General features: G+C 37.5%; 3 protein-coding genes and 1 pseudogene across 3 annotated transcripts; 1 reads left to right on the plus strand and 3 right to left on the minus strand.

Moving 5' to 3' along the window:
- Window positions 1–7,898: 7,898 nt before the first annotated feature.
- Window positions 7,899–9,221, minus strand: LOC141507526 (NACHT, LRR and PYD domains-containing protein 12-like; annotated as a pseudogene).
- A 17,673-nt stretch (window positions 9,222–26,894) lies between these two features.
- On the minus strand, window positions 26,895–27,839 carry LOC141508607 (olfactory receptor 52K2-like). The gene has a single exon (XM_074217391.1). It carries the CDS (start codon window positions 27,837–27,839, stop codon window positions 26,895–26,897), a length of 945 nt encoding a protein of 314 aa, XP_074073492.1.
- Window positions 27,840–43,568: 15,729 nt separating this feature from the next.
- LOC141508608 (olfactory receptor 52P1-like) lies at window positions 43,569–44,510 on the plus strand. Its single transcript, XM_074217392.1, has one exon. The coding sequence runs from the start codon at window positions 43,569–43,571 to the stop codon at window positions 44,508–44,510; it is 942 nt and encodes a 313-aa protein (XP_074073493.1).
- Window positions 44,511–54,636: 10,126 nt separating this feature from the next.
- On the minus strand, window positions 54,637–56,157 carry LOC141508610 (uncharacterized). Its single transcript, XM_074217393.1, has 2 exons — window positions 55,585–56,157; window positions 54,637–55,358 (listed from the first exon to the last, which is right to left on the minus strand). Exons 1-2 carry the CDS (start codon window positions 56,053–56,055, stop codon window positions 55,182–55,184), a joined length of 648 nt encoding a protein of 215 aa, XP_074073494.1. The 5' UTR covers window positions 56,056–56,157; the 3' UTR covers window positions 54,637–55,181.
- Between the last annotated feature and the right edge of the window lie 15,932 nt (window positions 56,158–72,089).

Here is a 72,089-nt window from a genome sequence, read left to right on the forward strand (position 1 = left end):
CATGAAGGGATTGAGTCTTAGGAGCTCTCTGATAAAAACTCATAAACTAAGGACTCTAACTAAACTTTTGAGAGACAGAACCCACAAAGTGACCCAGTGAGGCAGTTCTCCTACCCAAGGTAACCTGGAAAAGAGCAGAGAGGCTCTGCTCCCCAGGGCAGAGGGGCGGCCCGCCAGAGCCAAGGAACTTCAGCCTCCTGGAGGCAGCCCCAGGGCGCTGGGGGCCGCAGCTCACAGCAGCGGGGGAGTCTCCTGGGCTGCACCCCGGGGAGCACCGGCACAGAGTGGGGGAGCAGCGGGGGACCTCTGCCTGGGCGAGCATGTGGAGCCCAGCCCTCAGGGCACACAGCCAGCAGCCTGGTCTTTTGACAGCCCAGATCCAGGAAACAGAAGCAGGCGGAGCCAGTAAGCAGGAGCCCCCCAGGACATGAACCCATTGAGCTGAGGGAGGGGAGTGAAGAGAGAGACTACTGAGCTCTGTCCTCTGCCTCTGGAACAGGGCTCTGGAGCTCTGACCGCATTCAGATCCTGATCGCAGTCTAGGTCCCCCCATAGAATAACAGGGCCCCCCCCACCTCGGCCCCGGCAGAGGGGGGCGCATATGGTCATTCACAGACCAGGAGGGAGGACAGAACCTCACACACTGAGACCCTTGTGGGAGTGTCCCAAAAGCTAAGGAAGCACCCCCCAAAAACAGGCTTAGGCTGGGAAAATGAACAAAGAAACAAGAGGAAGACCATTGAGAAATATTTTGCAAATGAGCCCAAGAAGGATCAAAATACTCAGTCTGTAGATGAGGAAGCACAAGCTCCTGCATCTAAAGACTCCAAGAAAAACAGAAATTGGGCTCAGGCTATGATAGTGCTCAAAAAAGACTTTGAAAACCAAATGAGGGAGTTAGAAGAAAAACTGGGAAAAGAAAGGAGAGAGATGCAGGAAAAACATGAAAATGAAGTGAGCAGCTTAGTCAAGGAAATCCAAAAAAATGCTGAAGAAAATAGCATGCTAATAAACAGCTTAGGTCAAATGGATAAAACAGTTCAAAATGTTATTGAGGAGAAGAATGCCTTAAAAAGCAAAATTGGCCAGATGGAAAAAGAGATAAGAAAACTCTCTGAGGAGAATTCAGACAAAGAATAGAATTCAGGGAGACTGATGAATTTACCAGAAATCAGGAATCAATACTTCAAAACCCAAAACATGAAAAATTAGAAGAAAATGTGAAATATCTCACTGAAAAAAAACAACTGATAAGGAAAACAGACTTAGGAAAGATAATCTGAAAATTATTGGAATACCTAAAAGTCATGATCAGGAAAAGAGCCTTAACATCATTTTCAAAGAATTACTACAGGAAAATTGCCCTGATATTCTAGAAGCAGAGGGAAAAATAGAAATGGAGAGAATCCACCAATCCCCACCCCCGAGAAAGAGATCCCAAAAAACCAACCCCCAGGAATATTATAGCCAAGTTCCAGAACTCCCAAGTCAAAGAGAAAATATTACAAGCAGCCAGAAGGACACAGTTCAAATATCGTGGAGTGGCAGTCAGGATCACACAGGACTTAGCAGCAGCTACATTGGAAGCTTGTAGGGCTTGGAATACAATATACCGGAAGGCAAAAGAGCTTAGAATGCAGCCAAGAATGAACTACCCAGCAAGGCTGAATGTCTTCTTCCAGGGAAAAAGATGGGCTTTCAATGAACCAGGGGAATTTGAAAGGTTCCTTTTGGAATGGCCAGAGCTGAACAGAAGGTTTGATCTTCAGATACAGGACTCAGGTGAAGCATAATTGGAGGAGAGGGGGGAAATATGAAGGACTTAATGAGGATGAACTGCATGTATAGAAAAATGATACTGATAATATTCATATGAACCATCTCAGTTAATAGAGCAGGTAGAGGGAGCTTTTATAGTTGAAGCACAGGAGAAAGCTGAATTCGAAGATAAAATATGGTGTAAAAATGGAGTCAATAAGAAAAAAAGGGAAATGGAATGGGAGAAAGAAACAGGAGAGGGGGAATAGTCCAAGCTATTTCACATAATAAGATTTTTTTTTATTACAATGAGCTATTGCAATGATATGGAAGGTGGGAGGCAAGGGGGAATGAGGGAACCTTTGCTCTCATCAGAGATGGCTAGGAGAAGAAACAGCAAATATACTCAATGGGGTATAGACAACTGGAGTAAGAAGGAGGGGGGAGCAGGGGGAAGGGGTGGGGATGTGAATAAAGGAGGAGAGGATGGACCATGGGGGGACAGTGGGCAGACATAACACATTTTCTTTTTTTACTTCTTGCAAGGGGCTGGGATTGGATGGCCTGCCCAGGACCATAAGGCAAGGTGGATTCTGGGCCTAAGGGGTGGTATGGGGGGCTCAGTGCTTCTTGGCCCCAGGACCAGGGATCTGTCTGCTGTGCCACTCAGCAACCCTACAGCAGAGTCAGAGTGAAAGGAGAGAGAAAATATAGTACATGGTAGTGGAGAAATAAGAAAGGAGGGAGTTGCGATCAGCAATGGCAACGTTGGATAAATATGGAAGTAACTTTTGTGATGGACTTATCATAAAGAATGTGATCCACTCACGACAGAGTTGATGGTGTTGGAACAAAGACTGAAACACATTTTTTGTTATTATTATTTGGGGGAGGGTGCAGGGCAAGTGGGGCTGGGTAGCCTGCCTGGGGCCACATAGCAGGGAGATCATTGGGTGTCTGGGGCCGGATTTGGACCCAGGTGCTCCTGGCTCAAGGGCCAATGCTCTGTCTACCACCCAGCCACCCCTACTATTATTACTATTTTATTTTATTTTGGGTCTTTTTTTTCTTCTTTTTGGTTTTTGCAGGGCAGTGGAGATCGGGTGGCTTGCATGTCACATGGCTGGGTGATTATTGGGTTTACGAGGCTGGATATGGACTCGGGTGCTAGTGGCTCCAAGGCTGGTGCTTTGTCCATTGCACCACCTGGCCATAGCTACAATCATTACTATTATTTTTTTTAATTTTAATTTTTTTCTCCCCCTTTACTTTTTGCCCAATCAAGTCTATCTATATTCATGGGGGGAGGGGTATTTTGTTTACTTGTAAACAAGTATATTTTATTAATGTAAAGAAAAACATTTGTACAAAATGAGAATAAAAATAAATAAATAAATTTAGATCTAGAAGAGACCTCAGAGTCAATTCCTTTCATTTTTCAGATGAGAAAATTAAGAAACAAGATTAGATACTTGTTCAAAATTCTTAAGGTAAAAATTGAACCCAGATATTCTTGATTCCAAGTCCAATGATTTATCTATACATGAGATATCTAGTTTAGAATATTCAACAGGCAGTTTGTGACGCAGGGCATGACCTCAAGGGAGAGATCAAACCTAGATGTATGCATACATCTATTATCATGGTTTCTTCCAGATTTTGGGTTGTATTTAACAGAAATCCATGATTTGCTCAAGATGTGCAGGGGGATAAATTTTGTATCTTGTTACTTTACTGATACTGCATTACAAAGAGCAATGGACTTGAAGTTAGATGTTGCCTTAAATTCTATCTGTATGATCCTGGGAAGCCATTTAAGGTTAGCAAGTCTTTTCATCTAGTCAATGCTTTGCACACATCAGATGGCTAATAAATGAAATCCACCATCAAAGATGAAAAAGAAAGGAATATGTTAATAAAAAGGGAGAAAATTAAAACCAAAGATCTCAAGAGGAAGAAAACTCAGAAATCTTGAACACAATTAACACAGAAGATAAGATAGAAATGAAGATGGACACCATAATATATAAACAAGTTCAAATGTTTCTGAATGTATACTACAACAAAGTAAAAACCAACATAGAAGATTCCATGGATTCCCAAGAGAATTTAGAACTATAAAGGATATTAATGGCTTGAAGGAGAAATGAGAAAAATGAAAGAAGAATTGTGATTTGCCCACAGAAATCCAAACAAAAGAGAGAACAGCCAACTGGTAATACAAATATACAGAAAGAAAGTACAATCTGGAAAAAGAGAATCAAAAAGAAATAATATTAATGAATCCATGATACCTACACAAGTATAACATTAATCTCAAAGACAGCATGAGTAGAGACAACTTAAGGTTTATAGCACCTCCAGAAGAACACAAGTCAAAAAAATCTGAACACTAAAATGCAAGAAATAATACAAGAAAATTGCCCAGTTCAGAATACAGAAAGCAAAACTGAAAACCCCAGGATGTAAAGTGAGGACATTTTCTCAATTGTAATGATAATAAATTCTTCACATGATCAAGACAAAGATCTTGAAATATAAAGGAAATAAATTTGAATAGCAAAAGATTATTCAGGACTTACAAAATGCAGAAATGAATGTAATAATGTTAAAGAGGAAAACAGTTCAAAGTTCAACTGAAAGTGATATCCTACGTATCAAAGTTCAATCACCAATGAAAAAACTGCAAAATTTTCAATAAGAGAAGCATTGGAAGCATTTCTCTAAAAAAGAAAAATGAGATGAAACCAGAGTAATAGAATGTCACAGTGTTGTTTTTTGTTGTTGCTGTTGAATCATGTCTAACACTTCATGATCCCTTTTAGGTTTTGTTTTTTTTTTGGCAAAGATACTGGAGAGGGGAATTGAGGCAAATAGGGTAAATGACTTATCCAGGTCAGCTAATAAGTATCTGACATCAGATTTGAATTCAATAAGAGGACTCTTCGTGACTCCAGGTCTGTTTTTCTCTCTGCCATGCCACTGTGATTCCAGGCAAAATTGGTATTTACCCTAGATTCAATCCTAGTTGGCCTCTGTGCTATTTCAACTCATCACACCTACAGGTACACTCTTCTCCCTGCTTCACCAATGAACCAGAAATATTCATACTCCATTTTTGCCTTGGTTACTTCACATAATTTGACCTTGTTTGATCTTTGGAGCTTGACCATATATTCCTCCATGTGATCAACTGTACTTGACAAAGAGTTTAATTTCAATATCCTTCCAAGTCTCTCATACCTACAGAATATGTGAGACAAATCACCGTATCTGGCATTAAGTAAAGACAGAAATGGGGAAGCTCAGGAAAGACATATGGTCTCCCTGCCTTTATACAAAAGTTCCTCTTAAGTTCCCAGATCTGATGCTCCAAAAAGTTGCCCCAATAATCCCTAATATCTGTTTCACTGTGACATATACTTTTCAAAAATTGGAAGTTATTTCTCTTCCCTTTTTTGTTTATATAAATAAATAGAAAACATTAATGTAGTTCTGTAAGGTTTGTAAAGTACTTCACAAATACTATCATACTTTATATTCACAACTCTGGAAACTAGATGCTATTATCCCATTTTACAGATAAGGAATACGAGGAAGGCATTAAATGACTATCCACAGGCTCACAGAGCTAGTACGAGTCTGAAGACACATTCCATTTCAGAATTTCCTGATTCCTAGTCCAGCAGTCTATCCACTGCGCCAGCTAGCTGCCCCTGATGAAGCTACCTGGAAGGGATATCCAGGATACCAGAACTATTGTGTCAGAAATGGGACTTGAAAACAGTTCCTCTTGATTTTGAGCATGCCTTTGTGCACCATTTCACTTTCAATAACAATAAAAATAACTGACATTTATGCAGTACTTTAAGGGAGACTCAAAAACTTGGTAGGATATAAAAGGCTGTAGGATTAGATTTTCTTTGCTTGGCCTCAGAGGCCAATTATCTTCACTCTAGGGGAAAAGTTATAGGGATGCTGGTTTCACCTCAATAGAAACAAGACCTTCCTCCATAAGGGACACAGTGGGGTTCAGTAAGAGAATGGGAGGTACAGAAAGATAGCTTTAAATGCATCTGCCAATTTGAGCTTGAAAACAAATTCCTACTAACATATTTTACACGTGCAAGAGATTTATATGTGAAAAATTGAACAAAAGACCCTGATTAAACAACAGCCAGTTTCCTCCACCTTCAGGGTGGGCTTCAGAGTCTGAAGGTGAATCTGAAATTTTGCCATGGATAAGCATGAGCACTTTTGTTCTTTATGAGCCACTGTCACCAGAGCAAGGGAGAGTTAGAATCTAGCCAGGGACATAAAGAGCAGCTCCTATCACCAAAAGCTATTGGATGAGGCTTACTCTCTCTCCCTTTCCTTCTCCTTGTTATTCCCCATTAACCAGGGACATTCTCAAAGATTCCAAAGCAGAGACCTGGTGCCACAATACCATTTACTTCCCTACTAATGACTTCCTGAGGGCTCCTAAAAGAGAGGGAGCATTTATAACACACACCAGAGATGACATTTTTCCTTACAAAAACAGACAGTTATTAGACCCAGACATGGAAATGTGCCATGACTCCATCCCTGCTGCTTCCCTCTCAGGTCCTTGTCCTCCTCATTCTGCATGACTTTAGTTGCCTGTACAGACTTCTCTTTAATCGATCTCAGTTGGATACAGAAATCTGTGCACAGGTTTTAGCTATTTCTTTTCATGCATAGGTGAAGATATTATAGTATTATTTTCTGGCAGTTCTCTGCTATAAAACAAAACTTAAATAGAACTAATTCAATATGTGGTACTTTTAGTTAGGTAAATGTAGAACATAAATGTAGAACACCTCATCAGTTTCCTGTACAGGCAAAAGAAAAGGTAAAGTTAAATCCCCATTTTCTTTTATACATGAGACCATAAACATAGAATTAGAAAAACCTTGGAGGTCAACTAGTGTAACAGAATCAATCATAAGTACTCTGATTTCAGTAAGTTCCTATCCATTAGGACTAGGAGCTTATGTTGTTTCTGCTCCTTGTAACAGTACTCCTAAAAAGTAGCAGCTATGTGAATTGGTGATGAAAGAGTTCATACTCTCCAGGATGAGAGATCCTATTCCTAATGAGCTGGAATTTCTCTCTCATTCATCCTTCATCCTTTCATGTATTTTCCATTGCAGTTTAAGATGGTCATTGACAAGTTCACATTTGTCTGGAGGAAGATGATCATATTGATAGCATAAAGATCAAGAATTATAGAGATCAAGTGAAGAAACTGTTATCTATCCAAGTACTCTCCCATCAATCTGAGCATCTGATTTTTGTGTCCAAATATTGGACTTCATATATGTCCCTTTTTGATTTTCTCTTTGTTAGGTTCCTGTTAGACTAGCTGCTTGAGAAGTGTTAGGTTCCTGCCAGCTAGCTTATCCTTACCCAGGCTAACCTTGATGGGGTGGGAGACAAGGATGGAAAGTTCTCCAAGTTCTCCAAGATCTCCTAGATCTCTGTTTATTAAAACAAATACAAGTGCTTAAATATCCTCCCCAGTTCCTGATCCACTTCCACTCCTGTGGCACTATCCAATCAACCAATAAAATAGTGCTCCAGTGCTCGAGGATACCAGGTGATGAAAGTTTACAGTACTCCCACACCACAACAGTCCCTTAAATGTCTTATTAGATGTGACCTTGTCATTGCAAGACATTAAAATTTTTATGGATCCTAAACAAAGAAAAAGAAGAAAGAAAAGGTAAAGTGTGGCAGGGTCTGATCTTTGACTCTTTATCCTGAAAACTCTTTGTCCCCAATGAAAAAAAGGCCATAGAGACAGTCTGGGCTAGCCACATGTCCAGAGCTGAAAGGTGAAGATTGCATTCCCTCATAAGAAAGATCCATAGTTTGGTCAGTCTGCAAAGATCATAGAAAAGGCTTCAAAACATAAGAAATTAAGACACTAACAGGGAAATTCTCTATGACTCAAGACAGGGCTTAATACAGAGAGCTGCACTCAGGGTTTCACACTAGTAGCAAGTTCTACTTTGATATTTTTTTGGATCTTAATTAATGCTTGTGTTGCAAACATCTTGTGTCTCATATAAATGAAAATATTCTGGAAAATAAGACATTAAAAATCAATTTCTCCATTATCTATGTGTGTGTTTCTCCTTTAACCCCTGCAATTGAAACTTGACTTCTGGTGACATTCTACATCTGAACTTCTCCACCTCCCTTGCTGTCTCTGTGTTTAGGAAGTCAAACAGGGAGTGTACCACTAGGATTACAAAGCTGGCACCATGCCAGTTACACTCCTCCAGAAGTCTTTTGACATCAGGAATAGAGGAGTCCAGGCTCTTCACCCCTCTTTGACTGCTCTCATCACATAGAACATGGCAACAAAAACTCTTGGAAATTCAATGAAGCTGTAGCAGTTTTCAGAGTAAATATCTTGCTGAAAAAATGTTCATGTCTAAAAAGGCAGAGGCATCATCTGCCTCTAAATGTATTCTCAGGTCCTTCTCATCATATAGTAGTTTACTCTCCCAGATTCCCTCAGCAGCCAAGCTACAAAGACCCATTAAGTGCTGAGAAAGAAAACTCTTGTCATCAGGTATAATTAAATGGGAAAGATAACACATGTTTAGGGAAGTGGTAGTTTTCAAAGCCTGGAAGAGTTCTTGTCCTTTCTCCTTTTGTTTTTTCAGGCAGGTACAAATAATCCACTTCATCAGAGTGGAATAGAGCACATGATGAACAAACAAAAGACTTACCTAAATCTTCATCTCTGAAAAATATGCAAAAATATTCTTTTCTCTTTTGTACAAAAAAATCCAGGACCTCCATATAATATGGATTTTCTAACAAAGGTCTAAATTTTCCTTGAGCAGTGAGCCTAGTGAACAGCAAAGTGGCTTCAGGGAACATGGTTTGTCTTTATAAACTGCTCAGCAGGTTGGGTGCTCGTCTCAGTTGCAGTTTTTACACTGATCCTATCTGAACTTAGGACAAGGAAATTTTAGTTCATCTAAACCCTCAATGATAAACAGAAGTCTCTCTGGCAGGCACATGATCTCTGTCATGGGAGCCTGTGGGCAAAGGTCAGTCATTGGCAAATAAATCAGAAAAACTGATTTCTCTCTCTCTCGTCTAACAGATTCAGTTCTGTGCAACTGAGAAACACTGGAACCAAGGTGATCTTCCCAATATCAGCAGTGCTCTGCAGTACAACAGTGCATGGTTGGATGCCTGTCTTTTGATCAGGATCAAATAAAGCCAAAACCTCTGCAAACTGTCTTCACTCCTGCATGACCTCAGTATGTTCCTATCCACTAGGACTAGTTGCTGATGTTGTTTCTGCTCCTTGTAACAATACTCCTAAAAAGTAGCAGCTGTGGGAATTGGTGATGAAAGAGTTCATGCTCTCCAGGATGAGAGATCCTGTCCCTAATGAGCTGGAATTTCTCTCTCATTCATCCTTAGTACATCTTTCATATAAAGTTATAAAAAATGCAATACAGAGAGCTAAGTTTGAACATATTGTTCCCAGAGCTCACATGGAAGTGAAGTGCTGCCCTAGCATTGCTCTCATCTCACACTGATGGAGTCCATGGTAAGCCCCTCTTGCTTGAACCTCAGTTTACCTGAACCTTCTGAAATACAGCCTTGACAATATCACAGCTTTGATTATAAGCCTTCAATCACTCTACCTTGTCCATATGATAAACTCTAAGCTTGAATTCAAGGCTTTCTTATTTGCCTATACTTATTTCCTCCCAGCTTTCCAAAATACAAAATGAGCTTCCTATTCTCCAGTGCTTAGTTTATGCTATAACTGAGTAAAGTCACCTCCAGAAAAAGGTATTGTCCCCTATGTAATGGCAGGTATTCTTCTAAGAGCTGGGGATATGATGAATGACAAAAGTAGTCCCTGTACTCAAGAAGCTCATAGAAAATAATCTCAGCAGGAAATCATTTTCATAAGGGATACTGGAAAAGACTTCTTTAAGGAAGGTAGGATTTTAGCTGAGACTTTAAGGAAGTCAGACTTTAAGGAGACAATAGTGATGGGGAAGAGAATTCCAGGTATAAGAGACAATCAGTGACAATGCAGTCAGGTACTGAAATGTCCTCATTACAAACCGTCTCCTCTCCTCCATAAAACGCTTGTCAATCCTTCAAGACTCAAGACAAACACTACCACCTTGTGGAGGTTTCTTCTCATCATCCCAGCTCCAGGGGATTTTTCACCTCTTACAGACTTCCTTTTTGCAATACTCATTTGATCTCCTCACTGACTACCTTATATTGGTTTTTACTCTTTAGTGCTATAATCAAACAATTAGTTGATTTGCAAAGTGTTCTGAGACACAAGTCTTTGCTTGGAGCAGTCCTTCATTATCATTTCAGTGAACAATGATTAATGATTTGCAAAGTACATTAGGAACTTTAAAATATCCCCAACAAGAGCATGTCCAGGCTTTTTATAATGCCCACCAATAATGAGAACTCATTACATCATGAGGCTTTATCTTACTTTGGGGGCAGCTTTAAATAGCTGGGAGTCCTTCCCTTTATCAAGCTGCAACCTATCTTCCTGTACCTTCTATCCTAGTTTTGTCTTCCACAGAATAACTTCATTCCTCTCCAGTCTACACTCTGAATTTCCTCCACCATGCCTCAGGAATCACTTCTTCCTGGAGACTCTTCCAGCCAAGGAATTAACACACTGGATGTACTCTCCACTTCCCAGGCCTTTTTCTCAAGACTGAATGACTAGAAGAACTTCCAATGAAGGAGGCACTAGCTAGCCTCTTCATTCCCTCAAGGTTGCCTTCAGAACTTTCTCTAGTCTGCCTTATAGCAGGTGTCTCCCCCCAATTCAACTTCTCAGATCATTTGCATGTATCTTCTCTCGCTTTAAGAGTGTAAGCTTCAAGGAAGCTAGGTGGTACAATGGATAGAGCACCAGCTCTGGAGTCAGGAGGACCTGAGTTCAAATTTGACTTTAGACACTTAATAATTCCCTAACTGGGTGACTCTGAGCAAGTCACTTAACCCCATTGCCTTGCAAAAAAAAAGGAATGTAAACTTTTAGATTGAAGGAAGAGATTCTATTATTTCTTGCCTTGATCACAGTCACATAGAGTAAGCAATTAATAAATGCCTGTTGACTCACTACCTCCTCAAATAATTCCCAGATCTATATATCTCTCTCTCCTGAACTCCAGTACCACATCACGAATTGTCTAGAACAGTTCACACTCAATTTTCTGAATTTCTGTACAGATCCCAAACCCAACACATTCACTCCTGAACTAATTACCTTTTCACCAAACTTGTCCCTCTTCCAATCTTCCCCATTCTGTTGAGGATACGACCATCCTTTTATGCATATAGTTTTGCTACCTCAATGTCATCCTCCTTCTACTACACATTGTCCCTCATTTCAAAGTCAAGAAATTGCCAAGTCTTATCAAATCTATTTCTTTATCATTTTAAGCAAATTACCTACTTCTCTCCTCACCCTCATTTTTACCCTCAACATCATTTTCATTCATGTCAGGGTTGACCAAACTTTAACTTCTTCAGTGCTGTCCATTAGTCTGGTGTCTAAAGTTCAACATGCTCTTTTCTTATTATATATAGAAGAATATGATTTTTGCATTTTAGATTTGTGACTATAAGGGTTATCTTTCCTCAAACTAAGGAATATAGATAAATCAACTGTACCTGATGTAGAATATAGATACATCTCTATGCACAGGTATACCTATATTAATAAATCAGGTCTTCCTTTCTTAATTAGGATTCTTGGGTTTTACTCATTTACCCCCTATCCCCATCCTGCGAAATAGAAGATAACATTCATAAAGAGAACTTTCAAGAGAAAAAAAATCAAATAAGGTCTTTGTGCCAACATTTTTGCCTTATTTCTTACTTACCCAGTCTTAATCACTGAATGGGTATTGCCTCAAAATACTTGAGACTTATAAAGATCTTAGCTTCAAAAGGCCAAGGTCTTTTGTCCTGAAGAAGCTTACATACTCTTTAGAGTAGTAACTACTACAAATACAAAATCAATACACTTTGTGATTTTAATTTTGGTGTGGAAGAAGTCCAGAAGTTGAGTGGATCAGGAAAGGGCTCATGTAGGAGTTAAGGCAAAGTAAGATTTCTAAGTAGAATGGAAAATGGAGTGGGTGGTCCAACTAGGAGCCTGGCATGTTTCTTTGAGACTAACATTCATCTTTATTTCTTTAAGGGATTACTTTGGATATGAATCTAAACAAGTATTATGCAGGCTTTTATAGCCTGATCTCCAAATATTTTTTGCATTTTTTGATTATGCTTAAAGGAATTTCCCTTTATATTATGTTTTAGTTCATTTTATTATTATTATACAAAATGTTGCTAATTTTTATGGACTTATTTTTAGGAAACGATTTTATCAAATTGTTTCTATTAGGTTGCTAAGGATAGAGGTAGGATCTTTTTTTTTAAATCACAAAACAATATCTTTTAAATAATCTCTATGTTATTGCCCTGTAAACCTTATTCCCCACCCCCCATTCCTCTTATTTCTCTTGTCTCATTTTTTAAAATACTGGTGTCTGTGGGTAGAGAGGATAGTAATAATTCATGTTGAAATTTTCACAAATCCTTAGTCATATGGTCTATTTGTTTCCCCTGTCCTTCTTCCCATTTTATCATGCAATCTGCTTTCTGAGTTGTCTTTTTCTGGATGGCTTCCAGGGTTTTAAAATTTTTGCAAATTATATTCATTGTATAGTCTTTATCTTCCATTGCTGAAAAACTGAAGGCAAATGAGCAAAGAAAAGGATGAAGAAGAAAAAGGGAGAAAAGAAGAAGAGAAGGAAGGAAAGAAAGGAGGGAGGGAAGGAAGGAAGGAAGGAAGAAAGGAAGGAAGGAAGGAAGGAAGGAAGGAAGGAAGGAAGGAAGGAAGGAAGGAAGGAAGGAAGGAAGGGAGGAAGGGAGGAAGGGAGGGAGAAAAGGATGGATGAAAGGAAGGAAGGAATGAAGGGAGAAATAGAGAGGGAAGGAAGGAAGGAGGGAGGAAAGGAAAGAAGGAAAGAAAGGAGAGAGAAGGTGGGACCTTGGGGGGAATCTGTAGCTGGGAGAGGAGGAAACCCCAGTCCTCAGGAGAACCTCACCCTTTCCTGTTGGCTTTCACAACTCACCCAAGTCCATCTTCTCCTTCGTGCTCAGAGCCTGCTTCCCGGACTGCGTTTTCCCAACAGGCTCCCTCAGGCTGGCCTGGAGGATGCCGCAGGCGGGATGTCTGTGCTCCCCAGCCTCTCGGACTCCCGCAGGGTCCTCCTTTGGGCCGGTGCGGGTCTCCCCTCAACTTCCCGGGGGCTTGGACCGTCTCTCCTGACTTTGGATGGTTTCACTTTTCTCCTCGGAAACAGTAGAGCTTCGGGATCTCTTCGGAGTCTCCATATAGTCCTCTCGGAGCCCTTTCCGTCTAAAATCATCCTGTTTTCCACTTGTCCCCATCCCGCGACTCCCAAATCCCGACCCAGCCTGAGACTCCTCGGGAAAGAGAACGTGTAGCGGTCCAGAGGCGGGCAGCGTCCCCAGAGACTCGGAACTAAAGGGCAGACTTGAGGAGGGGGAGTTTGATTGGACTGGGGGTTGGGGGGGCTTCTGTTTTTTTTTTCTTGTTAACTCTTAATGGCCTGGACCACACCCAGCAGCGGGTCAGTAGAGGCAGAGTCTCTGGGGATGGGAAAGGGGAGTAGAAACTCAGTTCGACTCCCCAGTCCAGATATTAGCATTTTCCCTTTTACCAGTAGAATCTTCTTCCTTTGTGTACCTAGTGACTCAGAATCAGAGGACCTAACTTGAAATCCCATCAATGTCTAATATTTGCCTTAAACAAGTCACTTCATCTTGATTGACCTGTTTTCTCATCTGTAAAATATAGGACAAGAGTTAGACTAAATGACCTCGGAAGTTCCTATCTTTATACAGATGTTATTTACAAAGCACTTGGTCATGATGATGGTTGTCCTTCATTCTTCAAGAAGACCACATCAGGAAGGCAATGTCATGATAAGTGCATGAATTGGATACTCTGCTAATTCACCAAACTCACTTTCTCCTCCAGAGTTATCTGAATCCAGTGGCCAGATATGAATCAGGAGGGCCAAAGTTGGCCCTGGATGTGAGGCAGTCAGGATTAAGTTACTTGCCCAAGGTCACACAGCTAGTAAGAGTGAAGTGTCTGAGATCAAAGGCCTCCAGATACCAAGGCCAGTGCTCTATCCATTGCTCCACATAGCTTAGTGACAAAGCCGCACTGGGCAGAAAAGGGCTTAATAAGTACAAACTTAATAAATGTTCATTCATAATACTAGCAAGGATGTTCCAGCAAAATATCACAGGGATCATATGCTATAACTTGGTGGCATTCATACAGGAATGCAGGGGTGATTCAATGTTAGGAAAACTATCAACATGATTGACCATATCAATTACAAAATCAACAGAGAAATCACATGATTATCTCAACAGATGCTGAAAAAACCTTTGAAAAAATACAAAGTCCATTCCTATTAAAAACACTAAGGATCATAGTATAGTTGGAGTTTTCTTTTAAGTAATCCAACTATTTCTCAACTTCATCTATTTTCTTTTTTCTTTTTTTTTTTTTTTAGGTTTTTGCAAGGCAAATGGGGTTAAGTGGCTTGCCCAAGGCCACACAGCTAGGTAATTATTAAGTATCTGAGACCGGATTTGAACCCAGGTACTCCTGACTCCAGGGCTGGTTCTTTATCCACTACACCACCTAGCCACCCACTTCATCTATTTTCGTTAGCTGTCTCCCAACCCTGGAATTTTCTCCCTTCTTATCCCCACTTCCAAACTATTTTGGCTTCCCTCAGGCCTCAGCTATAATTTTGTCTTTTTTTCAAGAAATCTTTTCCATATCATTTTTAATGGTAGTGCTTTCTGTAGCTTAAATTTTCATTTTTCCTATGTGTATCTTACATGTGCCCAGTTGTTGCGTAAGGGTTTTTATTTTTTGTTTATTTTTGCTTTGTCTTCTTTTGACTTTCATATCCACAACATTTGGCTAACCCACTATGGAAATGCATTTAAGCAAGGTCTTCTGGAATGGAATCCTCTTTTTCCTCCCTCTCTTTTCTTCTTTGCAGGATGGCCACTCCTCTCATCAAACTATTATCATGTGCTCCTGGTCTAGGCTGCTGGAGAACTATGTCCTCAACTCCATGTGGCCAGACTCACATGACTCTAAGCCCAGCCAGTTCTTATGGTTGTTTTCTTTTCTCTCTTTCCCTTAGGGATTTTAACCTAGATCATTGTTATTCAAACTGCAGCTTATTCTCTCTCCAGGGAAATATTTTAATCCATGAAGTTTGCAGACCTGTAAAATAAAAATTCTGAGCTTTTCAACCTTGCAGGGCTAGTCATGAGTTTTCACTTTCAAGAACTCTCCTCTTTATGACTGCACCACTAATTTCCCTGGCATCATTTGGACCAATTTGGACTTAGCTGAAAAGGAATAGTTGATATCTCCTCACCCCCACCCCCTCTTTGAAACAGAATAGGATAGTGAAAAGAAGGGGAAAGGGATTTGAGATGGACAATCTGCTAAACACTTGTTTGGAGGAGAAAGGAATGAATGGAGAAAATTAAGTGGTGTTGCCTTCCGTGTAGTCTCATTCAAGAATGAATAGCAACTGACTAATGTGATATTCTTTAAGATGGAATTAATATTTCTTAAACAATGCATTTCTGATCAGGAGTTAGTCTCTTAACCTTTAACTAGGGATTATAAAATGCTCGGCTATGTAAAACCTGTCTCCTACAAAGTTGACTTCACCTGTGTCAATATCCATTTGGTTATCACAGTGTTAATACCCTGTTCAACAAACTTTAAGATAAGAGACATCCTGAATAAACAGAGAGTGAAAATCTTATTGTTGTTTGTAAACATTTACTCTTCAGGAATTCTTGTTAATAGGAATTTTCAGTAAATATTATAAGATTTGAGAGAATTGCAGTTGTAAACCTATGTCATCTATGTGAAATCTCATTGGTTGGCCACCTAAAGTTTTATGGCTTTGTCTAAATTGTATAAAATTCTCCATAATGTTGGGAAAACATTGACATTTGTAAGGAAGCCTTCCACCCATGGGTTCTGGTAAGATCCTAGAGAATTAAACTTCATTTATAAAACTAACTTTGCTCTTTTGTTTTAGCCAAGGGGAAATTATGGTTAACAAAACCAATAGAATTCTGAAACTTCTGGTAATAAATCTGTTAATGGGGCAGTTAGGTGGCTTGGTGGATAGAGCAATGAACCTGAAGTCAAGAGGACTTGAGTTCAAATTCCACCTTAGACACTTAATAATTGCCTAGCTGTGTGACCTTGCCCAAGTCACTTATCCTCACTGCCTTAAATAAATTTAAAAAATAAAAAAATAAATCTGTTATTAAACCTTATAAAAACAATGTATTAGAAGGAGGGGTTATCTCTAACTGAGAGGCATGTTTGGAGTCCACTTCATTAGAAGGGGGTCAGGTTCCTTTAAAAAAGTACTTGAGCTCAGAAATCTGTCTTAGTTTCTCTTTTAGTCATTCAGGGTGATTTCTGTCCATATACTTCCTGGATTAAAAGGTATTGAGTTCCCCCCACCCAACATAACATAGCAAATGCTGGAGAAGTCATAGGAAAAGAGATTAATGCTCTATTGATGGTGATGTTCATTGTTCTGTGTTATGTTCTAGTCTATATTTCTGTCATTTTTGTTAATCTGATGGGTCTAAAGTAGAACATTGGAGTTGCTTTAGTAATTATCTGTTACTTGGAGCAATTTTTAAGGCCAGTTGAGAACCTGGATTTCTTTTTATTTTTAAGGGGTTTTTTTTTTGCAAGGCAAACAGGGTTAAGTGGCTTGCCCAAGGCCACACAGCTAGGTAATTATTAAGTGTCTGAGACCGGATTTGAACCCAGACACTCCTGACTCCAGGGCTGGTGCTTTATCCACTATGCCACCTAGCCGCCCCTAGAACCTGGATTTCTTTATCAACAATGTCCCTGTCCTTTGATCTTTTATCAATATCTATTGAAAATGATGCATTATCAAAGAAATTTGCTGCAGAGAATTTTCCCAGTTAATATTTTCTCTTTGAATTGGTTATGCTTATACCTTTTTTAACAAAAAGATTTTTAACATCATTTATTGAAAGAGAATTTAAATTATTTAATTTATTTTATTATTAACATTTTTATAATACATCACTACCAAAATCACTAGGGTCTCTATGTTGACAGAATCTATTTAGCTTACATTTGATGTTTTGACATCTATATCCAAAATTACAGTACTCAATTTTGACTGAATATGGTCCAAATGACTGCAATTCCTAAGGCAAATTTTTGAAGCCTGAAGCTAATCTTTTGTTTGGGAAGAATCCAGACATATTCCCACTTTTGGGAAAATCATCAGAGTTTAAATACATCAATCTGTGTACAATTCAAAATTTAAATATAATCAATTAAGAAGACATTAATATGCAAGAGAACTAGCTGTTATCTTAAAATGAAATTTGAGTTCTGTGATTGCAATTAGGAGCTTCCAAAATATACCCAGGAACTATATGAACAGAGAAACACAAGATTTTTCGCACAAATAAAGTCAGATCTAAACAACTGGAAAAATGTCAATGTCTCATGGATAGTCTGAGCTGAAATAATAAAATGATAATTCAACCTAAATTAAATTACTTATTCAATGCCATACTCATCAAATTACCAACATTATTTTATTGAGTTAGAAAAAGTAATAATAAAATTCAAATGGACAAAGGAGAGATCAAGAATATCAAGGAAATTAATGAAAAAAATGCAAAGAAGGTAGCCTAGCCTTACTATATTCAAAATTATATTTTAAAGCAGTAGTTACCAAAATTGTTTGATATTGGCTAAGAAATAGAGTGGTAGACCAGTGAAACAGAATAGGTATAAAAGAAACAGTAATCCACTATTTGATGAACCCAAAGACTCCAGTTTCTGGGATAAGAACTCCCTCTGACAAAAATTGCTGGGTAAACTGGAAAATAATATGGAAGAAGCTAGGCATAAACCAACACCTTACACCAAGATAATGTTGAAATGGGTACAGGATTTAAATTTTAATAAAGCCAGTTAGGAGAAGTGGAATAGTTTATCTGTTGGATCTATGGAAAATGGAGGAGTTTAGGACAGAAGAAGAGATAAAGAACTTTATAAAATGCAAAATGGCTCATTTTGATTACATTAAATTGAAAAGTTTTTGCACTAATAAAACTAATGTTACTCAGATTAAAAGGAATGCAGTAAATTGGGAAAGATTTTTTTACAACCAGTGTTTCTGATAAAGGACTCATTTCCAAAATATATAGAGAACTGAGTCAAATTTATAAGAATACAAATCATTCCCTAATTGATCAGTGGTCAAAGGCTATAAACAGGCATCTCTCAAATGAAGAAATTAAAGCTATCTATAGTCATGAAAAAATCCTCTAAATTATTATTGATTAGAGAAAAACAAATTAAAATAGTTCTGAGATACTACCTCATACCTATCAGATTGACCAATATGACAAAAAAAGAAAATGATCATTGTTGGAGGGGATGTATGAAAATTTGGACACTAGTGCATTGTTGGCAGAGTTTTAAACTGATCCAACTATTCTGAAGATCAATTGCAAACTTCATTGAAAGGACAATAAAACTGTACATTGCCACTACTGGATCTGTATCACAAACAGATTATAAGAAAATGTTAACAAAAAACATATAAACAAAAATATTTATAGCAGCTCTTCTTTGGAGTGGCAAACAATTAGAAATTGAGGGAAAAAGAAAAATGTGAAACTCAAAATCTTACAAAAAATGATTGTTGTAAACTATTATAACATATATTTGGTTTAAATTTTTTTTTACTTTTTACTTTTTTTTTGCAAGTGACTTGCCCAAGGCCACACAGCTAGGTAATTATTAAGTGTCTGAAGCTGGATTTGAACTCAGGTACTCCTGACTCCAGGGCCAGCCAGTGCTCTATACACTGTGCCACCTAGCTAAACAATTATTGCACATATGTGGAAAATTTAATTAAATTTAATTAATTAAAAAATTTTGGGTGGTATCATAATGTTATTCCATAATGTCAGTGTTTAACCATTCCCCAAAGAGCAAAACACTCTAATAAATTAATCTAATCTAAAATAACACAGTAATGATAAGTATCAAAGAAAGACATGATACAACACATGAGGAAGCATGGATCTCTTATAAAGGCCTAATTTCTCAAACTTAGATAACTGAATCAAATTTATAAAAATAAGAATTATTCCTTAAAATAAGGAATTATTCCTTAATTGATAAATGATCAAAAGATATGAAAAATTTTCAGATGAAATAATGAAAACTATCTATAATCATATGAAGAAATGTTCCAACTAATCATAGATTGAAGAAATTCAAATTGAAACAATTCTGGGATACTACCTCATACCTATTAGATTGGATAATAGGACAGAAAAGGAGAATGACAAACATTGGAGGTGATGTGGGAAAAATGAGACTTTAATGCACTGATGCATTGTGAATTGATTCAATCATTCTATGCCCAATAGATTGTAGAGTCATGCACACATTTTGACTTAGTAAAATTGCTACTAGATCTATATCTCAAAAGAGATAAAAAATACTAAAAAGGGACTTATGTGTATAAGTATATTTATAGCAGCTCTTTTCTGTTAACAAAGAACTGGAAATTGAGGGAATTCCCATCAATTTGGTAATGGTTACACAAAGTATGATGTGTGATTGTGATGGAATACTGTTGGTGTTTGCACCTACAAAATATTGGGTTTCTGTGTTGGATGTCTGAGAAAGAATTCAAGAGATGTGGACTATCTCCTGGGTAAGTTGGCATTTTATTGGGCATGTGATAACACAGTGGACTAAGAGTTAGGAGAAACTGTAGCAAAGAGGAATCTGACAAATTCTCAGTTATATTGGGAGAAAAGAAGGAAGAAGAGAGAGAAAAAATGACTTAGATAAATAATTATCTGTTAGAAGTGGGTATAGATGTCAGAAGTGGGTGTTACCAAGAGATAGTTAGAAGGGACAGAACTTGTAATTAAGTAATAAATGTGCTTTGTTAAGAAGGACTTTGGGGGTGGCTAGGTGGTGCAGTGGATAGAGCACTGGCCCTGAAGTCAGGAGTACTTGGGTTCAAATCTGGCCTCAGACATTTAATAATTACATAGTTGTGTGGCCTTGGGCAAGCCACATAACCCCATTGTCTTGCCAAAAAAAGGACTTTGGGATATCAAAGAAGAATCTGAATGCTGATTAAAAAAGTGAGTTAAGTCTCTAGGCAGACCAGATCCTGATCTTCATATAAAAGGTTAAAAGATCAAGTATGACTCTAAGCAGTGAGCACTTGGGCAAAAGCAGAGGATATCTGAATGTTGAGAAGGGATTCATTAATTGAGAGCCTCATCAATACTATTCTTTTATATGAAATGATGAGTAAGATGATCTCAAGATGATCTCAGAAAAACCTAGAAAGACTTGAAGAGCTGATGCAAAGTAGAATACAGTATATGTATATGTGTGTGTGTGTGTGTGTGTGTGTGTGTGTGTAAACTTTGTGAGATGATCAGCTGTGAATAACTTAACTATTCCCAGAAATAAAAGATCCAAGACAACTTTGAAGACTTATGAGGAAAAATGCTGTCCATCCCCAGAGAAAGAACTGATGATGTCTAAGTAGATTGAAGCATACTTTTCCCTCAAATTTCCTTATTTTTCTTGATTTTTTTTGGTGTAGACTTTTTTTTTCACCATATGACTATTATAGAGATGCTTTGAATGATTATACAAGTATAACCTATGTTGAATTACTTTTACTTCCCTTCTTAGTGTGGGGGGTAGGGTGGGAAGGAGAAGAGAATCTGGAATGCAAAGTTTTAAAAATGAATATTAAAATTGTTTTTCTATGTAAGTAGGAAAAAGATAAAAGACTACATGAACTAAAAAAGAAATGAATAAAAATAAAAAAATAATAAATTTTCACTGAGATTTATAGTAAGCCCTTTTAGCACTATTTATAGCAAATTCCAGAGGAAGTCTATTACACAATAACAAAGAAAATAAATGAAATCAGGATAAGATGATCTCAGAATGAAATTTTCCCTTGTAATATTAAATTATCACTAAAGCTTCAAAGGGCTCTCTGGTACCTGATTTATATAGAAAAACCACAGGTTAAACTTCTGATGAAGGCCCACATTATATTAATCATACCTTGGAAGTGTTATGAAACACATGAATGGGTCAAGACTATGCCTCCAGTTAGAAAAAGAAACGCTAACAAGAGACTAAATTTGGAAATTCTTTAAGCTAGAAAGGTTGCATCTTCTGTGAGGCTCCCAAAATTGTCCCTATGTTCTCAAACATAGAACTTAAGGATACAAGGAAGGAAATACAAACACCTAGTCTGACCACAGAAGTTTATAAGTAGTAAAACTAGTTCTGTAAAATATAGTTTATAATATAATAAAGGAATAGGATTAGAAGCAGAATACTTGAAGTCAGTTGAAGGAGTGGGGAGTAGGGACAATTCAGGTTTTGATGAAGCACCTTCTAACAGTCTAGTTTTTTCAGGTATTTGTCCCCATCTACACCAGTTAAAAGGCATAAACAGACATAAAAAAGGTCATAATGATATAAATCTTATCCATTATATATATATATATGAAAACTCAAATCTTTGACAACTCTGGAAAATAACATAACAACCCCCCAAAGGACACAATCCTCTTCCCATTGCCTCCAAGTTAAATAGCCTTGGGAAATGTCAATATTACTTGAGGCTGAAGATACTAATTTGTCAAATTAAATTCTTGATGAGTAAATGAAAAGGGACACCTGGCAGCCTTCTCTGGTGTACCAAACCCAATGATCTCTTGTGTTTACAATCCTCATCATGAATGAGTCAAAGCAATACAAAGTCTTTATTGGTAGCCCCTATGAGGGATAGATCCACCAAGGGACAATTGGGGTGGGGGCCAGCTACTGAAGGAAAAAGGAAGTAACTTGAGGGTGTAGATCATACACTGGACAAAGGAATATAAATAAGGGGAAATCATCATTCTACTGAAATGACTCTCCAGAATTTCCAATGAGCTCTTTGGCAAATCTGATTATCTTTTCTCACTCTTTATACATGTTTGATCTCTTTGTTAAATGTAATGCTATTAATCAACCTCTCCTCCTGGATATTATCTCCTTTTGGGGTTTTCATGATACTATTCTCTCTTGGTTCTCCTCCTACTTGTTTGACTCTTCCTTTTTAGTCTCCTTTACTGGATTATTCATTTAGATCATGCTTCATAACTGTAAGGATACCTCAGGACTCTATACTTGATCTCTTTTTATGCTCTCAATTGGTAATCTCATTGACTCCCATGGGTTTAGTTGTCATCTCTCAGTAAATGGCATATATATGTGTATATATGTATGTGTAATACATAGTACATTCACATATGCAATTTTATGTGTATGTATATGTTTATAGACTCACTCATAGATGCAATACACATGATTTTCTATATTAATCTATATACATGCAAACCTACCCATAAATACCTATACATACAAGATATTCCAAAATGTTTGCATTTGAATATGTGTATGTACATATATACATAAAAAATAGCCCCGGTTTTCCCCTGATATTTAGTTCCTCATTGTCAATTATGCTAGCCATTTGGAAATGGATATCCAAGAGACATCAATGTAACTAAAATAAACTCTTTATCTTTACCCTATTTTCCTACTTTTGACAGAGATACCACTCTTCTTCCAGTTTCTCAGGTTCAGAAGCTCACATTATCTTCAACTTTTCATTCTTCTTCATTCCCACATACCCAGTCAATTGCCAAATCTTTCCATTTCTTTCTCAATATTTCTCACATCTAACCACTTATTCATGTTTATATACTATCATCTGGGTGCAGGAACACATTGGCTCTCACCTTGACTATTTCAATGGTCAAACTGATTGCTTTTCTCTTCCTTAGGTTTCTCCCCAATCCAGTCCATCTTCCACACATCTGCTAAAGTGATTTTCCTTAAGCATAGTTACAGCCATGGCACTATCCCCTAACTTAATGAAGTTCAGTTGCTCTGTATTGCTTTTAGGATAAATATGAATTCATTTGCTTGGTGTTTAAACTGCAGAGCATTCATTCCTTAATGTATCTATCCAGCTCCATTACATATTTATGTAAAGTTTATATTATATCTACTTCCCAAATTCTGTGATTCAATCAAATTGCTTCTTAATGAGGATTTTATCTCCTCTATGCTTGGAAAACATTTTTCTCAAATTTACACTGATTAGTCAATAAATACTAAGTACCTATTCAGTATACCTATCAGAAATCATGCTAAGGGCAGAGGATACAAAAAGAGGTAAAAGACAAATCCTTCTCAAAGAGTTCACAATCTAATGGATTGTGATAATGGATATACCTCTTTAAATTCCTCTTTTCTTACAAGTGAAAAACTCCAGCATCATCTATTATATGAAATATTTTCTGATCTCCCCAATTGCTAGTTTTCCCTCTCCTATTACTTCAAATTTAACTATCCATGTTTATTTGTTTGTATTTATTCATTTGCATTTATTAATTGTATTTATACTTATTCTAGCTATACTTAAATTTGTACTTGTAGTCTGTCCCAAGAGAATGTAAACTCCTCTAGAAAGAGGATTGTTTTATTCTGTGTATTTGTATTACTAGCATTATGTATAATTCCTAACACATAGTGAATATTTTATCAATGTTGATTGATTGCTTGATCTCAGAAGAGAACAGAGAATTGTTGTACTTGGTCTAAGCTGTTAGGTGGTACCATGAATGGAGTGCTAGACCTGAATTCAGGAAGATTCATTTTCCTAAGTTCAAACTGACCTCAGATATTTACTGTCTCTGTGACCTTGGACAAGTCACTAGATCCTATTTACCTCAGTTGTTCATCTGTCAAATGAACTGGAAAATGAAATAGCACATGCCTCCAGTATCTTTGCCAAGGAAACCCCAAAGAGTCAGAATTAAGTAAAATGACTAAACAACAACACATATTTTAAAGGATATGAAACTGGAGGAAAAGACTTTAAAAGACTCTTTCTAAGATTCAGGAAAGGCTACATAGAAGAGAAACCATGAGGGTCCATTTCCATAGATGAACTGGAATTGAAGAAAAAGCATGACAGACTAGAGAACTTGACTTTCAGAAAAACTTATAGACTGGATGAATTATAAAACCCTGAGAGATGAATCCTTGTAGGAGGGGGAATAATCTTTGCCAGAACTGGAATGTGACAATGCAGACAAAATAAATTAATATAATCTTACATTAAGGTAAGCAAATTCTAGAGAACTGTGACTGTATAATATTATACTTTATCCTGACTAGACCATATCTTGAGATTGTGTTCACTTTTAGCTGAGTTGCAGTGTTCATGGGAAGATGATTAGTAAGGGACCTAGTGACTATATTATATCAGTCTTGGCTGAAGAAACTAAAGATGGTAAACATAACAATAAAGTATGGTGTAGTGAGCAGTGTTAGACTTGGAATCACAAATTCTAGTCATTCAAAACCTCTCTCTGACTTATGTGAGTGAATCTGAAACATAAGTTCCTCAAACCTCAGTATCCTCATTTGTAAAATTAAGATAAATACCTGTGATATTTATTTTTCAGTCTTATTGTATATCTCAAATGAGATAACATAAACTGTTTTGCAAATTTTCAAGTCCCATATAAATGCCAAATATTTTCTTTATTCTTCAGAAGAGAATACTCATGGGAATCAATAATCACTGTCTTTAAATATCTGAAGGTCCTTCTTCTGCAAAAGAGATTAGATTTGTTCTGTTTGACTCCTAAGGGAAAAAAAGTGGAACAATATAAAGAAGTTGTAGAGAGGGAGATTTTAACTTGAAAAAGGAAAAATTTCCAAACAATTGAAATCATCCAAAAGTGCAGTGGATTCAGATGACTTCTGAAATTCCTTGGAACTCTGAGATTTGGTAACCCTTTCTAGAATGTCTTGGGAAATGGAGGAAGGTCTTAGAAAGGGGAGTTATCCATTTCTAAAATATATAAAGGCACCGAGTCAAATTTATAAGACTACAAGTCATAAATGGTCAAAGGATTTGAACAGTTTTCAGATGAAGAAATTAAAGCTATCTATAATCATATAAAATTCTCTAAATCATTAATTAGAAAAATACAATTAAAACAACTCTGAAGGGGCGGCTAGGTGGCATAGTGGATAAAGCACCGGCCCTGGAGTCAGGAGTACCTGGGTTCAAATCTGGTCTCAGGCACTTAATAATTACCTAGCCGTGTGGCCTTGGGCAAGCCACTTAACCCCATTTGCCTTGCAAAAACCTAAAAAAAAAAAAAAACCTCCGAGATACCACTGCACTCCAATCAGATTGATCAATATGACAAAAAAAGGAAAATGATCAATGTTAGAGGGAATGTGGGACTACTGGGGCACTAATGCACAACTGGTGGAGTTGTGAACTGATCCAACCATTCTGGGGAACAATTGGGAACTGTGTTCAAAAGACAATGAAATTTTCCCTTTAATCCAATAATACTACTCCAAGGTCTGTATCCCAAAGAGATCATAAAAAGGGGGAAAGACTCACATGTACAAAAATATTTATAGCAGTTCTTTAGTAGTAGAAAATAATTAGCAATTGAGGAGATGCCTACAAACTGGAGAATGGTGGAACTAATTGTGGTATACGAATGTGATGGAGTTTAGTATTCGGTAAGTAATCATTGACTTAAGAAAAGCCTGGAAAGAATTACATGAATTGATAGTGATTGAAGTGATCAGAACTAGGAGAACATCATTTACATTAACAGAAACACTGTATGATAATCAACTATGATAGATTTAGCATTCCTTGGAAATAAAATGATCAAAAACAATTCAAAGGACATGTGATGGAAAATACCATCCATATTCAGAGAAAGAACTATGGAGTCTGAATAAAAACCTAATCATACTATTTTCCATTTTCAAAATTTGTTACATTTTTTAACCTTTCATGTTTTTTATTTTGTTCTGATTCTTCTCTCAGTACATGATTAATATAGATATGTTTAACATAGTTATATATGTATAACCTCTATCAGATTACTTACTGTCAAGGGGAGGAGGGAGGGAAGTGAGGAAGGGAAAAAAATGTGGAACTCAAAATATTACCAAAAAAAGAATGCTGGAAACTATCTTTGCATGTAGTTGGAAAAAATAAAAAAATCAATTTGTATGGGGAAAAAAGGGAAATTATCTTTGCTTCTGTCACTATCTCACTGTGAGACTTTGATCTCCCATATAATTCTCCATCAGTTTCTATAAACTCCAGGAACCATTGTTTTTACTGTAGAGAAATAGTGTATTAAAAGTGTATTAAAGTCTTCTGAGCAAACTTTGATTTCTTGAAGGGCAGCGACAGTCTCCTATTCCCTCTCTCTTCACATCCAGGTCTCTGTGAACAGTTAGTGTCTAATGAAGGTTTGTGGGAAAATATGTCTTGAGTAAATGGACAGTACATCCATTCTCTTCTTCCTTCCCAGGAGAGGTCAAAAGGGCATTAGAAAAGAGGAACCAGGCTTGTGCCAAATTAAAAAAGAAAGCTACGTTTCCATAATTCTCATTAATGTGCTAATTTATGCTTTTTAGTTTGTCATTTGGGAAATTTTTTGTGTCTTTGCTCTGGATGTATACTTAGACTCTTCAATTAATCTAAATTTCACTGAGGAACTTTGCTTTCTCTTCATCTGATCAGAATTTTTCAAAGAGCAAGGATGCCAATATTTGAGTCAAGGATAGAGATTGAGCTTCTCTTCATAAAATCTGAGGCCAGTCCCACGAAGAATCAAAATTGTTTTATTTCCCCTCTTCTTCCATTTAGGGGCCAAATTCAGAACCCTGGGTTCCAGGAAAATGGGACTGTCCCGTCATCTTCCATACAGTCCCTTGATCAACTCACTGACTCCATCTAGATTTTCTTTCTTTGGAAGATGCCTAGGACCCGTTCACGGATCTGTTTTGTCTTGACTCCATAGATGATGGGGTTGACCATAGGTGGGAAAAGGAGGTAGAAGTTAGCTGCAAGGATGTGGACATGGGGGGCAGCATGGCGGGCCACCCGGTGCATAACTGATGAGATCACAACAGGTGTGTAGAAAGCTAAAATGGCACCCACATGAGAGGCACATGTACCAAAGGCTTTATAACGAGCCTCTTGAGAAGCTAGTCTAAGCATTGCTCTAAGAATCAGAGCATAGGAAAGAACCACAAAAAGCAAATCCAGCCCCACTATGATTAAAGCTACTGCAATTCCATAGATATTGTTGAACTGTGTGTTGCCGCAGGCCAACTTCACCACTGCCATGTGCTCACAGTAGCAATGGGCTATCACTCGACTCTGGCAGTAGGAAAAACGCCGAAGGAGGAAAGGGAGAGGGGTCATGAGTGTCACTGCCCGGGTTATAGCTGCCATTCCAATCCTGGCAATGAGTGGCCGTGTCAGCACTGTGGCATATCGCAGTGGTTCGCAAATGGCCACAAAACGGTCAAAGGCCATGGCCAGGAGGACAGCTGACTCCATTATGGAAAAAGAATGGAGGAAGAACATTTGGGTCAGGCAAGCATGGAAATTGATCTCATGATCACCAAACCAGAAGATTGCCAACATTTTGGGAAGTGTGGAGGAGGAGAGGACAAGATCTATGGCTGATAACATGGCCAAAAAGAGGTACATAGGTTCATGGAGGGCAGGATCTGTCCAGATGATGAAGAGCAGAGTACAGTTACCTAGCAGGGCAAGGATGTAGGCTGAACAAAAGGGAATGGCGATCCAGATGTGCAGATGCTCTAGGCCTGGGATTCCCATTAGCAGAAAAGAGGTTGGATGTAGGAAAGTGATATTGGACCCTGACATGGTTATTATGGGCTGGGTTTACCTACTTTTTAGTGATATTTTCTCATTAAAAATGTCCAAGATGGGCAGGATTTGAATAATTCAGTCTTTGATCTTGCAGTTATGAGAACCTTCTTTGGTTCCCATGATATAACCCAGGGAAATTAGAAAATGATTGACCTAATTAGAAACCAAAAAAGAACAACAATTTAGAATAACTTTCAATGATTGAATAAAATGGAGCACCGACCCTGGAGTCAGGAATGCCTGAGTTCAAATCGAGCCTCAGAAACTTAGTAATTGCCTAGCTGTGTGGCTTTGGGCAAGGCCATTTAACCCCATTTGCCTTGCAAAAAACAAAAAAAAATTGAATAAAAAAGCAAGAAATGTCACCAGGAAGTATGAACTAAATGGAAAATAAGACAAATTGAAGTTCAAAGGAACAAATGAGCATTGAGAGTTGGAAGAGGCAAGGAAGACTTTCTGGAGGGCATATTATTCTCTGCCTGAGAATATACTATGACTCAATCTGTTCAATATGAACATGGATTTTAAAAATCTGAATAGTAAGATTTATATGTCTATAAGTAGCTAATGAAATGATAATTACTAATGTATTGCTTTCTTGCTCCGAACACTTTTTCTGCAAACCCTCAAATCTAATTTTATAAACCTCTGTGGTGGACATAATTTCCAGTGTGGGATTGTCTACTAAATGCTTACTAGGTGGATCTCAAAAAAAGAAATACATATGGCTAATTAATATTTTCTCCCTCATTTTTCTGTCTAAATAATTAATAAAACAATAAATTACACCCAAATTTATAACATTTGACAATTTCTGAGTTGTAACTCCTTACCTTGAAAATTTCACAATTGTTTCTAATGAACTGATTTGAGCTAGTTTCAGCTCACCACTTTTTTCAATTTTACTGAGAAGCTGAATATTGTTTGTATGAACTCCTTCACCTACCTATGTCTTCCACAGAAATACAGAGGTAGTACTAACTTCAAATATACATACTCTGAGAGGCATATATTAAATTTGTTCTAGATTTTCCAAATTCTAAAGATAACATATGACCTAGGTTTTTCCTAGTCCTAGTGAATGCCACCTATGAACTTAAATAGCAAAAAAAGCCTCTATACAGTTCATGAGGCCATGGATAATATTTTTCTGCCTAAGCCTATAAGGGGCACAAAACCCCACCATATCAGAGAATGGATCACTCAGAATGTGGAACTATATACAAGTAAGGTCTTCTCTTCATCCATTGTGTTCATGGTCCAGAATACTTCCAAGGATAGGAATCAAGGGTCTCCATGACTTTTGCTACCATTTTTGCTGAATTATCTGCAAATCCCTTCAAACAATATACCCTTTTCCTAACCCTGAGAGGTGTGTGTTTATATGTGTGTGTGTGTGTGTGTGTGTGTGTGTGTGTGTGTGTGTGTATCTTCCTTCCAGAAAACTCTTCAATTCACTAATGCAACTATAACTCATTGATAGGTGAAGGTACACATATAGAAAAGAGTACTGAACTTAGAGTGAGGATTCAGTCACTTTCAATTTAGCAAGCATTTGTTAAATTACTATTATATCTTAGGCATTATAATATAGACTAAAGTTAAAACCAAAATGTTCTTTTCACAATACTCATTCTTGGAGAATAAGACACATACACAGAGAAGTAAATCAGATGATTTGAGAAGATGAAGAATATTAACAACATATGGGGAGTTCAAGAAATGTTCCACAGAGGAGATGGTTCCTGAAGTAAACATTAAAGGGAATTTGGGATTCCAGGGCACAGCATGGAAGAGGGAATACTTTCCAAAATTGGGTACAGAGTTGGGAGATGGAATATTGAGTTTGAGAAATGGTTTAGGAAATGATTTGGTTGAGATGTGGGACGAGTGAATAGGTAAAATATTGGAAGTTCTGACTGTAACACTTAATTGTGTGTTCAGTCTCCTAACATCTCAACTTTAATTTCTTCATTTGTAAAATAAGATAATAATGATTGCATTGTCCATCTCCCTAGTTTGCCTTGAGTAAAGTGTTTATCAAACCCAACACTCTAAGAGTCATTGATCAGAGATTCAAAGAGAAGTGGGGGGATGGAATAGACATTTATTTAGTATCTGCTATGTGTCAGATACTGTGAGGAGTTCTTTAGAAATATCTTTTATTTCTTTTTTTAGGTTTTTGCATGGCAATGGGGTTAAGTGGCTTGCCCAAGGCCACACAGCTAAGTAATTATTGGGTATTTGAGACCACATTTGAACTCAGATACTCCTGACTCCAGGGCTGGTGCTCTATCCACTGCGCCACCTAGCCACCCCTAGTTCTTTAGAAATATAATCTCATTTTATCCTAATTACAATTCTCTGAGATAAGTATTATTATTTTCTCTGTTTTACAGTTGAGAAAACACAAAAACACAAAAGTCAGATGAGTTGTCCAGGATCATAAAACTAGTAGATACTAGATTTGAACTCATGTCTTCCTGATTTCAGGCTCATATTCTATTCACTGAATCATCTAGCTGCCCATAGTCCAACTGGTACAAGAATAAGAATCTCTCCTACCCCATTCCCAATAAAACTTCTTTTCCTTGAAGAATTTCAGTAAAAAAGGGACCCATTTGGCTGCAGAGAGACAACATATTCTACTTTTGGGCAGCTCTCATTGTTAAGAAGTTTTTCTTTTATGTAACCCAAATCTGCCACTCTGGAAGTTTCATACATTCATTGCCCCTTCTTTTGCCCTTTGGCATAAAACCCAGGAGTTAGATAGCCTAGGGCAATGGATGGAGTACTAGCCCTGGAGTCAAGAAGATCTGAGTTCAAATGTGACTTCATACAATTAATAGCTAAACAAGTCTTAGTCTACTTCATTTTCCTCATTTGTAAAATGTGAAAAATAAAAGTACCTACCTCTTAAGAATATTGTGAAGATAAAATGAAATATTTGTCAAGTTCTTTGTAAAGCACTACCTATTTTTAATGATAACTAATAATGATGGCAATAATAACAAACCAAAGTATATTCCCCATTCCACATATTAGCTCTTCAAATACTTGAGTTTAGGGATCATGTCCCCAATAATCTTCTTTTCCTAAAATATCCAACCCTAGTTCTCTAAATTCATTCTTAAATGACGTGATTTTTAGTTCTTTTACCATCCTGGTTGTCACAGTTCTGCTTCTTGCTAAAAGATGGTATCTATAAGACCAAGAAATATCTATTTGTATTGTAGATATAAATGGTTTGTCTAATAAATGAATAAATGATCTGATACCACTCTAATCATATCTTCTGGTGTCATTTACTTTCTGGTACTTCTGTACACAAACCCTCAAAGAAAACAATTGCATTTCCATATCCTTGTCATTTTCTACTTCTCTTGTCTTATTTCACCAACTAATCTTTCACTTACAGGTACTCAAGAATATCTCCTATTTCTTCAGTGCCAAGTCTACAATGGATATTCAAACAATGTGGTTAACTGAGTCCTGCAGTTCTTTATTCCTCAATATTACACAGTCCTAAAATTCTCAAGCTGGAAAGAACTGTAGAGATAATTTAAACTAAACTTTCATTCTTAGCATTGAGGGATTCGAAATCAAGAGAGATGGAGGTGGGTTGGTTAAGGTAAGCTACCAAGTCAGTGAAAGAGCTGGGGCTGTAGACCTGGTACCCAGGTTTACAGAACTAATAGACTATATATTTGGCATCTTGACATCTCTGACTCTGTCTCTATACTTATTTTTACTTACTTCTCTTTCATCTTTTTCTCCTACCAAAAAATACTACAAAGAAGAACATAACTTGATGTTCAGACAAATCTAAATACCACAGTGCTTGGGAAGAGCTATTGGGAAAGGAGAAATGAGAGAAACTGGTTGGTGCATTAGAGAAGGGAAAGAGAATAATATATGTCAGACACTGTGCTAAGCACATTATATCTGCTCTTTTATTTCATTCTGACAATAATCCTGTGTTGTAGGTGAAATTATGCTTCTCATTTTACAGTTCAGAAAATTGAACCTGATGGAGATGGTGAAATATTGATTGTGATGCAGAAGAAGGGAAAACACAGGGATTGGCAAATAGGGTGACATTCCATGTGGGAGGAACAGAGATTTAGAAGGGGTTAAAGCACAGTGGTATAGTGGATTAGATGAAGAGTTGAGAAGTTAATGGCATTTATCAGTGGGGGAAGGATAAACCCCAAGGACAGGATCTCTCTGAATCTCATTTTTCTTATCTGCATAATGAGTATAATAATAGCAAGAATTTGTGTTTCACTCTAAGATTTTCCCAGTCCTTTAAATATGTTATTTCATCTTATCCAGTCACACAATTATCAAGACTTTAAATCCAGATTTGAACTGGCCTTGATTTCAAGTCCATAATAATATTTATACCACCCATTTTTACCTCCTACTTCATACTTTGTGACTGGCATGAGTTGTGAATATGAGACAAAGAGACAAACAGAGGGAGAGAGAGAGAGAGAGAGAGAGAGAGAGAGAGAGAGAGAGAGATCTATTTGTTAACAGTGTCATATAAATGTAAATTGTTATAATTATAAGGGTTGTAGAAAAAGTTTTCCTTGAAGGAAAAGAAAGATGGAATGTAAAAGACAAAGGAGAGGGTTTGAGGCTGAAATGGTTTACAGGATGATTAAATGAAGCCTAGTATGAGTGGTTCAGATTTATCACTAAGCATATTAGATAGATATACCTCTTAGATCAGACATATTCTGAGGATTATATCAGTACCAAGTACAGAACAAGACTTTAAGATTCCAAAATATCCTATTTCCCAGAATAGACTCATGTCCTTCTTATCCTGTCCCTTTAAAAGAAGCTTTGCCTTGTCAGATCACCTCTATAAACCATCAGGAGAAGTCAGTTCTTCACCTGATGTTTTCTTTCTAGTATGGTAAAGATCTATTTATGGTCCTTCACCATCTTGGTATCCTTGTCCCTTTAGAACCCTAGTTCCTGACTATATTTCCTTTTTCTGTAACTAGTATTCTTACCCTTAAGGCCTGGAACTTGTCTTGACTGTATCCACAAGCTACAGCATCTGTGACAGAAGTTTGGAATTTGTCCTCTTCTGTGTTTTTCAAATACCACCTCAATAAGAGTAAGAAAGTATGAGGAAGAACTTAAATTAATATTTTACCCCCAAATTGCCTCTTTTCTAGGAAGTGAAGAGAGTGATGAAAAGTACCTGTGTCCCCAGGGAGGGCCTTGAGGGATACTCCAGGGTAGGGCCACAAAAATGACTGTTTATAAGGCCATTAGTTGCCATTATACTGGAGTGAGGAAGGGACCTGTCATTTTTCATATCTCCTGGGAATGAATTAATGGCATGGTAATTTACTTGAGAGAGTCAGGGTTTTAATCTATAATCAATATCCACTAAATTCCTTTCTGATCTCTCTTTCCCTCCTCCCCTGCCCCAATAATTGCACCTATATTCATAGAATTTCAGAGATGAGAAAAGATTCAATTTTTTACCTTGTATTTGAAAAGAAATCCCCTATACAATATCCTAATAAATGGTCATATATTTTGGGGGTGATTGACACAATGTTGATAATATCATAGACTTTAAAACTGGAAAGGATGATTTCTATGAACAATCTTCTTGTAGAAAAGGCAGTATGAAGCACATTGTTCCAAGATCCACTTCTAATAAAGCAAGGAATCCAGAAAGCCAAACCAAGTGCTTTTTCAACTATATTCTAGAGACTATAATATACAAGGTCATTTAAAGGAAATAGAAATCTTTCTCTTGCAGAAAAAGAATGATTAAAGGAAGATTTATATATATATACCCAGAACTTTTCTGAAACCATCTAGCTTATCATTTCTTGTTAGCATAATGGTATTACGTCAGAACAGAGGGGTATCATATTTTGTTGAAAATAAGCTCTAGCATGATTTTTTTTCAAGATGCTTGTAATATAAGCCTTACACTAAAATAAGTCCCAGTTAAGATTATCAGTCTGTTAAATTAGTATTTCTGTTGCAACACATAATTGAATTATAAAATAATAATATTATTGACATTAAAAATTAAAATAAGTGATAAGTTTTAATTAAGTAGTTGTAAATATGTAAAGAGAGACAAATTCCTATGTACACAGATGAACTCAAAAATTAATACTGAATGACCAGTCAGAGTAAAGACAAAATACATAAAACATGTGTACTTGATAATGTCTAGATGGGGAAAAAAAACCCTCACTTCTAATCATCACCAAGGAAAAGAAAGATAATATTAAATGTGTTTCAGGAGTTTATGATCTTGAAACCAAAAAAAAATCTGGTACATGCAAGCAGTTATAAGAAGTGGGTTGATTGAATGCTGCCATTTGTTTTGTGAGGTTACCAAAGAGGTCTGTTAGTCTGAGATTCAGCCAACACCCAACACACTAAAGACTTCTCTTGCAAAAAGAAAAGATCCAATAATCATTCCCACAAGAATGATTGCCTAGCTCCAGACTCTCAATACTGCTATAAACAAGCCATTCAAGAACCATTTGCACATGAAATTCAATGATTTAATTGAAATAGAGTAGAGAGAAATCAGTGTGGAAACTTTGTTAAGCTGAACCTGAATGAAGACTTCATGGGATAAAATTACTGACAGCTGTCTTGTCAGTGCACTATGAACAGGTAACATGGATAAGAAATGTTCATTTAAGAAGAGCTCCATTGCTGGATATGAGAGATTGGGGCCAATAGTTCTGCAAGAAGTGGAGTTGCAAGAAATTCAGGCTGGAATTCAGGTTTGGGAGAGTTATGATGATGTTCTAGAAGATGCCATGACTGCATTTGAATAAATGTAGATTTTTGACCATGAATAGATTTAGATTTTTCTAAATGAATAAATGTTGATTTTGTCCATGAAAATAAGACATCCCCTGAAAATAAGTCCTAATGAGTCTTTTGAAGCAAAAATTAATTTTAAAAAACTGGTCTTATTTGGGGGAAATACAGTAGATAGTACAGATGGACTTTTCATTTCAGCAGCAAAATAATCAAAGACAATTTATACAGACTTATGGTAGAAAATGCCATCCAAATCCAGAGAAGGTACTGTAGTGTTTAAATGAAGACCAAATCTTTTTATCTTCAATTTTTAAAAGTTGTCTACATAAGACATAGGTCACTTTTTCCTCTTTAATGCTTTATTCAATTTGAATCTTATTCTTCTCTCAAAACATATTCAATATCAATCTATATTAGCATGATTATAATTATAGAATTTGAATCAGATTGCTTTCTGTCAGGGGCAAGGGGGAGGGAGGAAATGGAAAGAGAAAAACTGTCCAACTCAAAACCTTGCAAAAAAAAAAAGATTGGTTAAAAACTGTCATTGCATATAATCGTATAAACAAATAAATAAAATGTTTAAATAAAAAAATCCAGAATTGAAATTTCTTGCTCCCAAAGTCCTTGGCATTGTCAATTAGTCCAGCATCAGAAACTGATAAGATTTTTATCAGTAGATGCAGAATTTAGGAAAAGTCATCATCATCTACTTTATCTTTGCATCCTAAGGACCGTGGGACTCTTTGATCTAACCTGTATCCAAAGCCTTCATATGTGTTATCTCCTCCATTAGAATGTGAATTCCTTGAAAGCAGGGCTTATCATATTTGCATTCCCTGAAGTCAAGCATAATGTTTAGCATATAGTAAATGTTTATTAAACATTTCCTAGTTTTTCTGAAATGATCCCATTCATAATTTCTTACAGCAGAAAAAAGATTCCATTATATTCATGTAACATAACTTGTTTAACCATTCTCAACCTGATAGGCACCTCCTCAGTGCACAATGTTTTTGCCACCACAAAAAACTACTATAAATATTTTTGTATATCAGCATCTATTTCTTATTTTAAAACATCAAAAAAAAGAGAGGGTGTGATCAGCAGTGGTACTTCTAGGGTATGAACAGCTTAATTGCTTTGGGGTATAGTTCCAAATTGTTTTCCTAAATGACTGGACCAGTTCACAGTTCTATCAACAGTTTATTAATGTACCTGTCATCCCACATCTCCTCTAGCATTTATCATTTTTCTTTTTTTTGGTCAATTTCACTTGAATTTCTCTAATTATTATTGATTTTGAACATTTTTTATTTAACATTTTTTCAATTACATGTAAAGATAATTTTCAACATTCATTTCTGCAAAATTTTAAATTTAAATTTTTCCCCTTCTCTTCTCTCTCTCCTCCCCTAGACAGTAAGCAATATAATATAGGTTATAGATGTACAATTATTTTAAACTTTTCATATCAGTCATGTTGTGAAAGAAGAATCCAAACTGAAGGTAAAATTCATGAAAAAGGGGAAAAAAAGGAAAAAACCCAAATTTTTCAAAAATGAAAATAGTATTGTTCAATCTGCATTCAGATTCCATAGTTCTTTCAGTAGATATGGATGAATTTTTCCATCATGTCTTTTGGAATTGTCCTTGATCATTGTATTGTTGAGAAGATCTTAGTCTATTGTAGTGGATCAACACAACGTTGTTATTAATGTATATACAGTGTTCTCCTGGTTCTGCTCACTTCACTCAGCACCAGAGTGTATAAGTCTTTTAAGATTTTTCTGATATCTGTCTATCATTTCTTTTATATCAATAGTACACCATCACCTTCATGTACTACAACTTCTTTCAATTCTTTGCTGCTATAAAAAGAGTTGTTATGAATATTTTTGTACATGTGGGTTCTTTCCTTTTTTTTATGATCTCTAGTAGTAATATTCCTGGATCAAAGGCTATGCACAGTTTTATAGCCCTTTGAACTGTTCCAAATTGCTTTCCAGAATGGTAGGATCAGTTCATAACTCTACCAAGAGAGCATTAGGTTCCTAGTTTTCCCACATCCTTTCCTACATTGATCATTATCCTTTTCTGTCATATTAACTAATCTGATAATTATGAGGAAGTATCTCAGAGTTGTTTTAATTTACATTTCTCTAATCAATAATAACTTAAAGAATTTTTTTCATCTGCCTATAGGAGGTCGAAATTAGGAGAAAGAAATTTTCCAGGTCCTGTGCTAAGAGCTGAAGTTCAAAGAAAAAAAAAATTCCCTTCTTCTAAAGAGTTCACATTATAATGGAAGAATTCATTTTCTAATGACTTGTGCCCAAAGTCAGAACATTCCCCCATGTATAGCATCTGCTAGAACTTAAAGACACTAGCCTAGCCTTTCAAAATTCATATTCATCTCCACAAGAAGGAATAGAGAAGTACTTTAGCTGAAGACCAACATCAAACAGTCAACAACCATTTAATCATGTCCAATCATATATTGACTTATGCTTCAGTCTTGTTTTCTGCAGGTCTCTCTGTGTCCTGGAGGTAGCTCTAGACTATAGAGTCCTAAAAGGCAGGAATTTTTTGAGTTAGTTCAGGGTCTTATATAATTATTTCTTTCTTTATTTTCAGTGATGATGTTATATATTCAAAATAAATTTGCAGTTATCCAAAGGTAGCATTCAGGGATGAAAGATGAAAAGTTTAAAGTATAAGGTACAATGTGAATATATGAAATAATAATTGCTAATATTTTTATAGGCTTGAAAATTGTTTTACAAATGTTTTGGCATTTGATCCTCACAAGCCTATAAGGCAGACACTATTATTATAGCTATTTTATAGAGGATATTAAAACTAAGTGATGAAGTGACTTAAGTGACTTTGTCCAGGGCACATAGCAAGCAGGCATCTGAGACAGGATTGAAACTCAGTTAAGTTCCTGAGACAAGTCAGTTGCTCTGTCCACTTTACTTTATTCAGTTGTTTCAGTCTTTGACCCCTTTGGGGGATTTTCTTGGCAACGATACTGGAATGACTTGTCATTTCCTTCTCCAGTCATATTTTACAGATGAAGAAACTGAGGCAAACAGGGTTAAGTGACTTCCCCAAGGTCACACAGTTTGTAAGTGACTGAAGAAAGACTGGAATTCATGAAATTCATGAAATCATCTTGATTTCAGGCTGTTCTCTATCTACTTTACCATCTAGTTGCATCACTCTATCCACTATATAATAATAGCTAACATTTATGTAATGCTTTTTATCTATTAAAAAAAGTTATAGACCTTATATGATCCTCACAATAACCCTGGAACACAGGGTACTCTTATCCCATTTTACAGTAAATCAGGAAATTTGTACTCAAGAGTATGTCATTTGCCTAGAGTCACATAACCAGTAAGTGTCTGAAACTGAATTTAATCCCAGGTCTTAATTCAAATTCAGTGCTCTTACTACTGTGCTATCCTACAGAAACAGAAGATAAATTTATTTAATATTTATTCTAATTTTGTCCAAAAAACCACCCCCTAGGAATATTATAGCCAAATTCCAGAACTCCCAAGTCAAAGAGAAAATATTACAAGCAGCCAGAAGGACACAGTTTAAATATCATGGAGCTGCAGTCAGGATCACACAGGACTTAGCAACAACTACTTTGGAAGCTCATAGGGCTTGGAATACAATATACCAGAAGGCAAAAGATCTTGGAATGCAACTGAGAATCAACTACCTAGCAAAAATGAATGTCCTCTTCCAGGGAAAAAGATGGACTTTCAATGAACCAGGGGAATTTCAAATGTCCTGTTGGAATGGCCAGAGCTGAATAGAAGACAAATTTAAATTGGCCAGTTCAAACAAAGCACATTGCCAGGGGCAAAAGTGGGTTATTGTCTATTATTTGAGAGAGAGAGAGAGAGAGAGAGAGAGAGAGAGAGAGAGAGAGAGAGAACCTTTCCATGTCAGTTATCTTTGGTTATTCATCTACTAAATCTAGATGAATATCATATCTCATAGCATCCTTCTCCAAAACCATTCCTGGTTCCTTGTCTTTCTTTCCTTTATTAAGCAACATCACTCACTAATTATCAAGCTTAATTCAGGACAAAATGACAAGAGTTTTGGGGGTTCTGGAGTTTTTTTTAGGTTTTTTTCAAGGCAAATGGGGTTAAGTGGAATTCTGCCTTTTTTTCCTAATTCTTTGATATTGCCTTTGCAGCATGGAAAGACATTCTGGCATCTTTTGGAAAAGTGTGTCTACCACCATCTGTCCCATCAAAAAATGCCCCAGGAGGTAATATTTGACAGTTCTTTCAGACTTATATTTGGCACTCACTACTTTATTCAGGAAGTGGTGACTTCTTTGCAAATGTATGGTCATGAGGAACTGCTTATCTATTTTAATGATGGGGTGAAAGAGAGCCATGAAGAGCATAGAAATTTTGGTTGAAGTTTTCCATGTGGAATGCAATTGATGTGATGAGTAATTTCACTCATGCTGTCTTGCTTAGACTTTGATTTATGTTTCATTGCTGGAAAGGAAAGGAAAAGGGAAATAATTTATTAAGCACTTACTAAGCATTTGTAAAAATGTTTTACAAATATTATTTCAGTTGAAAAGACTCAGTGTGAAATAAGAGGAGTTTTGTGTTGAAAATAACTTTAAGTGAAAGTAGGTACAAGAAGCAACACAATGCGGAGAAAGAAAAGAGATATTTCCAAATAAGTGGAGGTCAATCTAGAGATCAAGTGAGTTATACCTCTAGATAAAAGAATTGGGCACATGACATACTAATCAGGAGTTGTTTTTTTTTTCCACAGCCATATGCTCTGGATTTCTATCTATGGGCAGGATTCAAACAGCTTCCTCTTGTTTATACCCATATAAATGAAAGAGACACATGTGAACTAATCTTTAAGGTTTCTCCCAGCTCAAAATCTTTTGTGCTATGATTCCCTGAAATTCATACAGATTTCAGTCCTCATTATATATGGTTAAGGTCTAATAACCCCTTTTCATTTGGAGGAACAAGCTCAATGCATACAACAGCAACCTAATTGAACAACAATGTGCAATTTATAATCATTTGCCCTTTTCTTATTTCATTAGATCTTTGAAGGCACGGCAAAGACAATATCCCTATTTTGTAAAGGAAGAATTTGAGAACTACTTGAGAAGGAAATAACTTGCCCAGGACTACATAGGAGTCTGTAAGTAGAATTAGCACTCAAAATAAGGTCTCCTGTTCTGCTCTCCTCTCTCCTTCCCCCCCCCTAACCCCCTAGCCTTTTTTCCTTCAACCATGTTTCTGCTCATATACTTCTGCCTCTGCTTCAAGGGTTACGTTTTCTAAATGTTATTTGTGCCTCTTTCCCCAGACACAGGACTTACACAGAGGTTTTTTTGCCTCCTCATCCTTCCCTGGAGAATTTCTTTTCCCAATGGAGCTGTCATTAGAGTAAAAGATAAATGGGTCAGTTGGCTCTCTAAATCCTAAACCCTATAGGAAGAGGAGCCACAAAGATGCTTATCATGTCCCCCAAGCTTTGGTAAGTTGTGTCTATGTTGGGGAAAAAAGTCAGTCTTTTTGTGCACAACTTGCTATGGTTTCATATCTGCAAGAAATACCTGGAGAGGATAGTGAGGATATCACAAGCTGAATCTTATAAAACCTGGCATGTAATCCTCCAAACAACCCTGTGGTTAAGGTGATGCAAGCATCATCACCTTTTAACAGAAGAGGACACTGGTCCAGACATATAAAGATGCTGGCCTGAAAGTGTCAGAGGATCTATGAATTCATGGGGAAAATATAATTGCTTGAATGTTTCAAGCTTCTGACTCAAGAGGCTGCTCACTAGTGAGACTGCTCTAAGGTATCCTATGCGGAGGAGAAATCTGCTCCCTTTTATTGTATGTATCCAGGGTTTCTTCTGTTGCTATAATTTCAAAATGGCAGAGGCTTTTATTTCAATCTTACCCCTTGGTTTTATGTGAGAAACTGAAAAACAAAGAGGAAATATCTTTTCCAAGGTCACATAGGGAGCCAGTCACAGAGCTTAGATTAGAATCCACCTGCCTTTTCATTCTCAATTCAGTATTTTTTCCATGCTACGTATAGTCAGAGCATCCTTGATAGGTGGTCTTTCAGCTCCTGATTGAATATATACATTAATAGGGAACTTACTACCTCTCAATGACCTCCAATTGTTTTGATGAATGGTTGTAATTGTACATTTTTCATTTTTCCAGATACTAAATTTTTACAGGCTGAGGGAATACTGATCTCAGATGGGATGTCCTTCAGATTAATTCTGTATAGAATTCTGTAGCACATGGCTTTTGAATAGTACTAGGAAAACTTGTAACTAGACCAGATTCAAGAAGAAAATCCTAAATAATGTCACACCTTGATCAGCACTTTCTTCACTATAGCCCTTTGATGCATGTAGTACAAGTGACAATCATGATATATTTTCTCTGTGTTTGTGTGTGTGTATATATGTAGATATATATAGATAGATATGAATATAGATATGGATATATGTTGCACTTTGATGTTTACAGAGAACTTTACACATTATTTAAGTTGATCCTCACAACTCTGATGGAAGCTAGGGTAGCTGGGGTGGCTTATCCCCATTTCATGACTGAGGAATTAAGACTGAAAGAGTTTGCCTGAAATCACAGTATTAATCAAGTGTTTGATGGAGGAATTGACTCAACATCTACTGATTCCAAGTCCAAAATTATTCATTACACCAGGAATTCAATTAATTACCTAATTGCATGATAGCCTTATGCTCAGCACTTAGAGAGGTACATTTTTTTTTCATAAGACAGTTTCTTCTGTTCTAGAACTTGCTAATTAGTAGGGATATGTGATGTAATGAAACCATATCTGAGGGTTTTAAAGAGGTACAGGCAAAGTACTTTTTTGATGTTTGAGGTGAAGAAATTTTAAAATATTGTAGAATTCAGACTAGTCTTTATTAGAGAACTACCATTTGAACTGAGTTAACAAGAACTGATAAGAATTCAACAGGTGGGAAAAGTGCTAGAGGGGCCATAAGGAGGGAGGCACACAAAGAGAGCATAATACTCAGAGGCAGAGATTTGAGAATACTTCAGTGGGACAGAGAATTTTCCATCTGACTGGATTGTAAAAATGGGGAGGGAAGTAATATAAAATAAGGCTAGAAAGGTAGGTTTGAATCAAACTGTGAAGGATCTTAAGTGCCAGATTGGTAATTTTGTGCTTTTATTTTAAAGGTCTTTTGAGCAGAGGTGTGATTGATCAATCAAAGATCTATTCAGACTCTGAGAGTCTATTGGGTAACATATAAAGTCCACTGGATTTGTACCTTTACTGGAATGGTAGCTGTGGAAGTCTAGAAGGAAGAGAGACAAAAGATACCCTATTGTCAGACCTCATAGGATTAACAACTGACTGTCCATCTTTCAAATCATCTTTATGAAGTCTGTGCTGTAACTCATCTGGCCCTTTAAACATATGAGTGGTCTCAGACAGAGATTGATTTGCCATTTTTGTCTTCATTTACAAAAGAGGAAAATGATGCAAGTGGGGTTAAGTGACATCCCCAGAGTAAAACAACTAGTAAGTGTCTGGGACTAGATTTGAGCTCAGGGCCTTCTGACGCTAGGATGTCTATCATTAGCAGTATAATAAACTCAGATATCCAGATGAACCATTACCCAAAGAACCCTAGGAAGAAGACCTGTATGATTCTATACATGATATATTCAATAATCTCTTAGTCCTGGGGTCAAATTCTCCATCTTTGAAATAGGGGAGCAGACCCCTATTCTCAGGAAGTGAAAGGGAGCTAAATCCCTCTTTGCCAACCTAACTCATGAAGATGAGTCTTCCTAATGCCAAGGCCAGTTCTCTTTCTACTGTACCACCTAGCTGCTGGAAAGATTGACAAATAATAGGTTTCAGTCTAAGCCTCATTCAGTCTTTGTTTAGGCTTTTATATCTCAAGAGTGAATGTAAAGAACAATTGTTACTCTTTTGACCAAAACCCAGAAGATCTTCCTCTCCCATTGACTGATGGATTGATTTGCTTGTTTGTTTGTTTATTTATTTTTCAACTAGCTAAGAGAGGTCATTATTTGCCTATTTTTTACCTAGCTTTAATAACTGAATAGAAATTGTTTCATTTAAATTGAATTCTAGGAGAGATTTTAGTTTAAAAAGATCAAGAGCTCCCAGGATCCAGAGCCATCTCCAATCATCCTGATCTATATCTGGCTACTGGACTCAGATGGCTCCAGAAAAGAGAGTGAAGCTGGTGACTTTGCACACCCTCCCTCACTGAAATCAGATTCTCTTGCAAGTCATGGCATCACCTTCCTGATGTCATGATCCTCTTCAAGAAAGTACAAACAAGAATTTAAGATAGAATAAAAGACAGATGGACAGAAAACCAAAGGAGAGAGTAGGCAGGGGACTAGTAGGAGGCAGGGAGCATTTAGTAGAGAACTTTTTGAACATTACTACAATGGAACAAGGTCAGAAACCATCTTACCATCTCTCTCTGTCCCCTATATATGAGAATACCTGTTAGAATAATAGAAGGTGAGTAATTCTCTTGTTCCTTAGAGAAAGGGATTGTATTTTCTCCTTCCCATTAAATTTAGTATCTAACAACCCCTTCTCTGTTAGGAGTTATTCTTAGGGCTAATCTGCATTGCATCATTTATACTGCCTTTTTAGCCTTGTCCCTATAGAGATGGATCCCAGCTGCCTCCCTTTCTTCATGGCACATTACCTGGACCTTGAAGAAGTTCAATGAAATCTCCTGACCTACCCCCATTTTGCTAGAGAAAACATTCCTCCCCCCCCCTTTCTAGGCCTAGCCATGACATTCTACAATCATAGCCATGTCAGTTTTACCACCTTCATGTTAATGGGCATTCCAGGCCTGGAAGTCTTCCACTTCTGGATCGCGTTTCCGTTTTGCTCCATGTACATCATGGCTGTCTTGGGTAACCTGACCGTCCTGATGGTGATCTGGACAGAACCAGGGCTGCACCAGCCCATGTACGTCTTTCTCTGTATGCTCTCTGCCCTTGACTTGGTTCTCTGTACCTCCACAGTGCCCAGGATCCTTGCTCTTTTCTGGGCAGGCACTGCTGAGATCACCTTTGGTGCCTGTGCTACACAGATGTTCTTCATTCATGGCTTCTCAGCTGTGGAATCAGGCATCCTGCTGGCCATGGCCATTGATCGCTATGTGGCCATATGCCGTCCTTTACACTATGGCACCTTGTTGTCACTAGGGACTGTGGGCCGTATGGGCATGGCTGCTGTATTCCGTGGCCTGGGTCTCATGACCCCACTGACCTGCCTCCTTGGAAGGCTACATTATTGTGGCCAGGTGATTGCCCACTCTTACTGCGAACACATGGCTGTGGTGAAGCTCGCGTGTGATGACACACGTGCCAACAATATGTATGGAATCACCGCAGCAACACTTGTGGTGGGCACCGATTCTGTCTGCATTGCGCTCTCCTATGCCCTCATTCTGCGGGCAGTGCTAGCACTTTCCTCCAAGGAGGCACGAGTCAAGACCTTTGGGACTTGTGGTTCCCATCTTGGCGTCATCCTGCTTTTCTATACTCCTGGCCTTTTTTCTTTCTATACCCAGAGGTTTGGGCAACATGTCCCACGTCATGTGCATATCCTCCTGGCTGACCTGTACCTTGTGGTGCCCCCTATGCTGAACCCCATTATTTATGGCATGAAGACCAAACAGATTCGGGATGGAGCACTGCGGCTGCTACAGAGGGGACCAGTTTAGGCCTAAAAGTCTGATCTGTCAAAATTCAACCTCATTTTCCTGCTGTGAGAGTAAGCACAACTCTCAAGGAGAGACAAGAGACTCTCTGTCTACAGGGGAGGCATGGCCCTGTGATAATGGGAAAAGATAAGAGGCCAATGCTCAGGGAACCTGTTCTTTGGCAGCCTAGGGAAAGAGCATGGTAATCTGTGTCCTTAAGGAGCACAGTGGAAGGTGGCACCCTGACATAAGCTTGGAGGAACTCTTAGTGTCAGAGAGCCAAAAACTGGACACATTCTCATGGTATAGACAAAAACAGAGAGAAATAGAAATGGGTTAAAATGAAGATAACAGATACAAGTTCATTGAAGCCAAGAGAAAATGGAATGGAAGAGTTTACAATGGGAGCAGAAGTTGGATTATGACTTCTAAGGCAATGGTATCAATTTCAAATAAAAATAGATGCTTTAGGGGGCATATATTACCTAAGAAAATCACAAATTAACATTATTTATCATGTGCTGTGTTTTTATTTATTATGTTTGAATGCTTCTCAGTAACTTTTTAATCTTGTTTGAGTGTTTTGCAGACTTTGTGAGGTCTGCTGACCCCAAAGGCCCGACGGACCCTGAGTTTAACACCTCTACTCTGAGGTATTTCTAGCTCTAACAATTTGAGTTTGCTTATAAATAAGGGGAAGAAAGGGAAGTTGATTAAGGGAGACTACCTGGAGAAGGTAAGTCTTGAGCCTGGTTTCTATGGAAAAAGCCTGCCTATTTCTTTTTCCTCCATCTGTGTGTGTATGTGGGGGGGGGAGTTCAGCCATGTGCAACAATCTGTGACTCCATTTAAGGTTTTCCTGGCAGACACTGGAATGATTTGACATTTCCTTTTCCAGTTCAGTTTTATAAATGAGACAGATAGAGTTAAGTGGCTTGCACAAGGTAACCCAATTTGGGGACTAGTTTTGTACTCAGGTATTTCTGACTCTAGCACCTCTACCTCTAACAATATAATAAGTTCATATATTCTGACAGGCTATTCTCCAAAGAACCTCAGGAAGAAGAATTTAAGATGGGCTATTCTATATATGCTATCTTCAGCTACCTCTTAGTCCTGGTCTCAGTTTTTCCACCTGTAAATTCAAAATGCTCTTCCTTCCTCCCTTTCCACCCCCTTACCTAAGAGGAAAAGCAATTTGATAGAAGTTATACGTGTCCAATGACACAAAAATATTTTCGTATTAATCATCTTTTGAAAAAATACAAACAAAAAATGAAAGCAATAAAAATAGTATGCTTAAATTTACACTCTATTGGTATTTTCTCTGAAAGTATATAACATTTTTATTTATCATGAGTCCTTTGGTTCTGTCTCAGATCATTACATTTTTGAGCGTAGATAAGTCATTTACAGTTGGTCATCATACAACATTACTGTTACTGTGTAATGTTCTCCTAGTTCTGCTCACTTTACTTTGCCTCAGTTCTTATAAGTTTATTCAAGTTTTTCTGAAATCATTCCATGAATCATTTCTTAGAGCATAATATTCCATAAACACAACTATAAACCATAAACCACAACTGTTAAGCCATTCCCCAATTGAGAAACATCTTTTCTTTTACTTTTTTTAATTTTTTTGCAAGGCAAATGGGGTTAAGTGGCTTGCCCAAGGCCACACAGCTAGGAAACATCTTTTCAGTTTCCACATATATGCCCTTTTCACTTTTCTTTGATCTTTTCAGGATGCAGACCTAGAAGTGGTATTTCTGTGTCAAAGATATGCACAGTTTTATTGCCCTTGGGAAATATTTCCAAATTGCTTTCTAGGTTATATCAATTAACAACCCCACAAATAATGCATTTAGTGTCTCAATTTTCCTACATTCCCTCCAAAATTTATCATTTTAATTTTCTGGGTTTTGCCATTCTGATAGGTATGAGGTGGTAATTCAAAGGTGTTTAATTTATATTTGTCTACTCAATAGTGATTTAGAACATTTTTTCATAAGATGTTAGTTTTGATTTATTTATGTCAAAACTACTTTTTATATAATTTGGCGATTTATCAATTGGAAAATGAAGCATTCTATTAAATTTGTCTGAGTTCTCTGTATATTTGAGAAATGAGAACTTCTGGTGCCATGATACTGGAGCAAGGAAGGAACCCTCTGAAGCCCTCCCAACTCCCCTCTAAACATTAGACTTGGACTAGGAACAGGAAAGCAGCTTACTAACATATCAAGAAATGTCTCTCACTGTGATGAAAAGGGAGTGAATCCAAGAGCAGCAACAACAGCCAGACTCAGAGCAGAACACCTACAACAGGGCTCCATGCCTGGGACAATCCCAGTGAGGTTCTGCCTTTCTGCAAACCAATGGACCCTCTAGGCAAGAGAGGATTTTGTGCAGAAAAAGTAAAGTCCTACCCCACTAATCCCATCTCAGCACAAACCATCAGCATGGCTTTGACCCCATTGATGACCACTAGGGCAGAGCAGCAGCTAAATTCCATATCAAGGGAAGGCCAACAGAAAGTCCCTACTCCTAATCTACCTTAGTTCAATACAGAAGGGAAAGCTACCTTCCAAAAAAACTGGTGAATGTTAGCAATAACACCTAGAGTCACAAAACAACAAAGCTTGGGACAGGGTAGGACCACAGGTCAACACTCACATAAAAAAATCACCAAGTCACAATAAAGACAGAAAGATGGACAACAAAAAAGAGAATTTGACTATAGAAAACTTACTATGGTGATAATTATTAAGGCATAAATTTAGAAGAGGACAATAATGTCAATATAGCTACATGTGAAGCCTCAAAGAAAAATATAATTTAATCTCAGGTCCCAAAACAAAACCTAGAAGTGCTTTAAAAGGATTTTTTAAAGTAAATTGAAATAGAAGAAAAATTGGAGAAAGAAATGAGGGTAATGCAAGAGAATCATGGGAAAAAAATAGCATGGGGGAAAAATATACAAAAATTTACCAAGGAAGATAACTTTCTAAAAAATAGAATTGAGAAAATGAAGAATTAGAAAAACTCACTGAAAAAATTAGTTCCTCAAAAATTAGAATTAAACAAGTAGGGGCGGCTAGGTGGCACAGTGGATAGAGCACCAGCCCTGGAGTCAGGCGTACCTGGGTTCAAATCCGGACTCAGACACTTAATAATTACCTAGCTATGCGGTCTTGGGCAAGTCACTTAAACCCATTTGCCTTGCAAAAACCTAAAAAAATTGAACAAGTAGAAACTAATGACTCTATGAAAGATATGATAAAACAAAATTTTAAAAGTTCAAAAAATAAGAAGGAAATACAAAATTTCTCAGTGGAAAAATAAATGACCTGGTCAGTAGATTCAGGAAAAAAGAATATTAGAATTTCTGGACTAATAAAAAAATGAAAAAAAGGCCTGAACATTATTTTTTAATAAATTATAAAAGAAAACTACCATGATATATTAGAATCAGAGGGCAAAATAGAAATTAAAAGAATTGTATGATAATCACCTGAGATATCCAAAATAAAACTCCCAAATGAAAACTATATATATATATATATATATATATATATATATAGCCAACTTTCAGAGTTCCCTGATCAAGGATAGAAAATATTTCAAATAGTCCAAAATAAGCAATTCAAGTATCGTAAAGATACAGTCATGGATTATGCAAAATTTTGCAGCTTTCAATTACAGAACTGGAGAATTTGAAATATATTTTACCAGAAGGCAAAGGAGTTAGGATTACAATCAAGAATCACCTACCAGGAAAACTGAATATAATCTTTCAGGGAAAATGGATATTTAAAAAGACAAAGGAATTTCAAGCATTTTTAATTACAAGATCTGAATTAGGGGCGGCTAGGTGTCAGTGGATAAAGCACCGGCCCTGGAGTCTGGAGTACCTGGGTTCAAATCCAGCCTCAGACACTTAATAATTACCTGCTCTGTGGCCTTGGGCAAGCCACTTAACCCCATTTGTCTTGCAAAAACTTAAAAAAAAAAATCTGAATTGAATTAAAAAAATAAACTGACCTCCAGGTGTCACTAGGTGGCACAGTGGATAGAGAACCAGCCCTGGAGTCAGGAGGAGCTGAGTTCAAATATGGACTCAGACATTTAATAAATTACCTAGCTGTGTGCCCTTGGGCAAATCACCATTGCCTTGCAAAAACGGGGAAAATGAACCTCCAAATTAAAGAATCAAGGTAACATAGAAAGGTAAAAAATGAAACAAGAGACAACATTAAGAAATTCAATTAAGTTAAACTCTTTATATTTCTATATGGCAAGATAATATTTGTAATGTTTAACAACTTTATTATTACTGAAAGAGTAATTAGAAGAAATGTGTGTAGTAGGTGGAAGTGTGAATATAAGATGACATTTATGTGATGATGGCCCCCAGAACAATAAAAAGGGGTGAGAAATAAAATTGCACTGAAAGATGGAGGGGGAACATTGAACATGATAAATTGTCCCACACGAAAGAGAATTGCGTGGCATTTCCAGGACCATGGGGCTAGGTGGTTGCTGGATCTCTGGGGTGGAATGTAGGCTTAGGGCCTGCTGTCCCCAGGACTAGTGCTCTGCCTACTGTGCCACTCGCCTGCCCCACAGCACACTTTTGAAGAGGGACAGAGTGAAATGAGGGAGAAAATATATTAAATCATAGTGGGGAGAAATGGATAAAGGGAATTATAATCAGTAACAGCAACTGTCGAAAAATATGGAAGTAACTTCTATGATGGATAATGAAAGTGATTCACCCAAGACAGAGCTGATGGTACTGGAACACAGACTGAATTTTTCTTTCTTTCACTTTATTTCTTTTGAGTTTTTTTTATATTGGTGGGGTAGGGGATTATATTTACTCTTACAACAAGACTATTTTAGTAATGTGTAAATAAATAAAAATGTAAATTAAAAAAATAATAAATAAATAAAAAAGAAACTTACATCTAAAAGATATCAAATTGTAGGCAAATAAGATCTTAATAGAACACTTTATCACTTTACCTTCACCTCCATCCCCTCAAAAAGCAATGACATATGTGTGTGTGTGTGTGTGTGTGTATACATACATATGAAATAGAGGAGGAATAAACAGTGGGTAAAGAAAATCACCACAAAAGAAAAGGACATTTGAAGGGCATTAAACAGAAGTGTGTTGGGGCAGCTAGGTGACGTAGTGGATAAAGCACCAGCCTTGGAGTCACAAGTACCTGGGTTCAAATCCAGTCTCAGACACTTAATAATTACCTAGCTGTGTGGCCTTGGGCAAGCCACTTGATCCCATTTGCCTTGCAAAAACCTAAAAAAAAAGAAGTTTGTTGTTTTAAGTCTTCACAGGATAGGGCTTCTTTTAAGCAATGTTTTTAGGTGTTTTCACTCTTTTCTTGTACTAGAGAAATCTAGTGGATGGTTACTGTTTTTTGGTTTCTAGTTCTTACCCCTTTTCGTCTCTAAAGCTAGATCCCTTATTACTTGTTAGAAACAAGACAGAGATGGAAGGGGCATCATTTTTCTTTTTTGTAAAATGAAATGATTGGATCAGATGTTTTCTAAGGACTATGGAGGTCAAGAAAAAAAAATAGAGGGTAAGATGGAAGGTATTGGTGGGAAGTGCTTAAGCATTGCTACCAAAAAAATTGAGTCAAAGAGAAAGCAACACACTGACTTGGTCATAGAATTCTGTCTTACCTATAAGGAAATTAAAAAGGGACAGGGATAACAGAAGGATAGGGGGGAATTGATAAAAGGGAGGGTATATTAGGAAAAACAGAAGAAAAATACTGTTGAGGGTGAGAGAGGGGGAGATAAATGAGCAAATAGCATGGAGGGAAATAAAGTTATTTATTATAGCTATAAATGATGTCTTAAAACCCCAAATCCTGCAATATGTTGTATACAAGAAACACATTAGAAGCAGAGAGATGCACACAATGTAAAGATAAGAGGTTAGAGCAGAATCTAGTTTCCTTCAACTGAAACAAAGCAAACAATCATTATCTCAAGCACAACAAAAGTAAAAATAGGTGTAATCAAAAGAAATAAAGAAGGAAATGATATCTTGCTGAAAGATACTAGAGGCAAAGAAGACATAACAATATGAAACATATGTACCAAATGGTATACCATCTAAATTTTTGAAGAAAATGCATTATAAGAGCAAATCTCAACTTCCCTCCATCAGAGCTAAATAACTCTACTCAAAAATAAACAAGAAAGAGGTTAAGAATTTGAATAAAATTCTGGAAAAGTTAGCTTTTCTAGATCTCTGTAGAAAATTTAATGAGAATAGAAGGAAATATATTTTTTTCTCAGCAGTACATGATACTTAACACAAAAATTTACCATGTCTTAGGGCATAAATATCTCACAACTAAATATAGAAAAGCAGAAATACTAAATGTATCCTTTTCAAATAATAATGTAATAGAAATTGCATTCAGTAATGGGCAAGGGGAATTTGAATTAATTGGAAATTAAATAATTGACTTCTTTAAAATAGTTTAACAAAGAACAAAACCCAGAAACAATCAATAATTTTATTAAAGAAATTGAGACAATGTGTCAAAGTTTGTGGAATAAAGCCAAAATAGTACACAAGAAGAAATTTAAATCTATAATTACTTACATTAATAAAATAGAGGAAAAAACCCCAATCAATGAATTGGATATGCTACTAAAAAAACTAGTAAAAGAACAAATTAAAAACCTCCCAATTAAATAACAAATTGAAAATCCTGAAAACCAAAGGAGAGGTTAATCAAATTAAAAGTAAAAAAGTCATTGACATAATAAATAAAATTTAAACCTGGCTTTAGGGGGAAAAAGGAATACAATAGGAAAAACTTTTAATTAACTTAACTTTATAAAAAAGGAAAGAAGAAAAACCAAATTACTATTATCAAAAATGAAATACAAAAAATATCTATATCTACTTATCTATATTTACTTTCTACATAAAGATATAGATATAATCTTGTTCTTAAATAGTTCCTGTGTTATTCCCCCCACTGTAATCTTCTTTAGAGAAATTTGCCCTCTCCCTTTTTGGTAACTCCTGAGTTTAATACAATTATATTCAATAATATCAAATGAAGGCAATTGTTAAGATCTCTTTTGCTCAGTTATACGTCAGTGAATTTGACAATACAAATGAAATGGATAAATATTTACAAAATTATAAATTATCCAGATTAACAAAAGGAATATAATATTTAAACAATTCAATCTTAGAAAGCAAAATGAGTAGGCCATCTGTGAGCTTCCTAAGAAAAATGTACCATGATCAGATAGATTCAAAAGTGAATGCTAGCAAACATTTAAAGAACATCTACTCCCAATGGTATATAAACTATTTGAAAACATCAGCAAAAAAGGAGTCTTTCAAATTCTTTTTAAGTCATAAACACAGTGCTGTTTGGAAGGAAGAGCCAAAATGCTTGCGCGCGCGCGCACACACACACACACACACACACACACACACACTCACTCTTAAAGGGCACTTTCCATAATGAATGTTGATGCAAGTATGTTTTTAAAAACTAGTAAGGAGATTATTACAATATATCACAAGAATCACATAGTATGATCAGGTGGGATTTAAACCAGGAATGCAGAGTTGCTTCAATATTAGTAAAACTATAAGCATCAATAACAAAATCAGTAAAAATCATATGATTATCTCAATAGATTCACAAAAAGCCATTGACAAAATACAGCACTCATTTTTATTAAAAAGCACTAGAGAGCATAGGAATAAATAGAATTTATCTTTAAATGATAAATAATATTTCTCTAAATCCATCAGCAAGCATTATCTGTAATGGGAATAAGCCAGAAGTGTTTCCATTCCAATCAGAGATGAAGCAAGGAAACCCTATTATTTAATATTGTATCAGAAATCTTAGCTATAGCAATAAAAAAGAAAAAGAAATGAAAAGAATTAGAATAGGCAATGAAGAAACAAAACTATCACTTTTGTAGATGACGATATTATACTTAAAAAATCCTTGAGAATCAATGAAAAAAACAAGTGAAATTATTAATTATTTTAGTGAAGTTGCAAGACTCAAAATAAACTCACATAAATCATCAGTATTTCTAGTGTCAGACACTGTATTAAACCCTGGAGTTACCAAAAAAAAAGAGAGCAAATTTCTCTAAAGAAAATAGAAATCTAATGGGGGAGATAACACAACTATTTAAGAACAAGATATCTATAAGTATATGGAGAAAGTGAATATAGATTATAGATGTATAAATGCATAAAGCTACAGATATAGAAACATAGATTTATTCAATATATTATTTTATAAATATATTTTACATGCAATATATTTAGCATGAAATAGATCTATTTTATCTATATATAATCTATTTATATATTACATATTTATATAATTATAAAAATGAAATTATTTTCCCATTTTAAAAATGTCATATAATTTTCACTGATAGAAGAGTTCATTTTATAGTTGACCCTTATATATTTTAAAACATTAAATCAGATATAGGATTTATGTAACGAAAGAAACAAGGGGCAACTAGGTGGTTCAGTAGATGGAACACCAGCCCTTGAATCAGGAGGACCTGAGTTCAAATCCAAATTTAAACATTTAATAATTACCTAGTTGTGTGACCTTGGGCAAGTCACTTAACCCCATTGCCTTTCAAAAAGAAAAAGAAAATAAACAACAACTGAAACTATCTTAAGTTTCAGGTAAATTATATATTTCCAATTTCATGTTCTTCTAATAACTGTTCTTAATATAAGAAACAATGATTGAGGCTTTTACCACAAAAACTTGTTTTTTTTTTTAAAAAACCAAATAAAAGATTATTGCACTAAATTGCATTGTCTTGTTACAAGAAAATTTTGGATAATTATCTAGGAATATCTGCAAGTACTTTGGAACCAGAGAAGCAGAATCAAAACTGCCTTGAGCCTTAGGTCCTTTCCAGAATGTCCAAGATAAGGTATTTCTAGTAATCAAATGATTTTATAGGACATCTGGGACTCAAGGTGAGAAGAAATTATTAAATGGAAATTGGGAGTAGGCTACTAGTATACAAGGAGATTTAATATTATTGAATATTGGTATCATTGTTATTGCTTTGACCTACTTTTCATGGTGTTTATATTTGCTGAATTTTCCTTGTTACCCTGGTGACATGTAAATCTCCCCTTTAAAAATGAGTCCATATTAAGTCTTCTGAATAATTTTAGCTGTGAGCTGATTTATGCAATTCTGATTATGAATATATGAAAATTATAGATTTGAATTTAGATAATTCACCGGATAAATAAGCTAGTTCCTCCACCATGAATCAAAAGAAGGAAATTGAGGAAATTGAGTGAACTTCAATGAAAACATCTTGTGACTTAAATCTAGAGCTAGCTCAAATATCTTTCTATTCAACTATGAGTTTAGTCAAATTTCTATCTTGTCATTTCATTTGTGAGAACTGTGAGAAAACTTTATTGCATTGTTTGAACCTAGTCTTGCAAGACTAGAAAATTGAACTACCTCTCTGTGATGCTCCAAGGACCTAGACTGACACAAAAGAATTTTCTTATAATTTTAAATCTTAAACAATTCCTTTGTCATATCTGAAAACTGGTCCCATATTTATCAATCAATTATTGCTTTAATGTTTCTTTGATTAAACACAGATACTTGGGAAGTAGAGGGGTTTTTTTTGGCAAGGCAATGGGGTTAAGTGACTTGCCCAAAGTCACACAGCTAGGTGTATGAGGCTGCATTTGAAGTCAGTTCCTCCTGACACCAAGGCTGGAGCACTATCCACTGCAACACTTAGCCAACCCAATATTTAGGAAGTTGAACACCTGTTTCTTATTTCAGGGTTTGTTACTCTTCCCCTTCCAACTTGGAAATTCCCTAATCATTCTCCAATTAGAAAGGAAATTATTTAATTTTATATTTTGGCTCATTTATCATTTAATTTGCATTATTTAATTAAATGTTCTTAATGTGTAAAAATCTGTCACCCCCTATATTTAGGGGTCCAGTGCCAAAGTAGAGGAGGTCTGGACTCTATTTTTATGCACTTGGCATGCAATGCTCAAAAAATTCATATGCTCAGATGTTTAAATTTTTGTCTCAGTTGACCCGACCCACGGGTCAGTAATTAAGTGGGGGTCGAGGAGGACCCAGCCTGAATAGGAATGGGTATGAAATAAGGAGAGTGAGACCGAGATGGTGGCAAGCAAGGTCTGAGTTTATTGAGTTGAGTGCAGGCTTATATTCAAGAGCAGGAATGAGGAAGTTCCTGTGAGAAGGAACATTCTGTGGGTGGCACTTTCCTGTTATTCTGTAGGGTAGGGCCTTTCCTGGAACTAGTGCAGTCTGTTTGTTTGCACACAATGTTCCAGCACCTGGGGCATGGTGACCTGGGGTGTGTCTCCAGAATTCTGGTTCCTGACATGTCCCCCTTTTCTCTTTTTAAAGAAAGGGTTGGTAAGAGGCCTGTCTTAGGCTATGGGGTCGGCTTCCCAGGTCAGGGTGTATTTGGGCAGTGGCCCTGTCTTAGGCTAAGTGGGGGGACACCGAACCGATTTCTTCAGAATGGCCCCACTCTACTCCCGTCATGGGGTCCAACTGCAGCCACACCGGACTTCTGGGGGCCCCACTATTCCCGTCATTGGCTCTCTTACAGCTTAGGTCGACATTTTGCCCGTAGGTGCTTCCACTGCCTCAGGCACCAAGATTCTGGTTGTCTGCGTCTGGAGAATTGCAGGCCTTTGACCATGCCCTCCTCGGGTTCCTCAGGGTTCTCCTGGAGGCGGTGATAATGTATAGCGACAGGCGTCTTGAGGGCAGCCTCTATCTGCGTTTTAATGAAAGAAGTTATTCAGTTAAATGCCCAGGGACATGCATAACCAGCAATCCTTAGCGAGATCAGGGTCAGTAGTATTAAGCGCCTTGTGGGTAGCCTCGAGGATGTCCGAGGTCTGAACATCAAGCTCTACACCCCGTCCTTTAGGTAGTGCTAGTGGGTGGTATTTTAAAGGGGGGTACAGGGATTTGATCAAGTCATCTATGCGTTCTCTTACCTCAGCTTCCCGGACCTGATCAGTGGGACCACCCCCGTCAGAGATATGGACGGGCGCATGGGGCGACCAGCAGACCTTCTTCCCAATGTTCTCTCTGCCGCAGGAGGCCTGAGCATACTTATTAGTTTTACCTGAAATGATGAGGACAGCGTCCCCTCCAAAGGTTCCTGCGTACTCCTTTTCCTGTATGGTAGTGAGATAGACTTTCTGCTCTAGTCCTGTACATTGCTGGGTAGAGGAATAGCACGTGGAGTGTAAGGCCTGGAGATAAATGCAGTCAGAGGGACAGGGGCCGGGGTGATCACCATTTGGAGGGATTATTCGGGGTTTTGTTACACATTTCCATGATTGTCTGGAGACCCCTGTGGAGGTTACGCGATATGCGAGGTAGGCTACCTTGTTGGTGCAATCAACCTGTTGTGCGTACGACAACAGTACCCCCCCCCCCCCCACAGTCACAGGGGCTCCCATATAGGGTGTGCAGTAAATCCTTCCCAGGTGGGGGGTCAAAGCCAGCCCAGACCCCGGTGGACAGAAGCAGGGGAATCAGCAGGGTAGATGTCATATTCTGAAAAGATAGAAAAAGATGACCCTGTTTCAGGATAGGTCAAGGCCCTGAACTTAATCACTGCCGGTGGTGTGATTTATTATCTTAACCAACCGTTCAGGTAGCCATCTGGCATTCTGTGCTTTGGAATCATAGATGCAAGCATGCCCTTTTCCCCAGATAAGGACTGGGTCGGGTCCCTCCCATTTGTTCAATAAAGGATCTTTCCACATGGCTCATGCATACGCCTGAGCGGTGGTGGAGTGCCAGAGGCGATCCGCTGCAGATCGTTTATCATTATCAAGGGTCAAATAATTGAGAATAAAGAGAGCATGATTAAGCAATGTCCGGGCATTGTTGCGTTTGGGGTAAAGCAGGCTCGCTTCTCCTTGTAATTTGGCCAACATATTTTCGAGTGTTTGGTGAGCTCTTTCGACTATGCCTTGTCCTTGGGGATTGTACGGAATTCCGGTGATATGCTTTATTCCCATTCTATGGCAAAAATCCTTGGAAGGTGGAGCTAGAATATCCTGGGCCATTATCCGTCTTAATGATTTTCGGTAAAGGCAGGGTAACCAGGGCGGCCAAGACATGGTTGATGACATGTCTTGTAGCCTCACCTGGTTGTGGGGAGGCAAAAATGAAGCCACTAAATGTGTCTACCGTAACGTGGACATATTTGAGATTGCCAAAAGAGTAGACGTGAGTAACGTCCATCTGCCAAAGTTCGCTAGGGATCAGACCTCGGGGATTGACCCCCAGATGGGGCTCTGGGAGAAGCACAAGACATCCGGGGCATTGCTTAACTATTTGTCTGGCTTGTTCCCGTGTAATCTTGAATTTCAAGCGGAGGGTTTGAGCATTAAGGTGGTGTAGCTTATGGGCCTGGGTGGCAGCCGCTACCGGGGTGATTAGGGCTGCCAGGAAAGCTTCCCTGGTTGCTTGATCTACTAGACTATTTCCCTCAGCAAGCGGGCCTGGAAGATCGGAGTGAGCCCGAACGTGTTCTATAAAAAAGGGGTGGTCTCTAGCAAGAATGAGCACTTGTAGTTTAGCAAACAGGGGAGAAGCATTTGTAGAGGGCCGAATGTAAGAGACAGTTTCCAACAAGGGGATAGAGTGAGCTACATAAGCACTATCTGTATAAATATTCATAGGGTTAGAGACGTTCTCAAAGACCCAAGCAATGGCTGAGAGTTCAACTAGTTGTGCAGAAAGGCCTGGGAAGAAGAAGGAGGTAACATGCCCATCAATACTAACAGCGGCTTTCCCTGAGGAGGAGCCGTCCGTGAAAATTAAATGGGCTCTCTTGAGGGGGGTTTGACTAGTAACTCGTGGAAAGACCACAGGTGTGCGTTTGAGAAACTGAATAAGCTTGTCTGGGGGGTAGTGGTTAGCAATTGTCCCCGTAAACGAGACGCAAGCTATAGTCCAATCATCATTATTTTGAAGGAGCCACTGTACCTGGGAGGTAGTGTATGGGCATACAATGTGGTCAGGTTCTCTTCCCAGGAGTCTGACTGCTGTGGTTCTGCGCTCCCTAAGTAAGGTGGCTGTCAATTGAGGGTATGTGGGAAGAATTTTACTGGGCGTAGCGGGACTATGTATCCAATAAAGGGGATATTTTTGCCAGAGTAATCCAGTGGGAGAGAGGTTTGTAGGGAAGAGAAGGAGCCAAAGCTCTTCTTGTGGTTTGTAATATCCTATTTCTTGATTTCTGATGGCTTTTTCAACTAGGCTTAATGCCTGCCGTCCCTCAAGGGTCAGTGTTGTGGGGGAGGTCGGGTTAGGATCCCCCTTCAAAATATCGAAAAGAGGTTTCAATTCCCCAGTAGTAAGTTTGAGATAGGCTCTTAGCCAATTAATATCTCCCAAAAGCTTTTGGAAATCATTAAGGGTGTGCAGGTTGTCTAAACGAATTTGAGTTTTCTGGGTCACTATCTTGTTTGGGAGTTCCAACCCCAAAAAAAGCTGGGGTGGCTTTGCCTGAATTTTATCCGGGGAAATTTTGAGACCTCTCTGCTCTAAAGCCGCAACCATTTCACCTGTGATTTTGCCGAGTTCTGTGTCTTGAGGACCGGCGAGCAGGATGTCATCCATGTAATGGATGATATAGAGGTGGGGATACTGTAATCTAAAGGGGTCTATGGTCTGAGCAACATATTTTTGGCAAAGGGTAGGGCTATTTGCCATGCCTTGAGGAAGCACTTTCCATTGAAATCGGGGAGAGGGACCTATACAATTAGTGATAGGGACACTAAATGCAAAGCGTTTAGAATCTTCAGGATGAAGGGGAATGGAAAAGAAGCAATCTTTAAGATCTATGACAACTCTAGAAAAGTGCGCTGGGATGGCAATAGGGGAGGGGAGCCCTGGTTGTAGAGCACCCATAGGTATCATGGTTTTATTTACCGCCCTTAGGTCGTGAAGAAGCCTCCATTTCCCCGATTGTTTTTTAATGACAAAGATTGGGGTGTTCCAAGGGGAAGTGGAGGGTTCAATGTGCCCAGCTGTAAGTTGGTCCTGCACCAGTTCCAAGGCTGCATCTAACTTAGCCTTGGGGAGGGGCCACTGGTCGATCCAGACAGGTTGGTCATTTTTCCAAGCAATTTTTTCCGCCTGGAGGGCAGGGGGACCAGCGGCCCTTAAGAAAAATGGCTCGGGAATCCAAGGCCTGTGCGCCCAGTCTTCGAGTGCATCTGGATAGGTTGAGGACTGCCCTGGCTGTTTCTTCCTAATCCTTGATTAGGGAGAAATCCTTGAGCAAGCATCTGCTTAGTAACAGTGGTATTGGGGCTGCACATAATCACTCCCATTTGGGCCAGGATATCCCTTCCCCAAAAATTAACAGGCAGGTTGGGGACTACAAAAGGACGCGTTGTTCCTTTATTGCCCTCCATGTCCTCCCAAACAAGCCATTGGGAACTTTGCATAGTGTTTTTGGATTGACCAATCCCCTGTAGGTGAGTGATTGTGGGTTGGAGGGGCCAGGATGAAGGCCAGTGTCCCGCTGACAAAATAGTGGAATCGGCCCCAGAATCTAGAATGCCCGTGAAAGTGCGCCCTTGGATTTTGAGTGTAAGTGTAGGGCGTTCTTGGGAAATGGCCTGAACCCAATAGATGTCAGAGGATCCCGGGGCCGAAGAGCCCCGTTTATCCTTTAGAGCGGGATATGATGTATGCAGGGGGAGCGGTAAGGCCTGAGCCAAACGTTGTCCAGAATGTATGTGGACGCACCGTTGGGGGGCAGCGGCAGTGAGTCTAATTTCCCCCGTGTAATCATTGTCTACCAGGGTGGGGTGGATTACTAAGCCCCGGAGAGTAGAGAAGGCGCGGCCAATGATAAGAAAGAAGAAACCGGGAGCGGGGGGCCATACACGCCTGTGGGTATGGGTGTGGGGCCCTCTTCAGGAGTTAAAAGTTGTGGAGGTGGCGGAACACAGGTCCACCCCTGCGCTCCCTGTGGTTGCTCTGCATAACTGTTTTTGGGCAGGCTGTTCCCCGTGGCCTGCTGAGTGTTGTTCAGAGGGGTCCGGGGCTGACCCCGCCGGCTGTTTCCTGGAACCGCAATCAGGGACTTACCATTAATGTCAGTGGCCGACCTGCAAGTATTGGCCCAGTGTCTACCTCTCTTACATCTGGGGCAGGGGGTTAAGGGCAGGATAGAGCGGTGGCCCGATTCCCTAGAGGAGGACTCTGTATTGGGGCATTGTCGGGCGAAATGTCCTTCCTGGCCGCACCTAAAGCATGTCCTGGCTTGGGCCGAGTTCTGAAAAGCGGCCCCAATGGCCAGGTGGACTGCCTGAGACATTTTTGAGGAAATGGGGTCGACATCCCGACAGAGTTTAATCATCTCATCTAAGGTTTTTTCCCTCCAGTGGCTGCGAAGAATAGAGCGGCAAGCGGAATTTGCGTTTTCGTAGGCTAGCCTTCTCACCAATTGATCACTAGCGGCCTCTTGACCAAGGGTCCTCTCTGTAGTCTCTAAAAGGCGACTAACATATTCGGAAAAATCCTCCTGGTTCCCTTGTATAATTTTATTAAGGGGCGCCAGGGGGGAGCCTGAAGCTGGCAAGGCTCTCCATGCGGCAGTGGCCGCATTGGCCGTCTGTGCCAGAAGCCCTAATGGGAGAGAGCGCTGCTTAGTCTCATTGGCAAATTCCCCTTGTCCTGCCAATTCTTCATAGGACCATTTGTGGGTGGATGGAGCCTTAAGATTTGCCGTTGCGAGAGTCTGGCAGCGATCAAGGAAGTCAGCCTTCCAGGTCAGAAATTGTCCTCTGGTAAGGACCGCCTGGACGACTCTAAGCCACTCTGATGGCAATAGGTAGCCTCCTTGGCTAATGGAATCTAGGGCTGAGAGCGTAAAGGGGGCATTGGGGCCATAATTCTTGACAGCTGAATGTAGGTCTTTAATAGTTTTAAAATCAGTGTTTCTATAGTTTTCCCCTCTTTGTTCTGCCTTTCCTCCTTTTCGCCCTGCTCTCCCTGTTTCTGTAACCTCCTCCTCTTCTTCTCTGCCGCTCCCTTCTTCATCCCCACTGCGCTCAACCTCTATTTCATCTCCTTCCTCAGCTTGGGAGGAATCGGGGGCCCCTCCCTGTCCTCCAGTAGAGGGGGCAAAAATAGGGAAGGTAAATTGCATATTTTGTCGGGTCTTTATCTTGGTCTTGTTTCTGACATTTTTTCTCTGTCTATCATAGATGGGGGCTGTGATTTGGAGGGATTTTTGTAAGGTTTTCTGTAGCACCGCGATCTCTCCTGAAAGTTGGGCGTACTGGGTCTGGAGCTCTAAAACTTCCCGTAGGTTTTTGACCTGTGTCGTTAGTAGTCTCTTTGCCTCAGTAAAGCTGGCCGTTTCTTGTTCTGGGGGTAAAAAGGCGGGTGCAGTAAGGTATGGGGGGGGGTGCCAGTAAAGGCGGCCAATCAAGGTTATTGTATCTGGCTGCCTCATCCTCAAGGTCAGCTTCTTCCTCTGGGCTTAAGGCATCTCCTCCCTCACTTTGGGCTTTGGCTTTTGAAAGCGGGGTGTGCTTTTGGAAGACCGGGCATATCAAATTATCATCTGTAGGAGCTGGTATGTTTTCCTTCCCCTCCAGGGATTTCAGGGAAACTGCTCATGAAAGGGGGCAGAGACAGGATTCCGCAACTGAAAGTAATTGGTGCTTGACAGGGTCTCCAGAAGCACTTTCTACTATGTCTCTTATGAGCCCCCAATAGGAAAAAGCAGTAGGGGGAACGGCATCAGGTCCTTCTGTCTGTAGCTTTCTATTGAGGTCTCTCCCTACTTTCTGCCATTTGCCCGGGTGTATGTCAGGGCCATTAACAAGAAACCATGGACAGACTTCATCAACAAAGAGAAAAAATTTCACAAGATCTTTCTTCTTGACTTTAACTCCCCTTTCTCTAAGATTGCTTTTAAGGTCCTGTATAAAGACCTGTTCTTTAGATAACTTAGTACCCATGAGAAAAATGCGGCAGATGGCTACTCACGTTTCTGAAGGGCTCTCCGTGGAGCGATTAATAACTGGTCCGGACGATCTGCTCACTTTTAATCTGCCGGGCGGGGGTCCTAACCTCGTGCCCCACGTTGGGCGCCACTTGATCCGACCCACGGGTCAGTAATTAAGTGGGGGTCGAGGAGGACCCAGCCTGAATAGGAATGGGTATGAAATAAGGAGAGTGAGACCAAGATGGTGGCAAGCAAGGTCTGAGTTTATTGAGTTGAGTGCAGGCTTATATTCAAGAGCAGGAATGAGGAAGTTCCTGTGAGAAGGAACATACTGTGGGTGGCAGTTTCCTGTTATTCTGTAGGGTAGGGCCCTTCCTGGAACTAGTGCAGTCTGTTTGTTTGCACACAATGTTCCAGCACCTGGGGCATGGTGACCTGGGGTGTGTCTCCAGAATTCTGGTTCCTGACACTCAGTCATTTCATCTTTCACCCATATTTCTCTTAATTTATTATTCTATATAAATATTATGATATATTGAGAATACAGAATGATAATATTCTATGGTAATAATTAATGTATATAATATAGAAATTATTTGTTCCTTTTGTGTGTGGAATGGAGGCAATGAGGTTAAGTGACCAACGTCACACAGCTAGTAAGTATCAAGTGTCTGATATGAGATTTGAACCCAGATCATCTAGGCGCCACCTAGCTGCCCTATTTGTTCTTGAACACTGAAAATTTGATTTTGAAACTGAGTCAAGCATTGTGAAGTCATAAATTTGTAACATTTTCCCAACTCAGAGTGATCTATCTAAATTGTTTCATATATATAGTTATAGATATAGATAGATATAGATATAGATAGATAGTTATACATAAAATTATTTGCTAATCACTTGTCAACTGTATTATTTCTGTGTCCTTTTTTAGACACTTTCATGGTTTAGATTTAATTTTTAATACTCAAATGAATTTGTCAAATCCCTTGACATGAATGCTCTTCCAATGACACAGGATGCAACTCAACCCATGTAATTGGTAACTTCCTTTGATTAGTTTGTTTCATAGTGTTTCTAGCATCCTGAGGATCTTTTCTGTTTTGATATTGTGATATTGTAGTTCCTTATTTCTGATAGCCTGACATAATTCTGTGTTCATCTCTGTTCAGTATCATGTCATAGAGAGAGAGAGAACTGACAAAATAAAATAAATGATGGACCTTTGTTTTGGAGGGAAAAAAATGAATTTATATAAAGTACTTCTCCGGTCTCAGACACTTAATAATTACCTAGCTGTGTGGCCTGGGGCAAGCCACTTAACCCCATTTGTCTTGCAAAAATAAAAAAAAATCCCAAAAAACATATAAAGTACTTCAACAAATTGTCATTAAGAAATAAATTTTCAAAATCTAGTAAAATTATATTCATACATTTCTACATAGATATCTACATTTACAAGTCCTAGGATAGCTGAAATATTCTTTCCCATTAAAGGATTTTTTCCTCTGAACTCAAAAGACAAGGATTAATTCTGGGAAATCTTGATTTTTAAAGAGAAAGGTCATAAATAGTGGCATGAAGTTAGAAAGCTCCTTTAGCTTTTTCTGAAACAACTTTGGATGAAATTTCTAAACTGAGCCTAAAATGACAGAAACCAAAGAGAAACGGAGTTAAATAAGTTTTCAACTCTAGATACTTTGGAAGAACTTCAGAAAAGGATTGTCTCATGTTGGTAAAAGGAAGTGCAAGCCATTATGGGCAGGAAAGCTGGGAAGTCATTGAGACAGTTAGCAGTAATACAATTCAAGCCTCGTCTAAATAGATCAGCAATGCAACAGACCAGCAGTGAGGTGAAGTGAATCCCACCTCAGAGAGCAAGGTTAGAGCATTGTAATTTTGGCATGGTGTTGGACTACCTTATTGCAGGAAGCAAACTTTGAGCACCTGAGAAGTCAGGGAACCAGACCCCAGACTCCAGTACAATCCCCCCCAAAAAAACCCCAAAAATAAACCTTAGTACTGTTTTCCCTGTGCACTATCAAAATGTGCCAAAAAAAAATCCAGAAGCACCCAGAAAGTGAAAAGAGACCTAATCATAGGAAAAATACTATTCTGATAAAGACATTAAAAATTCCATCTCAGAAGAGGAAAACAATGGCAAAATGCCTATGTGTGAAGCCTCAAAAGGGTTTGTGAATTCGTCTCAAATCAAAAAAATATCTCTTGGAAGAGGTTGAAAAGGAATTTAAAAAGCAAAGAAGGTGGGGGAAGAAATTAGTTATACAGGAAAATTATGGATAAAATGAAGAAAAGAAACCTTTAAAAGTAAAATTGATCAACTGGGAAAAGGAAAATATCTCCTTTTAAAGTAAAATTAATCAAAGGAAAAGGAAAACAACTTCTTTAAAAGTAAAATTAAGCAACTGAAAAAGGAAATAGAAAAGGTAACTGAAGAAAATGAAACCCTAAAGATTAGAATTGGGTAAATGGAAACTAATGACTCTATGAGACATTGGGATTCCTTCAAACAAAACCAAAAGGTTGAAGAAATAGAAGAAAATGGAAAGTACCTCTGAGGAAAAATGACTATGCTGGGAAATAGAACCAGGAAAGATAATTTACAAGTTATTGACCTACCTGAAAACCATGATCAGGAAAAGAGCCCAGATTCCTGAAAAGCTACACTAACATTCTAGAACAAGAATATTAAAAATATCCTTGAAAGAATTCATTGAGCTTTGAAAGAGATGTCACAATAAAAACTCCAAAGAATGTGGTCAAATTTCATAATTCTCAGCTAAAGGAGAAAATGTTTTAAGCAGTCCAGAAGAAGCAGTATAAATACTAGGAATCCACAGACAGGATTATATAGGAATTATCCATTTTAACACAAAAAACAATTTGCTGAAATATTATATTCTGGTGGGCAAAGAAGCTTGAATTAAAACAAAGAATCAAGCACTCTACAAAATTCATCAGATTCTTTTAGGAGGAAAGATGGATTTTCAATGAAATAAAGGACTTTCATATTTACCTGATAAAAATATCAGTAGTGAAGAGGAAAGTTTATCCCCAAATATAGGACTAATGAGACATATTAAAAAAGGTAAATGGAAAGGAAAAATTGTTAGTCGATAAGACTAAACTGTTTACACCCCTTCACAGGAAGACAATACTTATAAGTCTTGAGAGTTATATTTTTCTTTAGACAATTGAAAGGAGCATAATTAGAGAGAGGATGTGGGTGTTGATCATAATGTGATTATCCTTACAACTTTTGAGAATTGTTCTTCTATCAACACAGTTGTAAAGGGCATACTTTGACAGACAGTATGGGTATAACTCAGGTACAAAACAAGACATAAATAAAAGCATTGTACTGGGAGAAGAAGGTAGAGGTATTACAGGAAAATTAGCACCACTTGACAAGGTACCAAGAGCCTATTATTATAGAAATGTTAACATTGAGTAAATTTTATTCTCAACAGATTTAGTGAAAAGAGAGAATAGCATACATTCCCACTTACATTTAGGAATTTATTCTATCCTGTTCTACAGGTAACTAGAAGGGGAAGCAGGAAAGAGGAGAGAAAAGTACAAATGGGCAAAGATAGGATAAAGGGAAATATAGCATTAGTAACCATAACTGTGAATGTGAATGGAATGAATTCTCCCATAAATTGTAAGTGTATAGCAGAATGGATTAAAAACAAGAATCTTACAATATATTGTTTACAAGAAAAGTATTTGAAGCAGAGAAATACATACATAGCCAAGGTAAAAGGTTGAAGCAGAAATATTAAACTTTAGCTGAAGTAAAAAAAAAGAGGGAGTAATCTATCTCATTCTAAGTGTAAGCAAAAATAGATCTAATGAAAAGTGATAAGGAAGGAAACTGCATCTTCCTAAAGTTATCATATACAATGAAGTAATAGCAATATTAAACTAAATGGTATAGCATCAAAATTCTTAGAGAAGAAGCTAAATAAGTTACAGGAAAACATATTATTAAATACGTATTATTTATTAATTAATAATTTATGTTAAACACGTATGCACCAAATGGTATAATATCCATATTCTTATAGAAGAGGCTAAATAAGTTACAGGAAGACATAGATTTAAAAAAACTATATTAGTGGGGGGAATCAATTGCCATTTTTTAAAATTAGATAAATCTAACCACAAAATAAACTATAAAGAAGTTTAGGGGAATTTCAGAAAAGTTGGATATAATAGATCTCTGGAGAAAATTGAATGGGGTTAGAAAGGAAAATACCTTCTTCTCTGTGGTACTTGGTACCTGTGCAAAATTTGACTTTGTGGTAGGGTATAAAAATCTTACAATGAAATGTGAAAAGGCAGAAATATTAATGCAACCTTTTCAGATCATGAAACAATAAAAATTAAGTGTAATAAATTACCATGGCAAGATAAATTAAAAATTAATTGGAAACTAAAATCCTAATTTTGAAGAATGAGAGGATCAAGCAATAAATCATAGAAATAATGAAAAATTTCATCCAGGATAATGACAATGATGAGACATCAGGCAAAACTTGTGGGATGCAGCCAAAGCAGTGATTGGGGGGAATTTTATATTTCTAAATGTTTGCAAAAACAAAAAGTACTTCCAACCAAGATGACAGAGAGAAGACAAGCACTGCGTTAAGTGCTCCCTGTGTCTCCTCAAAAATAGCATGAAAGAAACCTCTTAACAGAAACTCAGTTGAAAACCCCCAGAAAAAGAAACCAGGAGAACAGTTACTAACAAGGTCTGTCTCAGGGGACTGTGGGTGAACCGGGAGAGGAGACCAGAGGGTCAGTGCAGGAACAGCAGTGGCGGGGGGGGGGGGGGGTGTCAAAAGACCAGCGTTAGCCACAGAGACTTTGGTAAAAGTTGGGTTGAGAACCAACTTTAGTCTCAGAATCTTTGATCAGGGGGAGGGGAGGTCTGAGTTCCATACTTTTGGAGCAATCTTGCAGAAACAAATGGTAGCTGTACCCCCTCATCCCCACCGCCTCCCCCGACCCCTCAGGCACAGATGTGGACTGCAGAGCACACTCAGTTGAAAGGGAGATTGGCTTCCAGCCCATTGTTTAAGGTCAACTCAGACCCTGCCTGCTGCCCCTCTTTCCTCCCTCCTCACTCCCCTCCAGGATTGGGAGAGGGCTTCAATCACTCCAGAGAAAACAACCAGTACCCACTACTGGCCAGCCCTTGAAATTACTAAACCAGGTGAACAAACAAACCTCTGAGAGCCAGCCCCTCCCCCCAACACAAGATCCTAGAAAAATGATGAAAAAACAGCAAAAAAAGGGACCCATGTTGAAATACTTAGAAGAACCAGATTCTAACCCAGAGAGATCTAGCATGTCTGTGGAGAATATGAATTGGTCTCCAGCCCAGAAAGACTTCCTTGAAGAAATCAGGAAGGAGTTTAAAAATCAATTGGAAAAGTTGGGAAAAGAAACTCATATGAAAATTAACACATTGCAAGAGAAAATTAACATCTTGCAACAAGAAAATAAAACATTGGAAATTGGACAAATACAAAAGAAGAATAATTATCTCAGATCCTCAATTGGGAAAATGCAAAAAGAAAATAATTCTCTCAAATCCTCAATTGGGCAAATGCAAAGAGAAAGTAATTCTCTCAAAACTACACTTGGGCAAATGAAAAACTCCTTCAAAAATAGAACTGACCAATTGGAAAAGGAGTTGCAAAAGGTAAATGAAGAAAATTCTTCTCTAAAAAAAGCATGGAATCTGTGAAAACTAATAACTTCTTGAGACAACAAAATTCTGCTCAACAAAACCAAAAGATTGAAAAATAGAAGGAAATATAAAATACCTCATCATCAAAACCACTTATCTTGAGAACTAATTGAGAAGGGACAACCTGAGAATTATAGGACTTCCTGAAAACATTGAAGAGAAAAATTCCTCGACTTAATATTACAGGATTTAGTGATCGAAAACTGCCCTGATATCATGGAATCAGAGGGCAAAATAATACATTCCCTATGGAAAGAGATCCTAAAATGAAAACAACAAGAATGTTGTGGTCAAATTCCAGAACTATCAGATAAAAGAGAAAATCCTGCAAGGAGCCAGAAAGAAACAATTTAAATACCATGGAGCCACAGTAAGGATTACATAGGACCTGGCTGCATCAACATTAAGGGATGGAAGGGCCTGGAATGAGATATTCTGAAGAGCAAGGGATGGAATGCAGTCAAGAATCCACTATCCAGCAAAGCTGAGCATTCTCGTCCAGTGGGAAAGATGGACATTTGATGAACTGGGAGACTTCCAACATTTCCTGATGAAAAGACCAGAGCTAAATAGAAAATTTGGGCATCAAACAGGAGGCTCAAGAGACACATGAAAAGGTAAAAAAAAGGGGGGAAGGGATAAAGAGAAAAAACTGCTCTCCAATAAGATGAAACTGGCTATATCCCCACTTGGGAAAAAGATTCTCACATAACTCTTGAGAATTGTAATTATTAGAGAGAATACACTTAGCCAGAAGTGATGGACACTCATTACTTTTCTGTGACTCAGATAGAATGATTTAAAAACAATACCTCCTGAAAAAAGGGGAACAGTAAAGAGATGGGAGTATGGAGGAGATTGAATGGGATAAATCACATTACATTATGAGGTACAAAAGACCTATTGCAATAGAGGGGAAGGAAGGAGGAGGTTAAAACCACCTGAATCTTATCATCAGACTTGGTTTAAAGTTAACTTAGATACACTCAGTTAAGTTAAGAACCTTATCTTACCTTTCAAGTATTAAAAGGGGAAAAGGGGCCAGGGGATGGGAAGGGGAAGAAAAAAAGGAAATAACAGGAGGAAGGGAAGGAGGAAGGAGGAAAGGAGAAAGGGGAAAGAAAGGGGAGGGGATTGATATAGGAGGCAAACACAATGAGGGTGGTGGTATTCAGAAACAAAATACTGGGGAATAAAACCAAGAGTTGGTTTTATGAAAAAAGCAATAAAATTGATAAACCTCTGGTCAATTTGATTAGAAAAAAGAAAGAAAAAAACTAAATTGCTAGTATCATAAGTAAAAATGTTGAATTCACCACAAATGAGAAGGAAATTAAAGTAATAATTTGGAATTATTTTGTCCAACTCTATGCCAATAAATTCGGCAATCTAAGTGAAATTGATGAATATTTACAAAAATATACATTGCCCATATTAACTGAAGAGGAAATTAATTACCTAAATAACCCTATCTCAGAGAAAAAGAAATTCAACAAGCCATTATTGAACTCCCTAAGGAAAAATCTCTAGGATCAGATGGATTCACAAGTGAATTCTGTCAAACATTTAAGGAACAATTGGTTCCAATTCTATATAAACTCTTTGGAAAAACAGGTGAAGACAGGACTCTGCCTACCTCTTTCTATGACACTGATATGGTGTTGATACCTAAACCAGGAAGAGTTAAAATAGAGAAAGAAAATTATAGAACTATTTCCCTGATGAATATAGATGCAAAATATTAAATAAAATCTTAGCAAACAATTGCAACAAGTTATCACTAGGATAATACATTACGATCAAATAGGATCTATCCCAGGAATGCAGGGTTAGTTCAATAATTAAAAAACTGTTAGTATAATTAATTATATCAATAACAAACCTATCAGAAACCATATGATTATATCAATAGATGCTGAAAAAAAGCTTTTGACAAAATACAGCATTCATTCCTACTAAAAATACTAGAGAGTATAGGAATTAATGGACTGCTCCTCAGAATAACAAGCAGTATCTATCTGTAACTATCAACAAGCATTATATGCAATGGGGATAGGTTAGAGGCATTCCCAAAAAGATCAGGGGTGAAACAAGGATGCCCATTATGACCACTACTATCCAATATTATATTAGAAAGTTATTATTATTGAAAAAATGCAAAGGAAAGTGACTTAGGCATGCCAGATCTAAAACTATATTATAAAGTGACAGTCATCAAAACTGTCTGGTACTGGCTAATAAAATAGAGAAGGGGATCAGTTGAATAGTATAGGTACAAAAGAAATGGTACTAAATGACTTAAGTAACCTACAACTTGATAAACCCAAAGACTCAAGCTTCTGGTTAAGAACTCAACATTTGGCAAAAAAATTGCTGGGAAAACTGGAAAATTGTGTGAAAAAAAACCTAGGCATAGACCAACTCTATACCAAGATAAGTGGGTACAGGAATTAAACATAAAGAGTGATACCATTAGTCAATTAGTTGAATGAGGAATAGTTTTTTCTGTCAGATCCATGGATGCTTATGACCAAATAAGAGATAGAGAAGATTATAAATTGCAAAATGTATGACTTAGACTATGTTAAATTAAAAACATTTTTTGACAAGTAAAACAAATTTGACCAATTGGAAAAATTGCAGAAGGTTGGGAAACAATTTTCAGAGCTGATGTTTCTGATAAAAGACTCATTTCTAAAAATACAAGTTGTTTTTCAATTAATAAATGATCAAAGAATAAGAATGGACAGTTTTCAGGCAGTTTCAGACTATAGTCATATGAGAAGATGATCCAAATTATTATTAATTAAAGAAATGCAAATTAAAACAGCTATAAAGTACCACCTCACACCTCTTAGATTGAATAAAATGACAAAAAATGTATAATGATCAATGTTGGACAGGATGTGATACACTGGAGCATTAATGCTTTGTTGGTGGAGTTCTGAACTTATACAACCATTCTGGAGGGCAATTTGGAATAATACCCAAAGGGCAATAAAACTTCTGTTCAGCAACAACATTGCTATCTCTATATTCCAAAGAGATTATAACAAAGGGGAAAAGCTCCACTTGTACAAAAAAGCAGCTCTTGGAGATAAGGCAGGAAATTATATCCACCTCAAAGGTGCCATAGACAATGAAGCAATTTCAGTACTAAATATGTATTTACCAAATTGTGTAGCATCCAGATTATGATAGGAGAAGCTGAATAAGTTACAGGAAGACATAGACAGTAAAATTCTACTGGTGAGACACCTCAATCTCCCTCTCTCAGAATTAGCTAAATCTAATCCTAAAATAAACAAGAAGGAAGTTAAGGAGGTAAATAAATGTTAGAAAACTTAAGACATGAGATAAACCTTTGGAGAAAATTGAATGGGGATAATAAGGTTCAAATTGGTCATATACTAGGGTGTAAAAACCTCATAATCAAATGCAGAAAGGCAGAAATATTGAAAGCATCCTTTTCTGACTATGATGCAATAAAAACTATTTGTAATAATGGACCATGGAGCGATAAACATAAAACTAATTGGAAAGTAAATAACCTTATTTTAAAGAATGAGTGGATCAAACAACAAATTATAGAAAGAATTAGTGATTTCATCCAAAATAATTATGAGGTAACATACCTAATTTTATGGGATACAGCCAAAGAAGTCATTATGGAATATATTATAGTTATAAATGCTTATGTGATTAAAATATAGAAAAAGGAAATCAATGAACTTAAAAAGTTAGAGAAAGAACAAATTAAAAACCTCTGATTAAATAGCAAACTAGAAATTCTAACAATCAATAAACTTGAAAGCAAGAAAACTATTGAATTAATAAATAAAACCAAGAGTTGGTTTTATGAAGAAAACAATAAAATAGAGAAACCTCTGGCTAATTTGATTTAAAAAAAGAAGAAAACAAATTACTAGTATCAAAAAATGAAAAAGGTGAACTCACCACCAATGAGGAGGAAATTAAAGTAATAACTTGGAACTATTTTGACCAACTATATGCACATAAATTTGATAATCTCAGTGAATTGGATGAATACTTACAAAAAATGTAAATTGCCAAGTTAAATGAAGAGGAAAAAAATACCTAATTAACCCTGTCTCAGAAAAAGAAATTCAACAAGCCATCAATAAACTCTCTAAGAAAAAATCTCCAGGGCCAGATGGATTCACAAGTGAATCCTATGGAACCTTCAAGGAACAATTAATTCCAATTCTATATAAACTCTTTGGGAAAATAAGTGAAGACATATCTCTGCCTAATTTCTTCTATGATACCAATATAATACTGATACCTAAACTAGGAAGAGTCAAAAGAGAGAAAGAAAAGTTATTGCAGCAAAGTTATCACTAGGATATTACACTCTGACCAAGTAGGATTTATTCCATGAATGCAAGGTTGGTTCAATATTAAAAACAATGTCATCATAATTGACTATATCAATAGCAAACCTATCAGAAATCATATGATTATACTAATAGATGCTGGAAAATCCTTTGACAAAATACAGCATCCATTTCTACTAAAAAACTAGAGAGCATAGGATTATTCCTATGAATTGTCCTTAAAATAATAGTATCTATCAGAAAATCATCAATAAATATTATATGCAATGGGGATAAGCTAGAAACAATCCCAATAAGATCAAGGGTGAAACAAGGATGGCTCTTATCACCACTACTATTCAATATTTTATTAGAAATCTTAGCTTT

The sequence above is a fragment of the Macrotis lagotis genome, chromosome 1 (genome assembly GCF_037893015.1).
Source record: "Macrotis lagotis isolate mMagLag1 chromosome 1, bilby.v1.9.chrom.fasta, whole genome shotgun sequence".
In the NCBI taxonomy this organism is placed as follows: domain Eukaryota; kingdom Metazoa; phylum Chordata; class Mammalia; order Peramelemorphia; family Peramelidae; genus Macrotis; species Macrotis lagotis.

Bases quoted from the DNA above. Each gene is read 5' to 3' on its own strand.
- LOC141508607 (XM_074217391.1), bottom strand. From the start codon at position 27,839: ATGTCAGGGTCCAATATCACTTTCCTACATCCAACCTCTTTTCTGCTA.
- LOC141508608 (XM_074217392.1), top strand. From the start codon at position 43,569: ATGACATTCTACAATCATAGCCATGTCAGTTTTACCACCTTCATGTTA.
- LOC141508610 (XM_074217393.1), bottom strand. From the start codon at position 56,055: ATGGGAGCCCCTGTGACTGTGGGGGGGGGGGGGGTACTGTTGTCGTAC. The intron at 55,359-55,584 runs GTAAGAGAACGC...ATTAAAACGCAG, and splicing joins ATCAGGTCCGGGAAGCTGAG to ATAGAGGCTGCCCTCAAGAC.